This window comes from Choloepus didactylus, chromosome 7 (assembly GCF_015220235.1).
Source record: "Choloepus didactylus isolate mChoDid1 chromosome 7, mChoDid1.pri, whole genome shotgun sequence".
NCBI lineage: Eukaryota > Metazoa > Chordata > Mammalia > Pilosa > Megalonychidae > Choloepus > Choloepus didactylus.
Genome location: NC_051313.1, coordinates 121558995 through 121631083, shown reverse-complemented (window position 1 = coordinate 121631083; position 72089 = coordinate 121558995). Strand labels below are relative to the sequence as shown.

General features: G+C 41.6%; 1 protein-coding gene, 1 long non-coding RNA gene and 1 pseudogene across 3 annotated transcripts; 2 read left to right on the top strand and 1 right to left on the bottom strand.

Annotated features, from left to right (window-relative positions):
* Window positions 1-30238: 30238 nt before the first annotated feature.
* LOC119540729 lies at window positions 30239-32852 on the top strand (annotated as a pseudogene).
* An 11275-nt stretch (window positions 32853-44127) lies between these two features.
* Window positions 44128-47575, bottom strand: LOC119539518. Its single transcript, XR_005217889.1, has 2 exons — window positions 47516-47575; window positions 44128-46901 (listed from the first exon to the last, which is right to left on the bottom strand). It is a non-coding gene; the product is annotated as an uncharacterized LOC119539518 (long non-coding RNA).
* A 3586-nt stretch (window positions 47576-51161) lies between these two features.
* Window positions 51162-54643, top strand: LOC119539474 (patr class I histocompatibility antigen, A-126 alpha chain-like). Of its 2 annotated transcripts, XM_037843082.1 has the most exons (8): window positions 51162-51318; window positions 51453-51722; window positions 51975-52250; window positions 52888-53163; window positions 53285-53398; window positions 53788-53820; window positions 53991-54038; window positions 54197-54643. In XM_037843082.1, exons 1-8 carry the CDS (start codon window positions 51255-51257, stop codon window positions 54199-54201), a joined length of 1086 nt encoding a protein of 361 aa, XP_037699010.1. In that variant the 5' UTR covers window positions 51162-51254; the 3' UTR covers window positions 54202-54643. The 2 variants fall into 2 exon arrangements, with proteins under 2 accessions (XP_037699010.1, XP_037699011.1); XM_037843083.1 differs by having other exon boundaries at window positions 51163-51318; window positions 51453-52250.
* Window positions 54644-72089: the final 17446 nt, after the last annotated feature.

Sequence of the window (72089 nt, the reverse complement as noted above, 5' to 3'; positions counted from 1 at the left end):
TTTTATAGAATTTTTGTATTTCTTTGAACATGCACTTACTCCTGCAGAGAATATCCATACCTTTAGTTTTTTTATGACCCCCACAAAAGTCTAATGTACCTTCCAGGTTTAGATACTGTGCTAAAGTGTGGTATTGAACACCTGGTCAGTGAACTTTTTAGCAAACTCCAGGACAAGACAAAAATGCTCCTTCTTTGCTCAGATGTCCCCAGTCTGGAACAAGATAGATAGAGCTTTACTTGTTTACTCTCACTCTCAATTTCTGTCTGTATCTCCCTATGGGCGAGTAAATGGTTCAGGAAACAATGCTGGTCCATAGACCACACTGAGTATCACTGATGAAGATGGACCATGTTCCACACCTACCCTGGTGTCAGGTATGAGGCAGGAATTAATGAGTAGCTATGGAGACTCCATTTGAAGTGATATGGTAGGTTCCACATTAAGGCTTTCTCCTCCACTGAATAGAACTAAATGTAATCGATAAAATATAAAATCATCCAAGAGGTTTCAAGAACAGGAGAATCATTTAGTCCAAAACATACATGTGAAAAGGCATTGGGAGAGAAAACAGTATTCACCTTGAGGGCATTTGTCAAATCTTGAAAACCTTAGTTTTGATTTCTTGTGCTCTCTAGCTGAAGTAGACAGGAGTTGACACCAACCTTGTTCTTGTGGGGAGTGAAACAGAAGACAGACCACCACCCTGGAAAATCTAGGAAAGCAAAGATGCTTAACCTCAGAGTGTGGTGGAACAAACGGATATCTGCTTCATTCCCCAATACCAGAGTATTCTAAGGAAACGTGCCTTTGACCTGGGATCACAGGGTGAGGGATAGGAAGGAGCAAGCATCTGTAACCACCAGCTAGCCCTCCTGTGGATCTGTTGTCCAAATATGCCTAACCTTTGGGTCAAAATAACCTCATGCTATGAATTTAGTATATCATAGTCCTGGATTGGTGGTAATCTGAATATTAGAAGAAAAAATAAAAGCCTCTAAAGAAATCCATTTTTAACCTATCTGTGAAATATTGTAAAAAATTTCACAAGAAAAAAGTGCAGCTGATGTCAAGAAATGTATAAGTACAAATAGAAAAAAAGGCAACATGATCAAGCACCAGGAACAAGAAATAATAAAAATAGCCTCATAAAACTTCAGTATTGGAATTATGAAATATAGACTACAACACAACCATGATTTTTATGTATAAAGAAAACAGGACAAACTTGAAAATTCATGCAGAACTAGAAACCTAAGTATGACCTAGCTGTTTTATGAAAGAAGCAAATATACTTCTTTGGAGTTAAAAATACATTATTTGAATTTAAAAGTCAATATGGATTTTTGCTTTGCATCCTGATGGAGTATCATTGACCAGATTTGCTTTCCTGCCTTAAACAACTATAATTTCAGACAAATATAAGAAACAACATTTTTCAGACAAGAGGTAGAACTAGGAATGTGATGCCTGAGATAAGGATAACACTAGAGGTGAACCCTACAGTTGTCCAACTTCCTTCCTAGAGATAGTTTCCAAGTCAGTCTATCAAGGAGGAACCCGAACCGAGCTGTGCATTCTCCCTGGGTGGAAGGACGTGGGTAATGAATTTGGAGGGGCGTGGGTGGGAAAGCTAGAATTCACAAAGCAGAGGCCCATAAAGAAGAGAGATGAACAGAAAACCCCCTGGAATTCTGCACGGTATTCCCCCCAAATCTTCAGCTGATCAGTGCATGTGTGTAGAGAACTGCACCAGAACAGGAAGAAAACCATACGAAAGAGTGATATAGAACTGTACGTAGTGCTCCATGGGGTTGGGAATAGTGCCTGTTCTCACCAGCCAGTCTGGAAAACCCAGTAATGGTCTGGGCATTGGGTAAAGTCTTAGGAAGCCTGTTGTGTCAGTAGTAGAGAATAAATAGCCCTGGACTAAACACTGATTCCTTTGCCTAACAAATAGCAAGACACTCTGCCCCCACCCCCCAAAATCAAACAACTTCAATATGTGTCCAGAAATAAAAGCTCAATATAATGAGTGCAGAAATAAAAGCTCATGAATATTTATGGCATACAAAAATACCCAGCACTTACCATGGTAAAATCATACCTCTGTCATCAAATATAAAAACCAGTCATGCACATAAAACAGGAAAGTATGAACCAGAAAGCAGAGAAATGCAATCAATCTAAACAAACCCAGAACTGAAACATGTTAGAATTAGCAGACAATGACATTAAAACAGATATTATAAGGGCATTTCATGCATTCAAAATCTTATGTAAGACCCATGAAAGATATATTTTAAAAAGCAAGCTTATAGGGATGAAAATTATAATGTCTGAAATGAAAAATTCACTGGAGGCTAGATGAGATTAATGGTAGACTCCACATAGCAGAAGAAAAGATCCAGTGACCTTGAAGAAATAAAAATAGAAACTTTCCAAAATTATATAACATAGTTATTACAATGTATTGTTGGGTCTTAACATATTTAGACAGAATATGTATGACAAAAAGCCCAAAAATGGGGCACATGGAATAAAGCTATATTGGAGTAACATTTCTATATCTCATTGATGTCAAGTTAGTGTAAATCTGAACTGAATCAACATAACTGAAGATGTTTATGACATGCCCTAGAGCAACCACTAAGAAAATAACTAAAAACCATACTGAAAAATCATGAGGAGATGACATATCATATTAGAAAATCTTCACTTATTAGGAAAGAAGCAATAAATAAGTAGTAGAAGGGGAAAAAAGACATAGAAAACAAAAAGTAAAATGAAAGGAATGCTGTCAGCAGGATGGAGGAGTAAGACACTCCTGGTGAAAGACCCCCACAGAAACATTGAAAAGCCAGCAGAATATGTCAAAAACAACTTTCCTAGAACTCCAGAAATCAGCCAAGGGTAAACAACAACCAAACAAGTGCTGAATTTTAAAAAGAAAACCTAAAATTAGTAGGAAACCTGTGGGACATTTCCAGTTGCCCTGGCCTCTCACCTCCCTGGCCTGGTGTGGCAGCTGGGAGGGGGACAGCCTGTGTTCCTGGGGTGGGTCCCTCATGTCTGGTTATTACACATGTGATGTATAGATTTGGTGTGCTGTGTGTCCACTACAACCCACTACCTGAACAACAGAGCTGATGCACTCATTTGGGTTGGGTACCCAGAAGTTATGTGAAGCAGGAAGCAATTTGGAGAAATGCCATGGGGTAAACCAGACCACACGTGTTTGAGATGAATGACCTGGTTAGACATAGGGTGCAGCACCTGGGGCCCAGGTGGAGAAACTCAGAGAGAATTTCCTTTTATGGAAGAAATTAGAGTCCCCAAGAACATTTGCTCTCGCTGGAGAAATCTGGAAGCTGGTACACAAGCCTATGGCAAGACACAAACTTGAAGAAACCTGAGAAGATCCCGTCTATTCACAGCAGACTGATCTATGTGTTCAGTATAAACTGGTCTAAGCATTGGAGTAGAGCTTTAATACAGAGCCAATCTACTCTACAGCCTTCAACAATCCAAAACAAAAACAAAATCCAGCAAACCCTGGGGGAGAATCTTCTTACAGAGTACACACATCAAATATAAAAATGTTCAGTATTCTACAAAAAATCACAATGTAAACAAAGAAACAGGAAAAGATGTCCCATTCAGAGGAGTGAAAAAGAATGACAGGAATTATCCTTGAAGAAGCCAAAAAAGTGGAACTACTAATCAAATGTGTAAGTCAACTTTCCTAAATGGGCTCAGTGAATTAAAGGAAAACATGGACAAAGAACTAAAAGACACCAGGCAAAATGATGCATAAATGTAGTGGAAGTCAAATTTTTTGCAAAGGTACAAAACAGAAACTCTGGAGATGAATTGCACAATAACTGAAATAAAAATTCACTGGAGGAGTTCAACAGCAGATTTCAACAATAGATGAAAGCCTCAGAGAACCTGAAGATAGAATAATTGAAATCTGAGGATCAGAGAGATGAAAGAATCAAAACTAGTGAGCAGAGACTAAAGAACCAGTAGAATGCCACAAAGAGCACCAACTCACTCACTGTGGGAGTCCCAGAAGGAGAGGAGATAGAGGAAGGGACATAAAGAATATTTGAAGGAATACAGACTGAAATCTTCTCAAAACTGATGAAAGTCATGGACATACAAATCTCAGCCAAGAAGTTCAACAAACTCTAAATAGGATAATCTCAAAGAAAAACCACCATGACACATTATATTCAAAGACAAAGAGAGAATCCTAAAAGCAGCAAGGGAGAAGCAACTCGTTATATGCAAGTGATCTACAATAAGATTAAGCCCCAAATTCTAATTAAAAACCATAGAGGCTAGGAAGCAATGGATTGACAAGTTTTAATTGCTGAAAGAAAGATTTTGTCAACCAATAATTTTGTATTTGGCAAAATGCTCCTTCAAAATGAGAGGGAAATCAAGACATTCCCGGGTAAACAAAAGCTGAGGAGTTTTGTTTCCGCCTAGACTTGTTTTACAACAGTTCCCAAGGGAGTCCTTCAGGAGGAGGCATGGACACAAAACAGTTACTTAATGCCAGACCATGATAAGGCAACTACATGAGTAAATAAAAACATCATCATTAGTGTGTTCATGTTATGTGATTCTACCTTTCATTTCTTACGTGACCTAAAACACCAATTCATTAAAATCATATTTCTATATATTTCTATATCATTAGGCACAAAAGTATAAAGACATATTTGTGACAAGAACAACATAAAGAGGTGGGTGGAAGGGTATAGAAATATAGATTTGTATGCTATTGAAGTTAAGTTGATATTAATTCAAATTGATCACTACACATTTTGGATGTTATATGTAAATCATATGGTAAATAGAAATAAAATATCTGAAAAATTACAGGAAAGGAAATGAGAAAGGTTTTGAACTGTTTCACTGTTGATCACATATACACAAAAGAAGGAAGCAATGGTAGAAATGAGGTTCATAAATATATAAGACATATGAAAAACTAATGGCAAAATCAGTAAAGTAAGTCCTGCCTTATCAGTAATGACTTGAATTAAAAAGGATTAAACTCTCCATTCAAAAGTCAGAGATTGGCTGAAGGGATAAAAATTCATAATCTAATTCTATGGCTGTTAAAAGGAAAAAATAGACTTCAAGTCAAAACCTGTTACAAGAGATAAAGGACACTATGTACTAATAAAAGGGTCAATCTGCTTAGAAGATACAACAATTCTAAACATTTGAGAAGAGATGACATGATTCTTTGTATAGAAAATCCCAAAGAGCCTTCAAAAACAAATAGTAGAGCAAGTTAACAAATTCAGCAAAGTTACAGTATATCACACCAATGCATAAAAATCAGTTGAGTTTCTATATACCTGCCATGAAAAATCAAAACTGGAAATTAACACAATTCCATTTCCAAATACCTTAAAGAATAAAATATCTTGTATCTTGAAATAAATTTAAGCAAGTTGATGAATGATTTGTACACTGAAAACTATGAAATATAGCTGAAAGTAGTTAAAGAAGACTAAATAAGTGCCAAGACATCCTATGTTCATGGATAGGAGATTTAATATTGTTATGATGTCAGTACTACTCCATGATGGAGAACTGTCAGTTTAAACTCAGGAGTCATGTCAACACTGATATTCTGGAATCTCATTGTGCCATCGACCCTGACTCAACTTTACATTCTTTACTTTATGTCCTCTAAATTTGGCCCTAAAATTAGCTTCCATATCTCTTAGGTCTGAATCTCACTCCTAAAATTGGTCCTGATTCCCAGGTAGGAGTTTCTCTGACTCCTCTCCCTTTGAAATCCCATAGCCTGAAATTTCTGTAATTTCTCAAAGAAGCTCACATTCAGGAGGAAACCCAGGGACCCAATGTCCAAGCATGTGTGGCTGAGGAACTTGAGCTGCTGAATCCAATTCTAGAGGAACCCACCTGCTTCCTGTGCTCTAGGATAAGGATAGAAAGGCCCAGCATTCCTGTGGGAATCCAGGTATATGAAGACCTTATAGGAAAACATGTCCTGAGGATTGTGCATAAAAAGGCCTTAGAGAATGGAAATCCATTCACCTTTGAGCATTTCAATACTGATTTCATGACTGTGGGCAATGAGTAGGTCCCTGCTAAGGGCCACCAACTAGACTCAAAGCAGGAAACAGTGGGTGCCTGCCTGTGGGAGCACCAGGCTGCAGCTCAGGCAGGACGATCTCCTTAACTCTCTGTCTATGAGGAAACCCTTTCTCACCATAATGGTTAATTGCTATTATGTGCTGCTATAGCCCATGACCCAAAACTACAATAGAGCATCTTATCTTTGATAGTGTTTCCTGGTGAATAAAGAAAGAATGCTCTTTGATGATGTTCAAACGTGGTCTAGTGCAGTGACACACAAAGATGTCAGATATGTGTCTGTTGTCCCAGGGATGGCTTATAAGGAGAAATTCTGCTTGCTACACCACAGGAGTGGGTGGCTCCCTGCCAGAAGGAAGGTTTTCATTCCCCCAGAGTTTACAAACACCAGAGATGCTTAAAATTTAACTAAAAATGTTGAACATGTTATATTTAAGAAGCAAAGATATATTACACCCCTGAGGGTGTCACTGCTAGCTTGTTTGTTTAAACATGGAAAGGGGCATTAAAATATCTCACTAGATCACTGAATTCTGTTTACCTGGTCAGAGGTAACACAATATTCTGTGGATTTTATAGGATTCCTGCTGTGAGTGGTCAAAGATTGTGGGGGTTTTTCTCACCCAAATATAAGAGTATAAAATTGTTGATTTATGTAATTTTTGGAAAAAATAAAAGCCATTACATGCTTACTTTTTTCCTGGGTTTGCCCCTGGGGAAATCCCAGGTGTTCTTTGTCGGGGAACAGGACAAAGGAAGGAGCAGCTCCTCCTTCTTTTTGCTTCATAAAGTACAGTCCCTGGTGACTGGTCCTGGGAAGCTGGGGCTAAAATCTCTAGTCCAGGAAAAGGTTTTGGTTTGAGTGTCCATGTGTGGTTTGGCTCTGTAGCACATTCAAGGTGAGAATCTCAACCTCTTATGACAGCAACACTGCCTCAGTGCCTGGATTCTGAGGTGCACATTTTTCACTTTCCTAATTTGGATATACAACACATGTACTTTTGGAAGATTCTTGCCACATGGCACCAGAGAGTTGAAGTTGTCATTGGCTGACATTGCCTCTGGATGTATGAAGGTGGCCCCTGACAGGCAGTGTGTTACTCGGCATTCTCCAGAAAAACAGAAAAGTGTCAATAATATGAGATTTATTAAAAGAATTGGCCCGTGTGTGACCCTGAGGATTGGCGAATTTGAATTCTGAGTGGTAGGCGTCAAGCTACAATGTCAAAGGAGGAGATGTGTAATTCCCCTGGATAATTGGCTGACTGAAGTGGAGATAGAAATTCTTCTCTCTGATTTCTGAAGGGGCCACCACACACAATTATATTTTAATCTGAATTTGGTTTCCTAATTGCTACTTAAAAGTGCTCACAAGATTATAATGTAATGCAGCTTTGAAATATTATCAGCTATGCAGAAGTCCCTGAAAATCAAATTCAAGGAATAAAATTCTCTAAGTAAAGTGATTATTTATCACTGGCAGAATGGCTGCATTTTAAAAATATTTTCTCAAAAGGAACATTCAGGTACAACAGCGGGCCCAAAGAGAAGGATAGCTGAATTTCATAAAGTACTCTCCCTGCTTTTTCCTTAGAATGTGACTAAGGGCAGGTGAAACTGCCAAAATTCTAGAACAGTTCACATATTTGTTAAATTAGTAGAATTTTGTTTGATCGATTTATGTCACAATCATGCATCATTCAACAGCTTCCAGTTTCCTTTCAAAGGAGCTGTTAGATTACATTTGTGGCTTTAGATAAGTGACTTCCCTCCCAGTATCTCGCTTTCCTTACAAGTGAACTGGAGATCAGTAAAAATAATGACAAATACCTCAGAGGTGGTTGTGGGGATTAAATGAGTTGATGTTTGTAAAGCACTTTGCGCTGCAGGGCACATAGCAAGTACTGTGCAAGTGCCTGCTGTTTCTATGAATCTTATTATGTACATGAAATTAGAGGACAGAAATGAGACATTTTAAACAAGCAGAAATTAAGAGGCATTTGTTGTCTTTTAATATGTTTTTCAAGTACATAAATGATCTTAAAAGTGGCAAAAAAATCAAGGTCAGAAATAGGTTCTGAAGAACAGAGAGTCACAGCAGCGTTTCGTGGTGATGCTGTGCAAGACTCCTGGTGGCCAAAAGCTGTGCATACAGCTCCTTAGAATGAAATACTGAAATCTTAAAATATCAACATGATGGGAAATATTTTAGACTTGGATGGATAAATGTACATCAATGCCGACCCAGCCCAAAAAATCATGTACATTAAATGTATATTTATTTTTCCCTCAAAGGCTATTAATAAATTAATAGTGCAGCCAACGAATGATGAAAAGAACTGATGGTGTTGGAAATTTTCTCAGGTGTCAGATCCTGGGACTTTAACTTCATTACATCTCCTAATCCACACAATAGCCCTGACCTCATCTTAGAGATGAGGACACCAATTTTTAGAAAGGTTAATATACATAACTTGCCAAGACCACACTTCTAGTAATTGATGTTGTGTGGTGGAGAGATTATTAAATACTGCTGGACCCTCATTCAAAACAAACAATTTGTGTTAAGGTGTTACCATGGCAGGACTCTTTCTGTCAAAGTTAACAAAACTCAAATCAATCTAGTATTAGCAGAAGAGATTTTGCTTGTTGATTCACCTGGGAAGCCAGGGGTGAGGCACATAACTATTCAACAAAATGACCCAGCAAAGGCTCTTGTCCATGAGAGAAATGAGAGAGAACATTAACTGTTGAACTATTGTTTTTCTTTTCATTTCCCAAATTTTATGTTCTACCAAAAAAATTGCCTACTTTTAATCTCAAATTACTTGGAAGACTGAGCCACCTATTTGGGGGATACACAAATCCCTTTGACCTGAGCCCTGTGTCTCCTGGTCTTTGCATCCTGGCTGAGCACCGAGAGATGGCATACCTCTGGAAGGTTCCCCAAGTCACCCTCCTTGTAAGCAGACTGCTGACATGACCTCCAAAGATCTCCTGGTATTTACACCCTTTGAGCATAAGTAGGACCCAGTAACTTTCTTTTCCTTTTTCTTTTGTCTCTCTACCTTCTTTGACTCTTCCTCCTTCTTTGTGGAAGAAATGGAGATGTCTTATATAGATAGTGGTGATGGTGGTGAGCACATAAATATGTAATTATACAGGGAATCATTGATTGTTTACTTAGGACAGAAAGCATGGTGGGTGAACAAAACTGTCTTAAAAAAAACTGATGAAGAAACGTCGAGGATACTACATTGAGTGAAATAAGTCAGACACATAAAGAGAAATATTGCATGGTCTCACTGTTATGAACTAATTATAATATGTAAACACATAGACATGAAATATAAGTTAACAGAATATAGAACGAGGCTAAAGAATGGGGAGCAGTGCTTATTATGAGCAGAATGTTCAACTAAGTTGAATTTAAGTGTTTGGAAATGGACAGAGGTGATGGTAGCACATTATTGTGAGAATAACTAACAGTGCTGAATGGTGTGTGAATGTGGTGGAAAGGGGAAGCTTAGAGTCACGTATGTCACCAGAAGGAAAGTTGGAGAATAAAAGATGCGAATGTATAAAACAGTAAATCTTGTGGACAATGTCTGTGATTAACTGTACAAATATTAGAAATCTCTTTCATGAGCTGGAACAAATGTATGACACTATAACTAGAAGCTAACAATAGAGGGGTACATAGGGAAAAATATACCTATTGCAAACTATGTACTACAGTTAACAGTATTTTAACGTTCTTTCATCAACAGTAACAAATGTACTATACCAGTACTATGAGTCAATAATGGAGGGGGTGTGTTTAGGGGTAAGGGAGGAACCGAGTATTCTTTATTGTCTTTATTTCTTTTCTGGAGTAATGAAAATGTTCTAAAAATTGGAAAAAAAATTAATTGTGGTGATGGATGCACAGCTGTATGATGGCACTGTGGACGATTGATTGTGCACTTTGGATCTTTGGATAATTGTATGGTGTGCTGGTTTGAATGTATTACGTACCCCCAAATGCCATTATCCTTGATGTAATCTTGTCTGGGCAGACCTATCAGTGTTAATTAGATTGTAATTCTTTGAGTGTTTCCATGGAGGTGCGCCCCACCCAATGTGGGTGATGACTCTGATTGGATAATTTCCATAGAGGTGTTGGCCTGCCCATTCAGGGTGCGTCTGAATTAAATTACTGGAGCACTATATAAGATCAGACAGAAGGAACAAGCTGCTCCAAGAGAGACACTTTGAAGAACGCACAGGAGCTGCAGATGAGAGACATTTTGAAGATGGCCGTTGAAAGCAGACTCTTGCTCCAGAGAAGCTAAGAGAGGACAAATACCCCAAGTGCAACTAAGAGTGACATTTTTGAGGAACTGCAGCCTAGAGAGGAACATCTTGGGAGAAAGCCATTTTGAAAGCAGAACTTTGAAGCAGACGCCAGCCATATGCCTTCCCAGCTAACAGAGGTTTTCTGGACACCATTGGCCATCCTCCAGTGAAGGTACCCGACTGTTGATTTGTTCCTTGGACACTTCATGGCCTTAGGACTGTAACTCTGTAACCAAATAAACCCCTTTTATAAAAGCCAATCCATCTCTGGTGTTTTGCATTCTGGCAGCATTAGCAAGTTAGAACATATGGTATGTGAACAATTTCAAGAAAATTAAAAAAAAAACAAGGCCATACTGTATTTTTTTCCCTTTATTTTCCACAGTGCAGATAAGTATTTTAGGGGGAGCTGAGACATATCCTGATACAAAAGAATGAAAAAAATGTATAAAATATATAATGAGTTTAAGTAATTTTAAAATATATGACCTTGAACCCACCATCCAGGCTACAAATGGAACGGAATTGACACCTCATGTGCCTCCTTTGTGCCCTTCTCTGTCCCTTCCCCCAGAGGTAATTACTTTCCAGAATTTTATTTTCATATTTTCTTAATTTTACTTACGGTTTTATTAGTTATCTATATATATCACTTAAAGATATATTATTTAATATTGCCTGTTTAAGTTTGTGCAAAAGGAGTCATATTTATTCCACAACAACTTGTAATTCTCACAATAATTATATCATCAGATTTACCCTTGTTGGTATATTTACATGTATTTCATTTTCAGTGATGCATAGTATTAGTAATTTACTTATCCTTCATATCATTGATGGCCATTTGAGTTGTCCACAAACAACCTAACCAATAACTGCTATAGACATTTTTGCCTATGGTTCCTCAGACATGTAAACAAGAGTTTTTTTAGGGTGTACACCTAGGGGTGGAATCCCTGGGTCGTAGGGTTTGCACATGTTCCATTTATTAGTGTCAATGTGCTCTCCCAGGTGAGGGACCCCATCCACCACCTTCCCCAGCAGTGCTGGGAGCTCCCACTACCCCACAGAATTGAGAGCCCAGGATGAAGGTGTGTTCCCAGCCTCCTTTGCAGTTAGGTGAGGCCATGTGAGTAAGTTCTGTACAAAGGATGTGAGGGAAGTGGTGGGTGCAGTTCCCAAGAGTGTCCCTAAAGGTGAGGCTGTGCACGTGTCCTCACCTTTCCTCCCTCCTACTTCCTGAGGGGCAGAGATGAGGGTTGGGGGCCTCGTGACCCATCTGGATGAGGCCACAGAAGGGAGGGGCATCAGGGACCTGGAAGGATCCTGGGCCACTGACCTCAAGGAGCTGATCCTCCAAGGGGCTGGGACCACTTCCTCCAGGGGTTGTTTACTTGAGAGAGAAATAAGGTTGTCTCCCTTCAAGTCATGGCTATTGCGTTGTTGTTGTTACAACAAAACATAACCCCCAAAACACACTGCCCTACTGGACCCACTGTGTTGTCAGCCCCTTAGGGCAGAGCCCAAGTCTCACCCCTTGTTGTATTCCCAGAGGAGCAAGTGTTTTTCTACAGAGGCAAATCAGCAAATATGTGTTGTTTGGATAAGGAATTCTTCCAGTGTTCTGCTTGTTTATTCAAACCCATGCCATAATCAGGGTGTGTTTACAGTGTGAGTTTTAGTTTGGGTCTCTTAGATGGAGGGAAACCTGAGTTTCCCAAAGCTCAAGTGTTTACTGTGGGGTCCCCACTGAGCATCCCTGGTCCTGGAGCGGAGCCAGCTGCTGAGGCCGCCATGGGCCCTGGTGGGCTCGCTGGGCCCCGGGGCTGCGTGTTCCCCTCACACTGTTGGCCCAGCCATCCTTGGTGCATCATCTCTGCTCTTCTCTTTCTGGGGACTGCTTTCTTCTGATAACTGAGTGGTGGCTCCTTTATATTTTGGCTACTACCTGGGCCCTGTGTCACCACTTGAGTCATTTTTTTGTGTTCTTTCTTCTAACTACTGCAGTCTTTAAGCTCTAGCTAGTCAAGTGTCTTACAGAGGAAATCTAATTGTTCCAGGTTATCTTTCATGGCCAGGACAGAGATCACTGTTGGTTGGCAACATGAGAGCCCTGGTAATATCATATGCACAAAATTTTGGATTAAAAGTGACAGAAATTCAAATACACACTGATTCAAGAAAAAAAAAACAAAAAACCATACTAGAGCAGGGGCATATAACTGAAGAGACCAGTGGCAGAGGTGACTTCTCTCAAGCCTGATCCAGAGACCATATGATGTCCATTTCCTCCAGGTTGGCTCCATTTGCAGGTTCTGTGTGGAGGCTTCAGCTCCTTCATATCCACAGCACAGTGCACAGGAGAGATGGAGCATCCTTCCCAGAAGCCTGAGCACATGTCCCCTTTGTCCACCTGGCTGCAGATGTCCTCTGTGAACCAGTCACTGAGGGGCTTAAACCCCATAGCCCAGGCCATGAGATGAGGGCTTGAGGAGCCTCCCTATTTGTGATGTTAGGTTCATGTGTCAACTTGGCCAGGTGATAATACCCAGCTGTCTGGTCAAGCAAGCACTGGCCTAACCATTGCTGCAAGAATATTTGTGGCTCATTAATAAACCAACAGGCTGGTTTATTAAATCATCAGTCAATTGGCTGCAGCTGTGACTGATGATGTCAATGAAGGGTGTGTCTTCCACAATGAGAGAATGCAGTTGGCTGGATTTAATCCAATCAATCAGTTGAAGACTTTTAAGCGAGACAGATGGAGGACATTCACTTCTTCTTCAGCTGCCCAGAGAAGCGTTTCCTGAGGAGTTCACAGTACACTTTCTTCGAAGTTGCCAGTTCATTTCCTGAGGAGTTCATTGAACATCTTCATTGGAGTTGCTAGTGTGCTGTGTGCCCTACAGAATTTGGACTAGTGCATAACCACAGTGCGTGAGACACTTTTATAAATCTTATATTATTAAATATCTCTCATTGATTCTGTTGCCCTAGAGAACCCTAACTAATGCACTATCCAAACCAAGCTGTATGAGGTTGGGGGAAGGGTTAATTTCTAAAATTAACCAATTTCTATTGCTGATGCCAGTGGGTCTGGTGTTTCCCTGACCCCACATCACACCTTCTGGGCCTGGGGGTGTGTGTCACTCTGTGCACACCTTGACTGGGGCGTGGGCAGGGCGGGGTCTCAGGAAGGTGGGGTTAGTGGGCTGAGCCGGGAACAGACATTGCGAGAAGAGTGAGATTCCGTGTCCATTTGTGTCACATTTAAAACCCCCAAATGCATTCTGTGCTGACTAATAACCTTTCACATGACACTCACAGCTTCTCCATGTGCCAGGACTGCAATTATTAACCTGCTCTCTTCCCACCTTTCCTCTCTCCACTTGCCCCAAGGAATCCTCTCCTCCCTCTCTGGGAGGAGGCTTTGGCCTAGAAGGACCTATTCTTCTGGGTTTTTGTGATACAGAATTTTAAGCATTTGGGGAGAGATAAAAGGAGAGAAGGAATGTGAATTACTGTTAGGAAAGGGTTTGGGGGATTTTCAGGGTAGACGTGTGGGGCAGAGATAGTGGAGTGGAGGACAGCACAAAGAAAAGCTCCTTTATGAGTTCAGTAATACCCTTTTCCCCAGTAAGGAGGTGAGGAGCAGGGAGCACTGGGGATGCTCGGCCTGTCATTTGCACAGCCATGTTGGCTAGAATTCCCCAGGGTGGGGCAGCGCATCTCCAAAATAGCCGCTGGGAGGTGGAACAGTGCAGGACATCAACTCCTACCATGCAACCCCTGGCAGGAAACAGGATAATGGGTGGCTAAAAAGCCATGGGGTCCAACCAACAGGGTGGCAGTAACCTCCATTCCCATATGGGGTACAGTGCCCGAAACATCCCAATGCTATTCACCACACCCTCCCCTCTGATTCTCCCTGGAATAATAGTTACCTGAGACCTGTGTCCAGTGTTCCATAAAGGATGCTCACTGCAACTGAATTATACGTGCACTGAACCATAAGGACTTTAGCCTCTGGGGTGATGGGCAGACTAAATCCCTCCAGTGGAGTTGGAATACCCACACTCCAATACCCAGTAGTTGCAGCATTACCATGGCTTCCTCCTCATTGCTCCAAATCTTGATTGGAATTTGGGGCAGTCATCCCATCGTAAAGTCAGGACACCCATGAAATGAGATCTTCTCCTGGGTTCTGCCCATGTCTATCTTTCATATCCCATATCTTCTTCTCTGTAGAAGCTTGCACTTTCATTTTCACCTCTGGTTCCCCATCTTTAAGATCAGTCTGAGTTTCTTGAGTGTGGATGTGCCTGACCACAGAATGAGAGCAGATATAAGAAGCCATGAGCCAGGGAAGTGTGAGCTGGGTGGTGGAACCTCACGGATGTCAGCATGAAACCAACTAGCCAACTCCCTGGCATTCATGGGGGGATTTTCAAGTCCCATTTATCCCCACCTAGCCTCTCCCAGAGCACAGAGGCAGCATGTCCTGGGTCCCCCAGCCATGGGCTGGCATCTCTACCCAGGCTGTTATGGCAGGGGTGACCCCCAGTTTACCCACAAATCCATGAGTCCTGTGTTACCCAGGATGCTCCTGCACAAAAGGAACAGAACAGTGACAATAGGAATGGCTGAAAATCAACCCCCTCCATACTTCCCCATGCACCCTGCTCACTGCACCAAAAACTGTGAAGAGATTTGCTACATGGTTTATCATGAGGACACAGACTCAGGGCACAACAGAAACTTTTAGAAAATGACCACTTTGTTACCTACACAGCACAAAGGGTCCAAAAGAGCAGAGGAAAAGATCCCATCATGGCTGATCTCCCAGGGTAGCTAGAACTGCTCATGTGAGGGTCAGTAAATGGCAGCTCTGCACCAGAGAAGTGAGACAAATCTATGCTGCTTGAGTGTGATGATTATCCACCCTGGGGAGAGGGGGTTCTGCCACTGGGAATTCCTACCTTGATTACTACCTGCGGCCACTTGTTCCCAGATTCTGCATTTGAGGTCTGGTTGGACATTTTCATTACACTTAAGCTCACCTCCTGGTTATGGGATGGAAAGAGACTGAAACATCACTGCATGAGAGAAGAGGAGGGAGGGGGTATGTGAGGGCTGGGAGACAACCACTGAGCATGTGCCCATGACGTCCCCAGGAAATACCTAGAGTTAAATTTAATGAAAAAGGAGCAAGTCCTTTACTTAAAAAAAATGACAAAATATTGCAAAGGGAAATAACAGAAGAACTAAAAATTTGGAGGGCTAGTCCACATTTATAGACTGCAAAATTCCGTATTGTTAAGATCACATCCCTCCCTGAATTGGTCTAGTAGATTCAGTGCAATGACAAACAAAACCCTCTCAAGTTTTCTTAAAAAAAAATGACATTTTGATTTAATAATTTGTAGGGAGAGTATAATTAGAACAATTTTGAAAACAAGAACAAAGATGGAGGACCTAAAGCATTTATTTCAAGACTTGCTATGAAGCTAAGGTAATCAATACAGCATGGTACTGGTGTAAGGATAGGCATCTTGACCACTTGAACAGAACAAAGTCCAGAAACAGAAGCACATTTAAAGGATCACCAATTTTTAACAAAAGTGCCAAGATAATTCAGTGGAGAAAAGATAAAATTTTCAACAAAGGAATACTTAGTCATCATATTTTTAAAAATGAAACTCATCTCATATTTCACATCATACAATAAGGGTAACTCAAAATTGACCTATATGTAACAACTGAAACTATTAAATATCTTGAAGCAAAGGTAGGAAAAAATTTTGTGACATTAGGTTAAGGGAATTTTCTTAAACAACATAAAATGTCAAGCAGAAAACACAAACTATAAAACAAGACAGTGATGAAATGGATTCATCAAGATTAAAAACTTACTATTTGAAAAGCTTAGTTAAGGAAAAAATGCAAAGTACAGACAGATAGAAAACTTTTCTAAACCATATCTGAAAAGGGCTAATATCTAGAATGTATGAAGTGCATTTACAACTTTATTTGAAGATAAACAACCCTCCCATCCATTGACAAAGGATTTGAAGAACATTTCAAAAAGAAAGAATGCAGTTCACTAAAAAGTACATAAATAGATGTTCAACATCACTAGACAGCAAGGAAATGCAAATTAAACCACAATGAGATAACAACACACATTGCCTAGAATGGTTAAAATTAAAAAGAAACATTGGCAAGGATAGGGAGTAGCTGGAAATCTTATACATTGTAAGAAGAAATGCAAAAATGTTACAACCAATTTGAAATACATTATGGCAATTTCTTATATTGTTAAACATCCACTTACCACATGGCCCAGCAATCCCACAGTTATATATTTATCCAAGAGAAATGGAAACATAACTCCACACAAAGGCTAGTACCCAGGTATGCCTAGTGGCTTCATTTGTATAGACCTAAAATGGAAACAAACTACAGGCCTATCGACTGGTGAATGGGCAAAACCATGGATAAACCAGGATTTCAGCAATAGTCAGCAACAAAAATGAATGAACTATTATTAATACACATAACAACATGGAAAAATCTCAACAACTGTTATATTAAATAAAAGAAATCAAACCCAAAGAGCATACAATATCATTGTATGTGTAAGAAATGTTGGAAATTTCATAATTACAGTGAGAAAAAGCAGATCAGTGGTTGCCTTCGGGGCAAGAGGACACATTTAGGGTAAAGGAACTGTTCTATATCTTGATTGTGGTAGGAGCTACATGATTGTAAACAATTACTGATACACATCAAAGTGTACATCTAAAACCGGTGGATTTGATTTTATGTAAACACCTTCATAAGCAAAAAGGAGAGAAAAGCAAAATAAGGCTCTTTTAGTTGAACAAAAACTCATAGAATTCATTGCTAGCAGTCCTGAACCACAATTTTAAAGGAAGCCCTTCAGGCTGAAGGGACATGACACTAGATGCTAACCCAGATATACAGAAAGGGATATCTAAAAACAGAAAGTATCCATACACACACATATACATACTTACATTTCTAATTTCTTTAAAAGACATAAATATTTAAATAAAAAGTATTACACTATATTGTTGGGTTTATAGTGTATTATTGACACAACATATATGACAACAATGCTAAATGGTGAATTAAATGAAACTGTACCATTGCAAGTACCCTATATGTTACTGGATATAGTTCAACATTACTCTAAGTAAAATTGTGAAGAGTTAAAGATGGAGGTTTTAATTCTCATAACAACAATAAAAAAGCAATGCAAAGAAATATAGATAATATCCTGCAGAAAGGTTAAAATAACAAATTTTAAAATACTTGCTCAACAAAAAGGAAGTTAGGAAAAGAGAAACAGAAATGAAAATCTGATGAGGCAAACTGAAAACAAATAGCAAAATGGCAGACCAAAATTCAACCATATCAATAATCACATTCAATATAAATGGACTAAAGTTCCAATAAAGGCAGATTGACAGACTAGATAAAAAGTCAAGACAGACTATATGCTATCTAAGAAAGATATACTTTAAATACAACAACAAAAATAGGTTGAAATTAAAAGATGGAAGAAGATATGCCATGTAAATAGTGATCATAGAAAAACTGTACTGGTAAGATTAGAATGAAATAAAATAGATTTTAAGAAAAAGTATATGGCTAGAGACAAAGAACGTTCCATTATGAAAAGTATCTGTATCAGAAGATATATAACTAATGAATGTGTAAGCAACAAATAAAAGAGCCTCAAAAAATGAACCAAATTAACGGTTATATCTTGAAATCAATCTCTTCTTTCAGTGATTGATAGAACAAGTAAATAAAAAATCAGTAAATGTATAGAAGACTTAAACCATACAATGCACCAACTTGACATAATTGATATTTATAGAGTTCCCCACAAAGAATAAGAATCAGTTATTTTTCAAATGCACATGGAACATTCATTGGGATAGTCCATATTCCTGGGTCTAAAATAAGTCTCAGTAAATTTAAAGAGATTGAAATTATAGCATATATTTTCTGACCAAAATGACATTAAGAATCTTTAATCTTAAGATAAACAAAATCCCCAAATAATTGGAAATGAATCAACACACTTCTAAATAACCCAGGTGTTAAAGAAGAAATGGAAAGCACAAGACTGTGTGACAGTAGCACAATATTGTGTGTACACTGAAAAAAGATGATTGTGAATATGGTTGAAAGAGGTATGTTAAGGGTATGTATGACACCAGAATGAAAGAAGATAAAGACTGAGACTGTGTAACTTAGTGAAACCTAGAGTGATCAATGAGTGTGACCAAATGTACAAATATAAGAATGTTTTTACATGAGGGAGCTGTTGTCAGGAGGCGACACAGAACTTAAGAAACAGAATAACAGTTGCAGCAAAGATGGGAGCACGGAACTCAGAGCCTAGCTGGCCAAGAGTGCCTCTGCTTGTTCCACATCATATTTATTAGCTTCATTTTATCACAGGAAATAGGGGAGTTATGAACAGGCCAGAGAAGGCAAGATAGGGAAGTTAGCAAGATAGGGAAGTCAGGGACAGGCCATTTGAGACTTGCATGCTTCTTGCATAAACAATGCAGGTGCTGCCCTGGACAGTGTTCCAGCTGGGCAGGACTTGGTGTTCCAGTGTTCACACCCTTGAATATGTCAAGGACACATTCCAAGCTCAGGCCATTTTCTCACATTTCTCCCTTTTTGTTTTTGTATGGAGGAGAAAACTCCTTTTGCATTAATTCATAGACGGTTTGTCTCATGCATCTGAGGACTAAGCATAAACAAATTAATATAATGCAGATAACAAATAATCCCCCCACAAACCCACCAACTATGCCCTTAACCCAATTTATAGGGTTAAGAGTTTGGATTTCATTTGCAATGCCTGCAAATGTTTCTGACAAGGACAAAACTTGCAGATTTGCTTGTTGCATTGCAAGCACATTAGCTTGTAACTGATTAACATCAATACTGAGATTTTTTTTATGTCCTAACAGGTGGCATTTCACTGATTCCCACAACATGGCTGTCTGATTGTATGCATGGGGAGTGATACAAAAACTAGATTTATTTTAATTATATTTTAAGTGCAGTTGCATGTGTATATTCTGGACTTCCTCTCCCAGCAATAGCACAGCATTTTCTAAATCCACTAGGCAATTATTTACTTCTTTGTCTATTCTCAACTGTTCTCCCCATGCCTGACTGGCATTTTTATGCCATTGTTGTACAAATTCTGTTGTCTGAATACTCTGATGCAAGGCAGTCCCTGTCACTGCTGCTACTGTAGTTACTGAAATTATGCCTAAAATCAGTGCAATTAGCATGCCAATAAAGTGCTTGGTACATTTGGTTATTTTTTGAAAAACAGTAAGCAAGATATGCATGTCCAGAGAAGACTTCCACCCCATGGTCTTGACTGAGATACCAGCAGCCATATGCCTTTACTCCGACGTAGTACAAGAACCATAATGTTGGTACTATTTAAAATGGAATTCAGACAAGTATATAAGCGGCAGCTTTTACTAGCTGTGCAAACTACCTCCTGACTGGACATATTAATTGATAAATTACCAACCCAAAAGACATATGGGTCACAAACACAAGCTTGTATGGTAAAATTGAGGAAAGACATGAATTCTAACAAATAATTTGTGTGGTGGTGATAAGTGCCATTCCGTAACTTAACTTGCCCCAAGCTCAAGGGAATTTTCCAAATGGTATCTTGAGAGGGCCCACACCTAGCATGGGCCATGGTGGGACCATGCCTGTACCATGCCAAATAAGGGGCTGTGGTAAATTAGTGACAACACTGGTATGATTATATTGGCTGATATGCCATCTTAGTTTTTCATGTGCTGAGCAGGACTCACTTGTACCACTGCAATTCTGAACTGCATACCCCTTAGGGGACCAGTCAGTGACTATTCCATATGAATCATTCAATGGTAGTACACTATTAGTTCCTCGACATGTTCCCCAATAAATTCTATCTAAAGCTGGGTTGATAGTAAAAGAGCAGGAGTATATTTTGTGAATTATTAGGCACATACATACAACATTGAATATTATACTGCTTTAGGTGGTGGTTAGAATATTTAATGCTATTTTGTTTCACAAAACCACCTTTTTCTTTAAGTTGTGAGTTTCTATTGTTAAGCAGTTATGACTAGTTTTTACCATTTTTTAACTTTGACCACAGAAATAATTGTTTCCACAAACCTTACAGCTTTCTGTATCTATTTTTTAACTTTGACTACAGAAATAAATTTCCCACTTCACAAACCTTCTGCAACTTTCTGTATCCATTTAGGTTTCATCCTGCATTCTTAAGCAATCAGTCATTTAGAACAAAACTATTTTCTTTTTCCTTTTAATTAGAAAAACATTCTTTAACCTTTTATACAACATGATATTACCACCAAAATCAAACGTGTTAGAATGATGCTAAATATTTAAAACACTTTAGTTAATACATTCTGAAACAGTAATAAACAATCTTTTGGCAGGGATTAATGGAATGTATAGGTGTTACATTGTTCCATTACAGGATGCCAAGAATTGTTAGGAATAGGAATTTGTTTTTTGTGTTGCTCATCCTGCAAAGGCAGAGGAGGTGGAAGCGGCCAATTTTCCTCCTTCCTAATTACATTCTTTTTTTTTTCTTTAGACTCCTCAGGGGGAGCCCTGGGCTGAATGGATGATTGAAGGGGACATAGGGAAGTACAAACTAGCCCCCAGGTCATTAAGGTTGAGACCAACCTTTTGCTTCTTAATTCATGTTTCTTCTTAAGGATGTAGCTGACCAGTTTCCAAAATTCCAAATCTAAAGTGTCTTGTTGAATAGAAGATAGCTGGGGGTTTTTTGTTCCTGGTACACACCGGGGAGGAGGAGGAGGTGTTGGAAGCTCCTTAAATTGAGGTGGGAAAGTGAAGGGTGATGGAGAGTGAGGCTTAAGGGAGAGAGGATCCTCACCCTCTGGGTCTGCTGGATCATCATCATCATTCTCCTCCTCATCCTCCATCTGAAGGGGCTCTAAAACTGACTTAATCAAGGTCCAAGTGGACTAAATAGTCACTGGCAAAGGGACACCCTGTATATGCGATTTCTTCAACTCTTTACCCACCTTATCCCAATCACTAGATTCCAGGGAGCCAAGAGAAGGAAACCAAGAGCAATACTTTTCTACAATTTGCAAGAGCTCTAGAATATGAGATTTATTAGCCTTAGCACTGCCAGCTTTCAAGAGCTGATGGAGGAGACAGACATAAGGTTGATACTTAGTCATGCTGTCCCCATTTCCCATGGTAACCCAGCTTTACAAAATGCTCGGGAGTGTCCTTACCTTTGAGGATGTAGAAGGCCTTCAAGTTCCACCCAAGGTCCTGTGCCAATATTGTAACCATGAATTCACTTGCCCCAAGCCTTCTCCTGGACTATTTGTGCCCCACATTGTGTGCCACTTGTTGTCGGGAGGTGACACAGAACTTAAGAAACAGAATAACAGTTGCAGCAAAGATGGGAGCAGGGAACTCAGAGCCTAGCTAACCAAGAGTGCCTCTGCTTGTTCCACATACTATTTATTAGCTTCATTTTATCACAGGAAATAGGGGAGTTATGAACAGGCCGGAGAAGGCAAGATAGGGAAGTTAGCAAGATAGGGAAGTCAGGGACAGGCCATTCAAGACTTGCATGTTTCTTGCATAAACAATGCAGGTGCTGCCCTGGACAGTGTTCTGTCCAGGCAGAACTTGGTGTTCCAATGTCTGCACCCTTGAGTACATCAAGGCAGCATTCCAAGCTCAGGCCATTTTCCCACAGGGAGCTACAAGAAGGAATGAAGTTGTGAGGTATGCAATGAGGTGAAGGGACTGGAGGACAGTAGGTTGAGTGAAATAAGCCAGAAATGAAAAGACAAACATTATAACACCTCACTAATATGCACTGATATTAATGTGCAAACTCTGAGAATTGAAATCTGGAAGCATGGGTTATCAGGGGAAGGCTTTGTAAAGTTTCCTAGATTGTAGGCTTTTATGGCAGTCACAGCTATTCATGAGTTGTAACAGTTGTTTCTAAATTTTGAGATGCTGAGCTGTTTGTGTGTGACCTGGTGGGTCCCTGGAGCTTTGGGTGTCTGTGTGGCACCTGGAACTCAGAGCAAGAGTTCAGCACTGTGAGTGTCAGCACTGCCACATGCAGCAACTGTTAAAGAGGCTGAAAAGGAGATCAGACTTTGAAGATATGAACAAAATGGACTTGGTTGAGATTGGGGTAGGTCACAGTAAAGACTAGAGGATGATATTAACTGCATTTTTAAACTGTGGCTTCTGTGTGGGACCAAAGGAAGAAATGTTTATTTGGTGCAAAATCTATAATTTCTGTAGCACACTATATAATTTAACTTGTATAGCCAGTGTTCCAGTTTGCTAATGCTGCCATTTGCAAAACACAGGAAATGGATTGACTTTATTTGGTTACAAAGTTACTGTCTTAAGGCCATAAAGTGTCCAAGGTAAGGCATCAACAATGGGGTACCTTCACTGGAGAAAGGCCATTGGCATCCAGAAAACCTCTGTTAGCTGTGAAGGCATATGGTTGTCATCTGCTTTCTCCTAGGTTGTTTTTCAAATTGGGGCATTCTCCGAAATGTCAACATCAGCTTTCAACAGCCATCTTCAAAATGTCTCTCAGCTGCAGCTATATTGAGCTCCTTCTGTCTGAGCTTCTATACAGCTCCGGTAAACTAAGTAAGACCCATTCTGAATGGGCAGTGCCACACCTCCATGGAAATAATCTAATCAAAGGAGTTACCCACAGTTGGGTAGGTCACATCTCCATGGAAACAACCCAATCCAAACAGACCAACCTAATCAACACTAATACATTTGCCCACAAGATTGCATTGAAGAACGTGGTGTTTTGGGGGACATAATACATCCAAACTCACACAGTTTACTCAAATACCATAATTACATGGAAACTTGACTAGGGAGTGAGATCTTGTTTGTTTGTACAGGTTAGCATGAAGCCTTGATATAATCCAGAGTAATTTGGGTAGAGAATAAAAAGTATTTGCAAAGCTCCCTTGATGGACTGGGGAAATTTTGGAAATATTAAACTTTCCCAGCTGGGGAATTCCTGATGTTCTCACAAGCATTGCAGACTGCCAGCTTGGTGGGCCAGGACCTTGATCTTGGGGTTTGCCCTTATGAAGCTTGTTACTGCAAAGGAGAGGCTAAGCCTACTCATAATTGTGCCTAAAGTCACCCCCAGAGAACCCCTTTTGTTACTCATATGTGGCTCTCTCTCTAAGCCAACTCAGCAGTTAAACTCACTGTCTTCCCCCCTATGTGGGACATGAATCCCTGGGGTATATATCTCCCTTGCAATGTGAGATGTGACTCCTGGAGATGAACCTGGACTCTGCATCATGTGATTAAGAAAGACTTCTGGACCAAACGGGAGAAGATAAATGAAACAAAATAAAGTTTCAGTGACTGAGAGATTTCAAATGGAGTTGAGAGGTCATTCTGGAGGTAACTCTTATGCATTATATGGATATCACTTTTAAGTTGTTAGTTTATTAGAATAGTTAGAAGGAAATATCTGAAACTGTTGAAATGCAATCCAGTATCTTTGATTCTTGAAAGTGAGTGTATAATGATAGAGCTTATCTAGTGTGACTGTGTGATTGTGAAAACCTTATGGTTCACACCCCCTTTACCCAGTATATGGACAAATGAGTAGAAAAATGGGGACAAAAAGTAAATGAATAATATGGGGCAAGAGGGCCATCAGACATTTTGAGTGTTCTTTCTACTTTTATTTTTATTTTTGTTTTTATTTTTTGGAGTAATGAAAATGTTCAAAAATTGATTGTGGTGATGAATGTACAATTATATGATGATACTGTGAACGATTGTTTTCCACTTTGCATGTTTGTACAATATGTGAATATATTTCAATTAAAAAAAGAAAAAGCAAGCAAACAGAAAACCTAAACAAAAAAAAAATGAAAGAACTTGGAACAAAGCAAAACTATGGAGGCCCAGTTATTAGACTACAGCCAGTATGAGAATTCCATCATGGCACAAGGTCCAGTAATGAAGTCAGAGCAGGTCCAAGCAAGACAGAGCAACCAGGCAGCCCCAGTCACCAAATCATGCCTCTTTAAAGCTTTTTCTGAGATTCCTCTGAGAAGCACATGGGGGTTGTTCCTCACCACCAAAATATCCTTAATTTAATTGAAGTGTGGGATATGGGTACCATTCAGTAAGGAATATTGGAGGAAAGACTCACAGCAGATGTGCAGATATACCTCATTTTATTGCTTTGCTTTATTGTGCTTCACAGATACTGCATTTTTTACAAATTGCAGGTTTGTGGCAACCCTGCAACAAACAAGTCTTTTGGCACCATTTTCCCAATAGCAAGTGCTCACTTTGTATCTCTGTGTCACATTTTGGTAACTCTCACAATATTTCAAAGCTTTTCATTATTATTATATCTACTAAATGGTGATCTGTGATTTTTAATGTCACTATGGTAATTGTTTTTGGATACCACAAACCATGCCCGTATAAGGTAACGAACTTAATAAATGTTGTGTTTGTTCTGATTGCTCCACTGACTGGCTGTGCCCCATCTGTCTCCTTCTCCTCAGGCCTTCCTTTTCCCTGGGACACAAAAATATTGAATTTAGACCAATGAATAACCCTGCAATGACCTCTAAGTGTTCAAGTGAAAAGAAAAGTCACACATCTTTCACTTTAATTCAAAAGTTGGAAATAATTAAGTGTAGTGAGGAAATCATGTCAAAGGCTGAGAAAGTTTGAAAGTTAGACCTGTGTGCCAGTTAGCCAAGTTGTGAATGCACAGGAAAAGTTCATGAAGGAAATTGAAAGTGCTCTTCCAGGGAAGATATGAGAGAAAAGAAAGTGAAACAGATTTACTGCTGATGTGGACAAAGGTTTACTGGTCTGGACAGAAGATCAAACCAGCCACAACATTCCTTTAATCCAAAGTCTAATCCACAGCAACACCCTCTCTTCAATTCTTTGAAGGCTTTGAGAGGTAAGGAAGCTGCAGGAGAAAAGTTGGAAACTAGCAGAGCTTGGTTCATGAGGTTTAAGAAAAGAAGCCATCCCCATAAGATAAAAGAGCAAGGTGAAGCAGCAAGTGTAGAAGCTGAAGCAAGTTATCCAGAAGATGCAGCTAAGAGAATTGATGAAGGTGGCTACAGTAAACAGATTTTCAATGTATGCAAAACAGCATTAGACTTTAAGAAAATGCCATCTAGGATTTTGTTAGCTAGAGGGAAGTCAATGCCTGGCCTCAAAGCTTCAAAGGGCCCCCTTACTAGGGGATAATGAAGCTGGCAACTTGAAGTTGAAGCCAACACTCATCAACCATTCTGAAAATCCTAAGGCTCTTAAAATCTTCTTTGCCTGTGCTCTGTAAGCAGAACAAAACCTGGACGACAGCACACCTATTTACAACATGTCTTACTGAATATTTAAAGCCAACTGTTGAGAACTACTGCTCAAGGAAAAGATTTCTTTCAACATATTACTGTTCACTGATAATGCACCTGGTCACTCAGGAATTCTGGTGGAGATGAATGTTGTTTTCATGCTAGCACAATGTATTAGGGTTCTCTAGGGAAACAGAACCAACAGAAGATATCTGTAAATAGTATGAGATTTAAAGGTGTCTCATGCAACTGTGGGGATGCACAAGTCCAAATTCCATAGGGCAGGCTGCAAACTGACACTCCAATGAAGGCCTTCAATGAATTCCCCAGGAAAGGCTAGCTGGCTGAAGTAGAGTTGAAAGCTCTCTCTTCTGTCTACTGGAGCTATCACCTCTCCCTTAAAAGCCTTCACAGATTAGAATAAACATCTCTCACTGTGGAAGACACTCTCCTTGGCCAACTGCAGAGGTAATTAGCCACAGACACAATCAACATGCTGATGATTTAAGCCCATGAAATGTCCTCACAGGAACAGAAAGGCCAGTGCTTGCTTGACCAGATAGCTGGGCCATCACCAGGCCAAGTTAATGAACCTAACCACCACACACAGCATTCAATGCACAGCTCATGGATCAAGGAGTAATTTCAACTTTCAAGTCTTGTTATTTAAGAAACACATCCTCTAAGGATATAGCTGCCATAGAGGATGAGTTCTCTGATGTATCTGTGCAAAGTCCATTTAAAATCCACTGGAAAGGATTCGTCATTCTAGATTTCATTAAGAACATTTGTCTTCATGGGGGGATGTCAAAATATCAACATGAACAGGAGTTTGGAAGAAGTTGATTCCAACCCTCATGGATAACTTTGAGGGACTCAAGATGTCAGTGGAGGAGAGAACTGCAGATGTGGTGGAAATAGCAAAGAACTAGAATTAGAAGTGGAGCCTGAAGGTGGGACTGAATTGTTGCAATTTGATAATAAAAGTTGAATGAATGAAGAGCAAAGAGATTGTTCTAGATGAGCAAAGAGATTGGTTTCTTGAGGTGGAATCTACTCCCAGTGAAGATGCTGTGAACATCATTTAAAATGACAAAAAAAAATGATTTAGAATATTACATAAACTTAGCTGATAAAGCAGTGGCAGGGTATGAGAGGATTGGCTCCAATTTTCAAAGTTCTACTCTGTGTAAAATTCCATCAAACAGCATTGCATGCTACAGAGATATCTTTCATGAAAAGAAGACTCAATTGATGCAGCAAACTTCCTTGTCTTATTTTAAGAAATTGCCACAGCCACCTCACTTTCAGCAACCACCAACCTGATCAGTCAGCAGCCATCAACATCAATGCTCTACCAGCAAAAAGATTATGACGCACTAAAGGTTCAGATGATGGTTAGCATTTTTTAAGAATAAAGTATTTTTAAATTAAGGTATGTAAATTGTTTTTTAGATGTAATGCTATTGCATACTTTGTAGACTACAGTATAGTACAAACATAACTTTTATATGCATTGGGAAACCAAGAAATTAGTTTTATTCACTTGTGATTTTTGTGTAACAGAGAAATTAGAGTGTAAGGGATGATTATGATTACTGAATCATTATTCAGGTATCCCTTTTTCACTTTCTGGTATATTAGACAGAGGGAAGCACCTAAAATCTCTGAACTGTAATCCAGCTCCTTTAATCTCTGGTAATAATTGTATAGCCTTTATCTTGTGCCCTTGTGAATGTACAAACCTATCATTTGTACCTCCTTTATGCATTTTTTTAACTTTATAGATTTATAATCACAAAGACAACCCCCTAATGTTAATGGAGGAAATTGAATCAGCTCAGATCTAAACATTGTCTTGTTCTCTGAGGGTTATCTTGGTTCTAGCCTAGTTCCATTCCTTTACATATGTAAATATTTGGGCTTATACATGTTATTGTGATGGTAACAACTCCAATTCCCCCTTTATTTCTGCTTGCAATTGTTATTGAAATGCTAACAACTCTGCCTCCCCCTGTTTGAATCCATAAAATCCTTGAACTCCTTATACTCTGGGGAAAGATTTTTAGGCCCAAAGGCCATCTGCTCTGTTTTGTGACTAGCAGTAAACTCTTTCTTGAAACCACAGTGTCATGGATTGTCTGTTGTGTGCATTGGGCAGAGAACCCACCACTTTTGTCCAGTATCAATTTAGTGACCCAAAAAAGGGACAAATATTCCTAAGTAGAAATCCACTGCCCAAAGTTCTGGAGCCCCAGTAGGACAGGTAGAGAGAGGTAATTGAAACTCTAGTGGCTGCTAGACTCATTTTAGTTCAGAGCCTTGGACACTGGGTTTTTCTCTGTTCTGCCAGCACTCCAGACCCTTGGTGCCTTAAAGTCTTTAGAGAAAGAAAAAATTTCCAGTTCTAAGTCTAGACATCAGACTATGTGAGTGGGTCATCAAGGTAAAAGTGAGGAGAGAAGTTAGTACAGCAGTTTGAGTCTACTGGACCTGAGCTTGAGGCCCTGGTTTCTGCTTCCAGAAAAATCTTCCTTGCTCTGAACTCTATACCTTTCTGTTTTCTGGATACCATTCTGTTTGGGGTTTGAGGCTCTGAACTTTGTTTTTCTGTAGGGGCTTATAGGCCTTAACCTGTGTCTCTCTATTGAGTATACGCCTAGAAAATAAGTGATTCAACAATTAATTGGTATTTAATGAAACTGCATATGTCTGTTTAACTGTTAACTGTTATGTCATTTAGGTATTATAAGTGTTTAATACCTATTTAATTGTCAATTGGTGTGTTTGGTCTAGTTAATTGGTGTGTGACTTAAATATACATTGTGTTAAGTATCCATTTAAACTTGTTAGTTGGTGTATGTGCTGGTTTGAATCTATTATGTCCCCCACAAAAGCCGTGTTCTTTTAATCCAGTCTTGTGGGTGCTGAATTATTATGGGTGGGATCTTTTGACTAGGTTGTTTCTGTGGAGATGTGACTCACCCAATTGTGGGTGAGACCTTTTGATGAGATTATTTCCATGGAGGTGTGGCCCCACCCATTAAAGCTGGATCTTGATTAGTTTAGTGGAGTCCTTAAGAGAGTTCAGGGGCCAATACAGACCCAGACACTTGGAGATGCAGAGAGAAAGATGTTTGGAGATGCTAAGCTAAGAGGTGAAGCCCAGAGTTTGCCCTGGAGTAGCTAGGAATGGACCCCCAGATACTTAGAGAGAAATACTCTGGGAGAACAAGCAAGAATACACAGGAGCCAAGAGAGAGAAGCTAAGAGAGACAGAAGCCCAGAGACATTGTGGAGAAAGCCATTGTGAAACCAAACCTGGGAGCAAAGGACCAGGAGACACCAGCCACATGTCTTCCCAGCTGACAGAGGTGTTCTGGATGCCATCAGCCTTTCTTTAGTGAAGGTATCCTCTTGTTGATGCCTTAAGTGGACACTTTTATGACCTTAGAACTATAAATTTGTAACCTAATAAATCCCCTTTATAAAAGGCAATCCATTTCTGGTATTTTGCATAATAGCAGCTTTAGCAAACCTGAACAGTGTATTATAGCATTTTTATAGTTCAAGTGTTCCTAATTGGTTACTAATTATAGAAATTCTTTAAAATGGGAACCTTTGGGCTGTATTTTGAAAAATTGGAAAGATTTTAGTTTTGAGCCTATCAGAAAAATAAGTTTATTTCAATTACACAATTTGGTCTCAATATGATTTAGAATCAGGAGAGAAATGGCCTGAGAATGACCCTATGGAAAATAACATGGTATTATAGCTAGAGTTTTTCTGCAAAAGAGCAGAAATGGGATGAGATAATGTATGCTCAATCCTTTATTTATCTCTCCCAGCAATCAATGTTGATGAGAAAATGTAAAATTTTACCTGTAAAGATCAGCAGAGAAAAGAAAAATGCCCCCCTGATTCAAATCCAGAGGATCTACTAGGGACTTTATTAACTTCTTCATCTGCTTCACCTGCACCCTGTAACAAAGAAACCAATAGATCAGGAAGGAGGAAGCTCCCCTTCCTCCTCCTCTGTGTCCTTCTTTATTGGAGGTAAAAGACCCTGAGACAGAAATGGTCTCCCCCTCCCATACCAGCCAGGGTACTCTATTTGGACAGCACTCTCTGTAAAACCAGCATCAGAGCCACTTGGCAAAATTTCTACCTCTCCAGCAAGTGCCTATAGGAGTAGACAAACAGGGAGGACCAAAAGGATTTACAATATTCAAGCATACCAGAAAAAGATGAAGAAGTAGGGCTCAAATTAGTGAGTTTATATCTCTATGTTTCTGTTTTTTTGTGTGCGCCTAACTTTCTATTTGTGTCTGTTTGTGCAAAATGTATTTTCCTACCTCTGGATAATAGTACCAAATTGGCAAACAAAAATTCTTAGAAGAGCTCTATTCCAATTGCTTGAAGACAAAAAAAAAGTGCATGTATATATAATTGGTACTTCTGGAGTCCCAGGGAGGGGAGGGAGGGAGCTCTCCAGGCAGCAGGATTCAAAGCCTTCATTTTTGTAATTATTGTAAGCAAAACTGAACATTAGAAAGAAATTGGCCTCTGCAATTTCCTGAAGACAAAGACACAGCTTTAGGTGAAATAGATCTAATAATTGGAAACAATTAAAAGAAGGATATAAGAACTGTCATCAACACTAAGGCCTTCTTAAGAGTCTTAAATCCCACCACCCTAATTTAAAACTTTAAATCCAAGCATCATTCTTTCTGTCTCACTTAGCCCCGCCCTAGGCACTAACCAGCTAAGGCATCTATGGGGGAGGTGTCGGCTTGGTTTAGAATTCTGTCTACTTGGCCAGGAGATTAGAAATGGTAGGCCTAGATGAACTGCTCTGGAATAGGCCATGTTTAATTTGAAAGAATTCCCCATGTAAAATTATTTTTTTCCAGTAATACTTTTGCAATGGTAACCATAGTAAACAAACCATTATTAAAATATAAACAGCCTTGGGATAGGAGTAATTGAATAAGATCTAATTGCTGAATTTCAGTAAGTAAAAGGAAATATCAAGGACATTGAAAGGAAATGTCAAGGACATTGAAAGCTATGGAAAAGTTTTCCTGGATTCATTGTTGGGGCCAATTAAACAATTGTAGTATATTTTCCAGATCTTGACAGGCAACATACTCTCAACATTGTTCATAATTTGGGGATATTATGAAAACAAGAGTTTTTTTTTTTTAACCTTCAATAGAAGGAATAAAAAAAATACAGCTGCAAAAATTGCAGTGACAAAGTCTAGTCTTATTCCTGTTTTGATGACTTTTTTAATCAAACAAATACAATTTTATTCTATTTAAGTATATTCTCCCTAAATTTAAACAAGTTTATCAATAAAATAAGCTAGTTTCAAGTACATTCTTAAAATTCATCTTAGAAAGTAGCCTAGTGATTGGGAAAGCCATATGGACCACACTCCCCTTTGTCCAGTGTATGGATGGATGAGTAGAAAAATGGGGGCAAAAAAAAAAGGCACCCAGTATTCTTTTTTAATTTAATTGTTCTTCTTTATTTTCATTTTTTTTCTTATTATTTTTTGTGTGTGTGGTAATGAAAATGTTCAAAAATTAATTTTGGTGATGAATGTACAACTCTATATTGGTACTGCAAACAATTGAATGTATGCTTTATATGACTGCATGGTATGTGCATATATCTCAATAAAATTGAATTTAAAAAAATAGTAGCCTAACCAGACAGGCTGCATAAACTGAGCAATATAACTGTAATGATGACATATATATAATTTAATAAAAATGAAAATATGCTGATGCTTCAAATATATCCTATTTAAGGAGTCAATTGAATTTACTAAGAAATATAAATGAGATTGTTGTACCCTTAATTACCTGGATTTCAAGGAATCTGGCTTTTTAATTACTTTGCCATTTGTTACCCCAGTATGTGGAAGAATTTGGATTTGTAGTGGTTTATTAATGTCAGTCAGTATATTTTTGATAAGTATATTACATAATCAGGCGAGTAAGTGCTGTCACAAATGGGTAAAGCATAATTCTTTGCTTCAGGAGTTTATATTCTAGTTGGAGTATACTTGTAACAGGCATAGTATACAAGTAATATTTAAAGTACTTGTCATTTATCTTAATAAGGGAGTAAAAATACTGGAGAAACTAGAAAAAAAAAAGGCAGATAGCTAAAGAATCTATCATAGAATTCCTCATAGAAGAAATGACACTTGTAAGACCTTTGAATAAGAGGGTAGCATTTGAATAGGAAGAGCTCTGAACCAGTTATTTTTAGAATGTTGTCAAATAATATATTCTTGGTATTATTTAATAGGTGGGAATAATGTTGAGAAAAAGATGAGTTTTTTTCAGGATATAAATCCCTTAATTATTCAGTAGTTTATTATAGTTCGAACTTGGCTCTCCTGGCCTTAGAAGGTAATACTGGAGCTCTCTCTTCCTCAGCACTGCCCTCAGACCCCTCATAGAGCCCAAGATCATCAAAAAGAGGACCAAGAAGTTTATCCAGCACCGGTCAGACTGATATGTCAAAATTAAGCATAACTGGAGGAAACCCAGAGGCACTGACAACAGGATGCGGAGAAAATTCAAGGTCCAGATCTTGATGCCCAACATTGGTTATGGGAGCAACAAGAAAACGAAGCACATGCTGCCCAGCAGCTTCTGCAAGTTCCTGGTCCACAATGTCAAGGAGCTGGAAGTGCTGCAAATGTGCAACAAATCTTACTGTGCTGAGATTGCTCACAACGTTTCTTCCAAGAACCGCAAAGCCATCATGGAACGAGCAGCCCAGCTGGCCATCAGAGTCACCAACTGCAATGCCCAGTTGCACAGCGAAGAAAATGAATAGACAGCTATTGTGCAAGTTGTATTTGTGTGAAATAAAACCATAGAAAGTCAAAAAAAAAAAAAAAGAAGAAGAAGGTAATACTGGATTGGAGTGAGAAATTTTAGGCATATTGTAAAGTGATCATTTGTGGGTTGTGAGTAGAAAGTATATAAATTCCTGATTGCATCCCAAACTCAAACATAAAAATGTTTTCTTCTTCCACCGTATTGTAGGATCTCTGTCTCTTCTCCCCTTCATGAATACTCTTAGTGGAGGGTAGTATGTATGTTCAAAGGGCTTTGTCAATTTGCTATCAAATTTATTTCTATTTGTATGCAGTCTGGATAAATAAAGAGTATAGATGGGATGGATAGTGTTTTTATTATTCTCCATGCTAAGATGATCATATTTTCTGATTAAAGTAAATTTTGTTTGTTGTTGTAAAATGTTTATGGATGTGAATTTTGTTTATTGTAGTCAATGCTGACTAAAATTTGATAAGGTTGTTTAAGGGAGTATAGTTTGTCCTAAAGTAAAATGGCTAGTTTTAATATGTAGGACAAGAGGTGAATGGATTTGAAAAGTTGTAGAAAGTTTTGTGAAAGTGAATTCTATCTCTTGGTCATAGGTAATGCTGACCAAAACCTGATAGACTTTTTTATAATATTTTTAAGAGCTTTTGTGTCAAACTGCATTCATACAAACTGGAGTTTAGGTTTCTCTGTGTTAAAATGATGTGGATTATTGGTCTGCTCTTAATGAAAGTTTATAAAATGTTCTTCTTAACCATCTAAGTACTCTGTCTAGAAGACAAAGATTTTATGTCATATCAGAATAATATACTTGTTGACATTTATGTTGACCTTATCATCTTTATTTCAGAAGACAAGTCTTTGCACTTTTAAAGGAAAACTGTTCCAAAAGCTTTGTTCTTTCGCTCTGTAAAAATGAGGTGCTAAATAGTTTAACATATTACATAGGAGGTGTTTGGGAAGTATGACAATATTAAAAGGGATTTTCTATCCTTTTGTTAGCTAAATTTATATGGATGAAATGTAATTCATGTTTTCAGAAACTGTATAAAATTCCTAAAGATTTGACAATATTCTCACTGCCCATGTTATGTCCTGATACTGATCTGCATAATGTTAGACAACAGTATGATGTTGTTAGTTATGGTTTTTGTTATTCTTAGAAAAAGATTACAAACATGAAAACAGCCAAATTTACTTGCAGTCATGCTACTTTGCTCTAATGCTTCTCTAAACATATATGTAATCAGCTACAAGTCAGAACTTCATCTTGAACAAAAAGAGACTTTAAAAGAGAAGCAAGACAACTATATACTTTATGTTCTACCTGTTAACAAACGCAATGCTGTTAAATGTGTAAAGAAGAGACAGAATGAAACTTCTGCTATGGTTTGTGGTTGATGACCCCCCAATATAAGTCAACTGTCAAATGTTTTTATTTCTGAAACTAATTTCATTTTTAAATGCTTTTAAGAAAATTAAGATATTAACTTTCACAGCAGTCACATTTATTCCTGAGCTTTAACTGTTATTTCTAAATTCTGAGATGCATTTTTCCTTGAGTATAAACTGGGAGTTCCCTGGAACTTTGGGTATCTGCGTGACACCTGAGACTAAGAGTTAGAGGCCTCCAGCTCTGAAAGTCAGCATTAATTTAGCAGCAACTGTTAAATAAGGTGAAAAAGAGATCAGACTTCAATTAGAGATATGAATGAAGCTAATCTGGTTAGGACTAAAATAAATCACACTATGGGGTAAAAGATGATATTATCTGTATTTTAAGATTTAACTTCTGTGAGACCAAAGGAAGAGATGTTTATTTGTCCAAAATTTAAATTTTCTGTAGCATACTATCTAATTTAACCTGTCTGGTCAGTTTATTTAAGCAACCTACTACAGCTTTATTTGACATGGAACCTAGAATAGGGAATGAGATCTTCATATTCTGTACAGATTAATGTAATACTGTGAAACATTTGAGAGAATTTTGGGGCAGAAAATGAAAAAGTATCTGCAAAGTCCCTTGAGGGACTGGAGAAAAATATGGAACTATTAAACTTCCCCACTTGGGGAATTCCTGATATTCTTTTAAGCAATAGGTGTTCCCAATTTAATAAGTCAACCCCTCAATGTTGAGGCTTGCCCTTATGAAACTTTTTCTATAATGGCAAACAAAGCCTACTTATAATTAATGTTTAAATGTCACCCCCAGAGAACCTCTTTTGTTGCTTAGGTGTGGCCTCTCTCTAAGCCAAACTCTGCCAGTAAACTCACTACCCTCCACCTTATGAGGGACATGAATTCCAGAGGTGTATGTCTCCCTGGAAATGTGGGACATAACTCCCTGGGATGAGCCTGGCCCTGACAATGTGGGATTGGTTGGCTAAATTGGGGGAAAAGAAATAAAGCAAAATAAAGTTTCAGTGGCTTATGAGATCTCAAATAGTGTCTAGAGGTCTTCTGGATGTTACTCTTATACAAGTTTCAGTTAGATATTGCAAACTGCCACAGTATGCCAAGTCTCAACCAACAGTCTTCTTGAAAACCCCCCAAAATACCTTGTGCTCTATCTAAGACTCTATAAAAGTTTTCATTGTCAAGTTTATTTTTCAGAGACTTAAAACTTCCAGATTGTTCCTATGCCAGATAAGCCCTGAAACCCAAAAGTACTGATCTCTCTGAGAACAAGCAATTTCATTCCTCTACCCCATAAGGTCAATACCCATTTTCAGCATGAAGAAACCAAAATGGTCACTGCCCGAATATCCCTCAAGATTGAGAGAATTATCAAATGAGAGGGATGAGTTGTAACCAAGAAGGTAGGATTTAAGGGATAATTCTGATTACTGAATCTTTATCTAGATATTCTTTTCTAACTTTCTGATATATTAGAGTAGACAGAGAGAAATACCTGAAATCTCTGAACTGTAATCCAGTTGCCTTCACCTCTGATGATTGTATAGCCTTTATCTTATGCCCTTGTGATTGTAAAAACTTTGTTACTTGTCACCCTTTATCCATTTTTTTTTAACTTTAGAGTCTTATATTCAGAAAGGCAACCCCCTAATGTTAATGGACAAAATTGAGTCAGCTCAGAACTTACCATTGACTTGTTCTTGTAATGGTTAGCTTGGGTCTAGCATAGCTCCACTCCTTTACATTTGTAACTTGTTTCTGCTTATACTTGTTACTGAGATGGTAACAACTCCATTGCCCCTTGTTTAAATCCATAAAAACCTTGAACTTCTTAGACTCTGGGAGACAGATTTTTAGGCTGATAGGTCATCTGATTCCCTGCTTTGCACCTAGCAATAAACTTTTACTTTCATTGAAACCCTATTGTCATGAGTTGGCTGTTATGTGCATCAGGCAGGGAACCCATCACTTTTGTCCAGTATCATTTGCATTGTTGTTGTGGTCTGGAAGTGAATCTACAATGTCTCTGAGATATCCCTGTATAACAATTATCCCTGTACCTGTGGAAGGGATAATGTTGAGGATGCTTTTCACTACTTCACATAGAGTTCTTTCGGTGCAGTCCAGGAAGGAAATATCTCTCCCATGTCAGTAAGTCATGACTGTACTTTTTATGAATAACTGTCTAATGTGTGTGCTTTGGGCCCTGTGACTGTTTCCTCTTTCAGGAAACTCAGAGCCCAATTCAGGGGCCTGCTGGAATAAGAGGATGAAAGCTTTAGGCCATATGTGGGTAATAAATGTATTCCTTGTTGCACTTTGTTTTTTCAGCTTTTATTTTCACCTCAGCCCAATTTTGTCTTGTATTTAATTTAAGAAGTCTTGTTCTGTGTGGTTTTTATTGCTGTTGTTACTTGAGTCCATCTGAGATAAGAAAGGTTAAAATAAATAATATCCCCCTAACTTTGTCAGTACTGTCTTGAGGTAGAATCAGACCAGGAACTTGGGGAGAGGCTGGAGTGAGAGTGTGGCAATGCAACTTAGAGGAGCTGGGGGACAGGCCATTGTGCAGTGCTAGGAACTGTTTCCAAAACATTTAGACATGTGAAATGTCACATTTTGTATTTTCAAAATAAAATTGGTGAAAAAGAGTGTATAAATGTAAACTTATAGCATAAAGTGGATTAAAAAAGGACTAATGTAAACAACATATGCCAATAAATTTGATAACTGACACAAAATGGGCAGCTTCCTTTAAATAGAAAAATTATCAGATCTGAACCAAGGAGAAATAGGAAATGAGAATTGCCCTGAATCCATTAAAGATATTAAATTCATAATGAGAACATTCCACAAGGAAACTCCAAGTTCAAAGGTCTTCACTGTTGAATTTGATCAAACATTTAAACAAGAATTAATACTAATCCTAAGCAAACTCTTAGGGAAATAGAGGAGAAAACCACTGTGGCAAGCCATGGCCTGAGCAAAGCAGGCCTGCAGATCTTTGGTGCACAGCAGTCTGCGTGACCAAGGCAGCTAAATGTTTAACCTATTGTCTTTGTAAGCCAGTAAGGAGAAAGGATAAATAGACCTTCAAATGTAACTTTATGGGAAGCAGGCAGAAAGTGAGAGAATCTTAGTCTCACAAAAAGAGCAAAATGTAATTGTTCAAGTGTTATTCTAGTCCTTCCTGCACCACCCCTCAGGTCAGAGTAACCTGTTCCCGCATCTATGCTCCTCCCACCCTTAGGAATGTCTTTGTCTGAAACCCTTATAAAAGGGCTTGCTGTTCTCTGAATTGTGCAGCCAATTTTCCCTGTGAAAGCAGTACCTGCCTGGTAAGAGAAAAGCTGTTTAAATTCTGCCTCCCTGTGACTGAGCCCCAAATAAAGTTCATGATTCCGCAAATGCTGGGTGTTTTCTTTGGTCTTTTGACTGGTAAAGCCCCCTCGGGCTGTGATAATTGGTGAGCCAGCCAGGAGACCAAAGGTGCCCCCACTTCTGCAGGCATGAAACTGGGGAAGGGAGAGACCCCAGGGGGATACAGGGGTGGCCTGAGACTTTGATGTGGGGAGGGGTAGCTACCCTCCTGGATGAATGGGGCCCACTGAGGGACTATGGAGATGTGTGCACCTCCCTGGTGGGGCTATTAGATATCCTGCAGCAGGTGGCAGGTGTCTTGGGAATCCAGAAAGAGAAAAGGGGCCACCAGATTGTGGCTGCAGTGGGATGGCCATTGTTAGAAGCCTTATGTGCCACTACTGAGGAAGCTTTGGAAGCAAATGCAGCCATACGCCACCTGAGAGATAAACTAAACCTGGAAAAGGATATGAGGCTGGCACAAGCCGAGGGATGCTTTGAATGAAAAGTTAAAGTGAGTAGATGAAAATTTAGCCATGCTTGCATGCCATTAGGCTAAAGTGAAAGGACACAAGCTGCACAAAATGCAAGTCAGATGCATTCTATCCTCACCTGACTGGGATCCTAAGGTTTGGGACCCTGTGGATTTCTCCTCAGAGGAAGAGTCACAGTCAGAATGGGAGGCTGAAGAGGAGCATAAGCTTGTCCGTCCTTTGGTCTGGTGCAAAATTAAATCAGAAGGTCCAGTAGGCTCTACTGAAGGAGGGGAGGGTGAGGCAGAGAGGGCCTCTGATGAGCCAAAGGTGCTTTTCACAGCACAGGAATTCTCCCCAGAAGAATTAAGGGATATTGGGAATCAATATCAACAAAAGCCTAGAGAGCCATTAGTACACTGTTTGCTATGACTATGGGATGATGGTGCAGCCAGCACTCTGCTCACTGGGTGGGATATGAGTGAGTTAGCCACCATTTCCACTCATCCCTTCCTATGCCAGCAGTTGTGCTCACTTGGAACTGCCATAGACACTCATTCCCTTTTTCAGTGGCTAGTCAAACAATGTAAAATTGTGTGGCCACAGGAAGGGGACTTACCCCACACCCTGCTACAATGGAATAGCATAGAGGAGCTTCAGGATATACTTCAGGGTTTAGGCATGAAACATTCAATTTATGCTAATGAAACTGTGGGACCAGATGATGTCACTGTCACTCGAGGTTTGTGTGGAACAATTCTGCACACGGCCCCTAATCAATAGTATGGAACTTTAATGCCCCTCCTCAGGCCCCTAATAGGAAAGCCTCTTGTGGAAGTTGCCCAAGAGATTGCAGAGTTGGGAGAAATAGACAGTCTGTGGAAAAACAATGAGCAATGAGGCAAGTCCACAGAGAGCATGATGGGCCAAATAGGGTGTCACGTAAACAAATGTGGGCAGATCTCATAGCTGCTGGAACAGAAATAGAAGAAATTGATGGGCAGCCAAATCCTGTACTAGTTAAACTGTGGAGAAAATTGCCCAAAGAGCAGAGGTTTACTAAGCAGAAAATTAAACCTTCAGGAAAAAAAGTTGCATTAGGCTATCAGGCATGTTGTACGTGAGCAGAGTCCTCCGCTCCACCGGCAGAGGAGGTTTGGGAGGCCCCATTTCCCCTGGATTAGGGGTGAGGCTGAGATCCCCAGATAAGAGCAATTGATGGGAGCACTGGGGATTGGAGGCCACACATTGAATTAACTATTTTTTAGTCTCCCACTAAAGAACATAGAGTTTTAGCCCTTGTAGACACAGGAGCGTAATGTACCCTAATACATGGGAGGAAACCATGAAGTGAAGGCCCCACACTAACTATTGCCAGTTAGGGGGGCCAAGGAGTTAAAGCAACTCAAAAACCGGTTTTGATGCAAATTGGCTGGGTACCTCCCCAAACTTATACAGTATATATATTCCCTATTCTGGAATATATACTGGGGATTGATATTCTGCAGAATATCACCCTGCAGACCACTATAGGGGAATTCTGCCTCTGGTGTCAAGTTGTAAAAGCAGTCCTGAGAGGACACGCTAAATGGTCACCGGTAAAGGTGCCTACTCTAGGTGCACAGTTGCCATTCACCAGTACAAGTTACCTGGAGGACACGAGGAAATTACAGCTACAATAAAGGAGTTAGAAAGGGTGGATATTATTATTCCCATCCATAGCCCCTTCAACAGTCTGGTCTGGCTAGTAAAGAAGTCTGATGGCTCTTGGAGAATGACTATTGGTTATAGAGAGCTAAATAAGGTAACCCCTCCTTTGTTTGCAGCGGTGCCGAATATCACCACATTGCTCCAGGATATTAGCACAAAATTAGGCTTGTTTCATTTTGTGTTAGATCTTGCTAATGCCTTCTTCAGCATTCCTCTAGATTATTCCAGTCAACCTGTGTTCACCTTCACATGGGAAGGACAACAGTGGACATTCACGGTGTTGCCACAAGGGTATTTGCCACAGCCTAGTGGCTAGAGATTTAACAAAATGGACACCTCCTGATGCTGTCACTGTGTTCTTTATATTGATGATATAATGTTTATTAGCAATTCTCTTCCAGACCTGGAGGAGGCTGCTAAAACAGTGGTGACCCACCTTGAGAGTAGAGGATGGGTGATAAACCGAGAGAAAATGCAAGGACCTAGGTGTTCTATTAAATTCTTAGGTGTTGTCTGGTGGGTAAGACAAGAACTATTCCTGCTGTTATAGATAAAGTACAGAATTACCCTGCCCCATGTACCCCCAAACAACTAATGGCTTATTTATGGCTATTGGGTTATTGGAGGTCTTTTATAGCTCACCTGGCACAAATGCTTAAACCTTTGTATTTGTTAGTTTGAAAGGGAAAAACATGGGACTGGGACATTCCTCAACAGGCTGCTTTTGAGACATCAAAGCGTGCTGTGGCGCAGGCACAAGCCTTAAGGGGGGTGGACCCTGATGTGCCTTGTGAATTGGATGTGGTCAGTGCCGACATTGACTTTGGGTGGGGTTTGTGGCAAAGGCGACAGGCTAAATGTGTACCTATCAGATATTGTTCACAACAATGGAAAGGTGCAGAGTTTTGATACAGTCCTTTAGAGAAGCAATTGTGTGCTGCTTATAATGCCCTATTACAAGTAGAAGGCTAACTCAAAAATGTCCAGTGACTTTACAAACAGCCATACCTATACAGGGGTGGATCTATGACACTGTAAGCAAGCCACATTCTGGGAGTGCTCAGTTAAGCACATTAACAAAGTGGAAAGCTTACCTCCTACAATGCAGTGTTTTCAACAACAGCCCTGTAAGTGCAGAAATGCATGAAATCCTGGGACCAGTCTCCTATATAGAAGAACAGTTTATCTCACTACCTCCCAGCTTTCCTGAGGTAGCTCCTCCCCCAATGCTCACCATTGATGGACAGGAAAATATACCTGACACTGCTTGGTATACAGACGGGTCGGCACATGGGCAGCCAACTAACTGGACAGCAGCGAGTGTCCAGCCGAGCACTGATACCATCTGGTGGGAAACAGGAACTCTGCAAAGCAGCCAATGGGCAGAGTTACGGGCAGTATGGATGGTGATTGTCCATGAGCTGGGGGATGCTTTAACTGTTTGTACAGATAATTGGGCTGTTTATTGAGGCCTGACAGTATGGATGGCTACATGGAAGCAAGAACAATGGACAGTGGTCAGTCACCCCTTATGGGGGAAAGAAATGTGGGAAGACCTCTGGACAGTCTGCCAAAGGTGTAAGATAACTGTTTTCCATGTATCAGCCCATAATGCTAACTCTTTGCCTGGCAACATCGAAGCAGATGCCCTGCTGAAAATCCACAGTTTGCCACCAACAACACATGAGGCAGCTGAATGGCTACATCGGAAAACTGGGCACCAAGGGCACCTAACTCAGTGGACACTGGCAGAGCAGTTCCAGTTGCCCATTACTCGGCAGGAACTAAAAGAAGTAGTAGACGCCTGTCCTTCCTGTTCAATGCGATGGCCCAGAATGCTTCCTCACCAACTTGGACACATCAGCCAGGACCAAAATGCTGTTATCTGGTGGCAAGCAGAATACATCAGTCCGCTTCCTCTATCAGAAGGTGCAAGGTATGCTTTTACAGCTGTAGACACGGCTACGGGACTTTTATTAGCTTTCCCAGTAGGAAAATCCAACCAAAAAGCTACCATATGTAGTTTAGAGAAGTTAAGTGCCTTTTTCAGGGTCCCCACACATGTAGACAGTGATGGGGGACCCCCTTCACTGGGCAGTTAACCCAGGCCTGGGCTACAGAACATGATGTCCTGTGGACGTTTCACTTGCCCTATAACCCCACAGCAGCAGGGTTAATTGAAAGAATGAATGGTCTTTTAAAGGAACACTTAAAGGATGATAAAAACTCCCTACAACAATGGACTCAATGACTGCATCCAGCTCTGATTAACATTAATTCCAGACCCGGAGTGTCTGCTCCTGCTCCTATGGAAATGGTAACCGCAGGGCCCACACAGGCCTTGCAAATTCAAATAAAGGGGCCAGCTGCTCTCAAGCTGCAGGAAGCAATGATAATAACCTGTTCTTGCCTGTGCCACAAACACTAGAAATTGGGGAGAATAAGGTCAATTGGCCCTGGTCCTAGCCTATGCAGCCTCGTTGGCTGGGCAGCCTAAGCCCATAGGGACTTGCGGTTGCCCAAAACTTAAATATCTGACCACAATTTATTCAAAAAAATGCCTAAAGTGGTATATATTGTGAATCCTGGGCCCCCTATACCACGGAATGATGTGTATTACTATGTGGACTCTCATTATGCCCAGGTTAACTTTAGATCTAACCCCTGAAAGCCTTGTACAACCCCAGGGGGGAAAGGTGTGGTATCTCAAAACCCCACAGAATGCTCCTTTGCCTAGAACACTGTTATCTATGGATGGAAATGTAGCTTGTGTATTGTTAGATCACCAAGATTTACCCCTTATAGTACCCCATAAACATTTTTCTTTTCACCCATAGCACTGCAGGAAATACATTTCTACGGTGGGCTTCTGCTGTAACCTCAGCCCACAACAGGTACCAGTGCTGGGTAGGCACCATCATCGGGTATCACTGGCCTCCCATGGACTATCACTCCAGCCATCCAAACCACCTGGGATGCCATGCTAGGGTGGCAGAATACCCACCAATGACAGGCATGGAAGGAAAACTAGATGTAGAGTAAAGCAGAATGCCTGGTAGTGCTATCCTTTAGCTATTTTAGCCCAGGCAGTACTTGTGCTAAATGGTAGAACTTGTTAACCTGGACACAGCACCACTTCCTAACAGGTTTATCATCTCTCTGTACCAGTATATTATTACTATGTTGTTTATGGTATTGTTATTGTAAATTATGGATGGAAAGTCTGTCCTATGGTCAAAGCAAACTGTTGTGTAGGGGTGGATTGTGGCAAGCCATGGCCTGAGCAAAACAGGCCTGCAGATCTTTGGTGCACAGCAGTCTCTGTGACCAAGGAAGCTAAGTGTTTAACCTATCGTCTTTGTAAGCCAGTAAGGAGAAAAAGGGTAAACTGACCTTCAAATGTAACTTTATGGGAAGCAGGCAGAAAGTGAGAGACTCTTGGTCTCACAAAAAGAGCAAACTGTAATTGTTCAAGTGTTATTCTAGTCCTTCCTGCACCACCCCTGAGGTCAGAGTGATCTGTTCCTGCATCTATGCTCCCCCCACCCTCAGGAATGTCTTCATCTAAAACCCTTATAAAAGGGCTTGCTGTTCTCTGAATCACGCAGCCAATTTTCCCTGCCAGTGAGAGAAAAGCCATTTAAATTCTGCCTCCCTGTGAGTAAGCCCCAAATAAAGTTCATGTTTCAGCAAATGCTGGCCATTTCCTTTGGGCCTTTGACTGGTAAAGCCCCCTCGGGCTGTGACAACCATAGTTTCCAAATTATTTTGTGAGGCATTACTATACAAAGATAGCAAAAGAAAACTGTGATGGTGAAGTTCATGTATCAACTCTGCCAGGTGATGGTGTCCAGTTGTTTGGTCAAGCAAGCACTTGCCTGATTGTTACTGGAAGCGTATTTTGTGGACTTAAATCATCAGTGAGTTGATTGCATCTATGATTAATTACCTCTTCAATCAACCCAAGAGACGGCCTTCAACAATGAAAAAAGTCTCATCCAATCAGCTCAAGGCCTTAAAAGAAGCGATGACTTCAACAGTCAGAAGACAGTATTTCTTTCTTTACTTCAGCCAGCCAGCTTTTCCAGGAGAATCCATCAAAAACCTTCATTGGAGTTCTCAGCTTGCAGCCTGCCCTATAGAATTCAGACTTGCCCATCCCCACAGTCACATGAGACAATTCTTGTAAAAATCTGTTTTCCTAGAGAACCCTGACTAATAAAAACATTTGGACCATGGGCTTTCATGAATTCTTTTCAAAACACCTGCAAATCAAAAGCAAAACAATTTTAAAAAGATAATACATCATGACCAAGAAAGTTTTATTTCTGATGGAAGTCTGGATGAATATATGAGAATTGATCTAATTTATTATTTTAATGGAATAAATGAGAATAACCATAGGATCATCTCCATGCAGAAAAAGCATTTAAAAATTCACCATCCTTTGATAATAATATTTCTCAGTAAACTAGGAATAGAAGGCAACTTCTTCAAGATGAGAAAGGGCACCTATGAAAATTCTACAGCTATGGTCATATTGTATGGTGAAAGACTGACTACTTTCTGCCTAAGATCAACAATAAGGCAAGGATGTGGACTCTTGCCATTTCTATTACACAATATACTGCCAAGCAAACAAAATAAAAGGTATGCAGATTACAAAAGAGAAGTGAAAGTATCTCATTTTGCAGGTGACATGAACATGTACATAGAAAATCCTAAGGCAAAAATGTTCCTGGGCTAGTAAGTAAATATAGCAAGATTGCAGGGTACAAGGAAAATATACAAACTCAATTTCACTTCTACACACAAAGTAAAATTAGAAAAATGAAAATTAAAAATTCAATTTACAATGGCATGAATATGACCAAATAATAAGGTATCACTTTAAAGAAAGTGTGCAAGATCTCCACACCCAAATCTACAAAGCACCACTGAGAGTAAGTAATGACAATCTGTGTACATGTTGAGAAATACCATGTCAAGGATTGGAATATTCATTGTTAAGGTATAAATTCTCCCAAAATTGGCTTATAATTTAAATGTGATTCCAATCAAAATCATGGCAGGCTTTTAAAAAGAAATTGACAATGTATAAGGAAACAAAAAGATTTTGAATAGCCAAAATGGTTTTAAGAAGATATTTGGAGGATCCACAGAATCAGATTTCAAAACTTATGGTAAACCTCTAGGAACCAACCTAAGGACAGTCATAGATCAATGGAATACAATGAAGAGTACATAAATAGAACCATATATGTATAGATAGATAGATATGGTTACATATATGCTCATGAAAATGGCTTCAATATAATTCAATGTGGGAAAAGAGTCTTTTGAACAAATGGTTGAAAGTTTCCGCAAACGGTTTTGAAACAAAGGCACGGCCTGGGGTGGTCTAGACAGCTTAGGTCCATGAAGAAAAGACACAGGGTGCCGGGCTCCTGCACTCCCAGGCCTGCTGGGGAAGGTCCACCCTTGGTGTCCAGGGGGCTGATGGCCGGGTGCCTAGGCCCCGGAGGTCTGGGGATGCAGAGAGGGGCAGCCCTCGGGTTCAGGGGGTACGTTAGACAGAAGTCCAGGCCAGTCTTATCGCGTATCACCCTGTAAGCCACTGTGGTTTCCAGCCTCCGTGCTCCATCCTGCCCTCTGCCCTCCAGAACCACTGTTTCCAGGGCAGCCAGCAACAGGGCCAGCTCCTGGAACTGAGCCCTGATGCTGCTCTTCTTGGCATAGCGGCCCAGCTGTCTTAGGAGATGAAGTGCCCTCCAGGTAGCTGAGGACTGGACTTGAAAGAGGCTGAAAGAGAATAAGACCCTGAGAATCCCAGAAGGAGGGACCAGCTGGCCCTCCAGGAGCTGCACAGGCCTTGCTCTCCCCTCCTCTCCAGTCATTGATGTCCCAGCCACCCAGACTTAGCAAAGGCTGCTCTGGGTGAAGGGAAACCACATTAATCACTTCTCATCCTCATCCTCTTTCTCCCTTTTTTTCTTCTGTGTGTGTGCACGTGCGCATGTGTTTGCATTATACCATACCTCTAAATACAGAAAAATGTTCAACATTTAATAGCTTATTCATCAAGTAAAGGACTAAGACCTGTGTAATTACCTTCCAGGTGAAAATAGAGACCTCTATCATCACCCTAGCCAGAAGCTCCCTGTGCCCCTGACCAAAAAGGCCCCATCCCTCTCCTCACTGGTCCACTAAGTCATCCCCCCTTCCTCTCTGGCTCCTTCCCACCCACTTCTTCTCACCTCCACCCACCAAGTGTCCCTATTTTCCTCCCTTTGTTCACTTCACTGGGCACCTTCCCTTGGTCCTAGCCCAATGCCACGGGGGCTCTCTCCTCCCCCTTCCCCCCGAAATCCTAGAGTTGGAGAGTCATCACTGGTTGGTTCCTGAATGGTGTCTTCATCCCTGGAAGCAGCAGCAGGAATAAGTGTCAGGGACTTGGGAGTCCAGAGACCTTTGCAGGAGACTGAGATTGGTACTGGGGCACCTCATACATTTGTGAGGTCCACCCTGGACCTGGGAACCAGATAGTAGGGTTTGCAGACCTTGCTCTGCCCAGAAGCCAAAGTCCATGGTGACTCCATAGGATGAAACATCTACATCAGCGTAGACACACCTCAAAAGTGCCCTGGAATGGGGGCGCCCCTTTCTGTGCAGACAGTTGTCCGGACGCTGGGAGCCCAGGGAGGCCTCGGGAAGGTCTTCACTGAGGGAAAAGGGACACTCGGTTTTTCTGAACTCTGCCCTGTGGCCACACGGGGGCGCCACTGCTCTGCTCTCGGATTCTGACCTGACTCAGCTGCCTGGGAGGAGCCAGGGCTTGAGCGGGGCAGAGTTGGCTGACCTGGGGGTTGGGCATTAAGGGGGCGGGTGGCTGGGAGGGGGTGGCGGTGAGGGGAGAAGTTGCCTTCTGAGCATCCCTGGAATCCACCTGAGTCAGACTCCAGGTGGTGCAGGGAGTGGAGAGGAGAAGAGCTCAGAAGTCCTTGTGCCGTCGATGAAGTTTCCATCTCTTCTCAGCACATCCCCCATCCCAGACTGTTTGATGGCAACACCTGAGAACACTGAAAGAAAGATAATATTTTTCATCTACTCTCTATTCCTTTGCAGAGTGCTGTGTGTGTGTGTGTGTGTGTGTGTGTGTGTGAATAAATGTAAATGAATATTTATTTAAATTTGGAGCATTTATCAGAAATTATTTACTCAGACATCTGTTAACTTTGGCATGGAAATTTGAACATGGAGCAAGGAACTATTATATGAAGTATTAATCTTTCCATTACTCAAATGTTAATCAAAAGAAAGTTTTCATTTTGCATATTATCTATAATATTGAGCAAGGTAGACAAGGAAAATTGTCTTAATACATTTTGTGACTCATTCCTAAAAATTAAATACCAATGATAATTATTTTGCCTATACTCTAAGATTGTCTCTTTTTTTAAGTTCAATTTTATTGAGATATATTCACATTCATATCATCCGTGGTGTACAATCAACTGTTCACAGTACCACCGTACAGTGTGCATGCATCACCCCAATCTATTTTTTGAACATTTTCCTTGTACCAGAAAAAGTAAAAATAAGAATAAAAAATAAAAGTAAAAAAGAACACCCAAATCATCCCCCACTCCCACCCTATTTTTCATTCAGTTTTTGTCCCCATTTTTCTACTCACTCATCCATACACTGGATAAAGGGAGTGTGATCCACAAGGCTTTCACAATGACACTGTCATCCCTTGTAAGCTACATTGTTATACAGTCGTCTTCAACAGTCAAGGCTACTGGGTTGCAGTTTGATAGTTCCAGGTTTTTACTTCTAGTTATTCCAATTGCACAGTGCTGTTTTTAAAAAATAAAAAAATAAACTTTTAATCTTAGAGTAGTTTTAAATTACCAAAAAAAAGGTGAAGGTATTCAGAGAACTCACAGATAACCCAGTTTCCCCTATTGTCAATATCATACATTACTCTGACCTACTTGCAACAGTTAATGAAGCAAAACTGATGCATTATTAGTAACTAATCTCTGAAATCAGGATTTGATTAGTTTTACCCCCTGTCCTTTCCATTCCCGGGACACCACTTTTCATCTGGTCCCCAGTGGGTCTCCTTATGCTCCTCTGGCTGTGACAGTTTCTCAGAGTTTCCTTGTTTTTGGTGACCTTGATAGTTTTGAGGAATCTTGGTCAGGATCTGTAGAAAGTCTCTCAATTTGAGTTTGGTTGATGTTTTTCTCATGATGAGATGGGGGCTGTGGGTTTTGGGGAAAAGGCCAGAGACACCATATATCCACAGCATAACGAGGACATGACGTAAACCTGATGCTTCACTGGAGACATTAGCCTCGCAACCTGGCTAAGGTGGAGTTTCCCAGGACTCTCCACGGTGAAGTTACTGTTCACACCCTCCTTCCATACTGTTCTCTTAGGAAGAAAGTCACCTGCGCAGCCCCCTTTCAAGAGCGGGGATTAGGGTCACTTAATTATCTATCCGGATTATGGGGAATTCTTCTGTATGGGAAATTTGTCTGTTCTCCCCATTTAATTATTTGTTCATTTGTTTATGGACTCATGGATATTGATTTCATGCTTTGGGGATAATCCAATACTGTGTTATTTACTTTGTTTTTCAAATTATACCAGTATTTGCTTCTGGGAATTCTTCCAGTTGGCTCCTGAGTCATTTTGACATTTCCCCATGGTTTTATGTTTTATGAAATACTCACATTCTGGCACTACCAGATGCTCTGGACTCATCTTGTATATTTCCTACCCCAGCCCTATATGCACCCTTTTCTCCAAGGATCCTTCATTCAATTTTTTGGATAAAGGTATTAGAAACTGAGATCTCCACACTGGGTTTGCTCATTGCTATGGGGGTGTCACTGCTTCTAGGCCCTCTCAGTAGAGAGAACTAGGAAGTATGTGTGAATACTTATGCATACACACACACACACACACACACACACACACATACATCAATACTTATATTAAACTATATTAACTAAACATGAGTTAATTCTGATGTCTCAAACTCTAATTCTGGCCTTCCCCTTGCTTCTTTGTAACCTCTCACATATACAGTGAGAAATTTGGTTTCACCACCCATCATATTTTTACTTATTGTTCAGTCCTCATACACATGGACAACGATTTCAGAATTAGTACCCCTACCTCCATGAGAAAGAACTTTACCACCTACAGGACAGTGCTTATGCATAGTTTCTTTTGTCTTTACACTTACAGTTTCCAGCCATTTCCAAAGTTACTAGGTCAGCAGCTCTTTCTCACTTCCTTCAGTGAAGTTATCTCATGCACCTGTAATACAACTATATCCTTTTGTTCCAGTCTGTGTACCATCCCGGGATTCCTTGCCGGCCTGGATGATTTTTTAAAATTTGCACACATCAGGGTTCACTCTTTGTGCTGTAAGGTTTATGGGTTTTGATAAATGGATAGTGTCATGTATCCACCCTACAGCACCATAAACAGTGGTGTCAGGGCCCTAAATCCCTTGTGCTTTGCCTAGATAACCCTTCCCCCTCCCCAACCACATGACAACCATGGATCTGCTTTCAGTATCTATGGTCTTGCCTGTCCAGGATTTCATGTAAATGGAACTATATAATACATATCCTTCTCAGACTGGCTTCCCTCACTGGCAATATGCATTTAAGATTCATCCATGTTGTTACATGGATTAATAGCTTATTCCTTTTGACAGCTGAGTAGTATTCTATACTATGGATAAACTGATTACCACCGTTTGTCTTCCCATTCACCTATAGAAGGACAACTTGGTTGCTTCTAGTTTTTGATGATTATTGATTAAGCTACTACAAATATTTGCAAGAAAGTTTTTGCATAAATATCAATTTTTAAATTAGTTGTGTACAAATCTCAGAGTAGAATTGCTGGATTGTATGTCAAACCCATGTTTACCTTTTTAAGAACCCACCAAAAGCCTCCCATAGTGGCTGCACCCTTTCTCCTTCCTACCAGCAGTGAATGAGTGTTCCTGTGGCTCCACGGCCTTGCTAGTGTTGGTGTTATCAGTAGTAACAGACTGAAAAATGTCCCCCCACCCCAGCCAAAGATATCTCTGTTCTAATCCCTCAAACCTGTGAACATTATGTTATATGGCAAAAAGGGCCTTTGCTTATGTAAACAAGGATCTAAATATGGGGACATTAGTCAGTATTATCCCCTGGATCCTTATAAATAGGGAAGCAGGGGGAGATTTTTCTATACACAGAGAAGGCGGCGATATGCTGGTGGAGCAGAGAGAGATTTGACAATGTTGACCTTGAAGATTAGAGGGATGCAGCCACAAGCCAAGGAAACCTGGCTCCCACCAGAAACTGGACATGTAAGGAACAGAGTCTCTTTCTGCTAGAGCCTCTAGAGTGAGTGAGGGTGGCCAACACCTTGATTTCAACCTAGGGTTATTGATTTTGGATTTCTGTTCTCCAGAATCATGAGAAAATAAATATCTGTTGTTTAAGCCACCATATGTGTGACAACTGGTTCCACTGGCTATAGGAAACTAATGCACCATTTTTTGTCTTTGTTTTTAAATTTAGCCACTCTTTAGGTTTGTACACTGGCTTCTCATTGTGGTTTTCATTTGCACTACCCTAATGACAAACGATGCTGGGAATGTTTTTATGTGCTTATTTTCCACAAAAAAAAAAAAACAGGATTTCAGACTGCAACTCACCTTTAAGAAACTCCCACTTGTGTATTTTTAGCACAGTTATCAAAGATGAATGTCAACACTCACCTGAAAAGGCTTTAAAAATACTCCTCTCTTTTCCAATAACATATTTCTGCAAGGCAGAAGTTTTTGTTCAAACCAAAATAACAGATTGAATGTGATGTGAAAGTCCAAGTGTGCTCTATTGAGACAGATAAGAAAGAGACTTCCAAAAATGTAAAACGATCCACTCTTCTCCCTACATTGTTCTCTTTTAAAAATAGTTATCAATCTGTAATGGGTTTTAGTGTTGGAATTAATATTTTTAATTTTTATTTTAACTTCTAATATGGTAAATATCAATAGAGGAGGACCAGGATTCACCGAGAGAATGAGACACAAAATACTCGGTGCAGGGGGAGAGGGTCAGGGCAAGTCCCAGGACCCCGGTCTCGGCTCTCAGGGTCTGGCCCCGAGATTGGTGTGTGGGGTGGGGAGGCCGAGCGCTGGGGAGTCCCCGTCTCCCCGAGTTTCACTTCTCCCTCTCACAACCTGTGTCAGGTCCTTCTGCCCGGACACTCATGACGCAGCCCAGGGCTCACTCCCATTGCGGCTCCGGTTTCTGGAGAAGCCAATCAGCGTCCCCGCGGCTCCCGGTTCTAAAGTCCCCGCGGACCCGCCCGGACTCAGATTCTTCCCAGACCCGGGGATCCCGGTCATGGCGCCGCGAACCCTCCTCCTGCTGCTCTCGGGGGCCCTGGCCCTGACCCAGACCCGGGCGGGTGAGTGCGGGGCCGGGGGGGAAACTGTCCCCGCGGAGGGGGAGCGAGGGGAGCGCCCGGCGGGGAAGGACCCCGGGAAGCCGCGTCCCCGACCCCGACCCCGGACCTGGTCTCACCCCGCCCCCCGCCCCCAGGCTCCCACTCCCTGAGGTATTTCGACACCGCCGTGTCCCGGCCCGACCGCGGGGATTCCCGCTTCCTCACCGTCGGCTACGTGGACGACACGCAGTTCGTGCGCTTCGACAGCGACGCCCCGAATCCGAGGATGGAGCCGCGGGCGCCGTGGGTGGAGCAGGAGGGGCCGGAGTATTGGGAGGAGCAGACGCGGATCTCAAAGCAGGACGCACAGATTAACCAAGTGGACCTGCGGACCCTGCGCGGCTACTACAACCAGAGCGAGGCCGGTGAGCGACGCGGACCCGGGGCAAAGGTCACGATTCCCGGGGTTCCTCACGGACGAGCCGGGGTCGCCCCGAGTTTTGGGTCCGAGGTTCACCCCGAGGCCACACGACCCGCCGGACCCCACCCACCCGGGAAGAGCGGGAGGGAGTTTTACTCTTTCATTTTCAGTTTAGATGAAAACCGGCTGCGAGTAAATCACCGCAGGGGCGGGGGCGGGGCTGAGTGGGCGGGGCTGACGTTGGGGGCGGGGCCAGGGTCTCACACTATCCAGGTCATGTACGGCTGCGACGTGGGGCCGGACGGGCGCCTCCTCCGCGGGTACGGTCAGTTCGCCTACGACGGCGCCGACTACATCGCCCTGAACGAGGACCTGCGCTCCTGGACGGCGGCGGACACGGCGGCTCAGATCACCCGGCGCAAGTGGGAGGCGGCCGGGGAGGCAGAGAGTTTCAGGGCCTACCTGGAGGGCAGGTGCGTGGAGTGGCTCCGACGGTACCTGGAGCACGGGAAGGAGACGCTGCAGCGCACAGGTACCAGGGCCGGGGGGCGCCTCCCGGATTTCCCTCGGGCTGTGGCTGCGCCCTGATCTGGGGTCCCACAGGGAGGAGGAAATAGGATCGGTGCCAGAACACTCTCCGGCCTTGGGTCCAGAGGGGGAGGAGCTCGTCTGGGATTCCAGACCCTGAACCAGAGAGGGATTCACCCAGAGGGTCCCAGCTCTGTCAGGGATGATGAAGGGATCCAGCCTCTCCCCGGATGGAGGGAGACGGTCCCTGAAGTAACTGCTCAGCAGTTCCCTCTGACCCTGGCAGCCTTGGGAACCACCTGGGTCGTTTTCGGGCCGTGTTCTCTGCCCCACACCCACTGTCTTGGGAGGTCTGACTCCAGCTTTTCTGAGTCACTCGGCCTCCACTCAGGTCTGGTCTACAAGTCCCTGATGTCCCCTCGGATACCTGGAGTCTCCTACCCTCGGCTGCCTCACCCTAATCCTAGAATTACCAAGCGGTAGGATTTATCCCAGATCCTTGAGTCAAGGATGGTGTCTAGGGTTTGCACTGCCTCCCCCACCAAAACTGTTGTGTACTTTTTCAGGATGGTTAGGTGAGCACTGTTTGAATGGCCATGAGAGTTAATGGAAAGTTCCTGAATTTTCTGACTTTCCCACAGATCCCCCAAAGACACACGTGACCCACCACCCCGTCTCTGACCGTGAGGTCATGCTGCAGTGCTGGGCCCTGGGCTTCTACCCGGCAGAGATCACGCTGACCTGGCAGCGGGACAGGGAGGACCAGACCCAGGACACAGAGTTTGTGGAGACCAGGCCTGCGGGGGATGGAAACTTCCAGAAGTGGGCAGCTGTGGTGCTGCCCTCTGGAGAGGAGCAGAGATACACGTGCCATGTGCAGCACGAGGGGCTGTCTGAGCCCCTCACCCTGAGATGGGGTAAGGAGGGGATGAGGGTGGGGCCTCTTCTCAGGGAAATCAGGAACCCTTCTCAGCTCCTCCAACAGGGTCAGGGCTGAGGCCTGGGGTCACGGCCCCTGACCTTCCCTTCCCTTCTCAGAGCCGCCTTCCCAGCCCAGCATCCCCATCGTGGGAATCGTGGCTGGCCTGGTTCTCCTTGGAGCTGTAGTGCCTGTGGTGGCTGGAGTTCTGATCTGGAGGAAGAAGCGCTCAGGTAGGGAAGGGGGCGGGGTCTGAGGTTTTTTGTCCCACTGGGAGATTTCTGGCCCCAGGAAGCTGTTTGCTCTGTCCCCTTCCCTGGTTTGTGAATCCCCTCCTCACACATGTGCTTATCCAGTCTGGGGCCTGTTAGCTACACTTAATTTGGATAATGTTCCTCCAGTGATGATTTTGAAGCACCTGTTCCCAGCAGTCAGAGGGAAGGTCCCTGCTGAGGACAGACCTCCAGGAGGACAGAGAGTCCAGTCCCCACACATCTCCTTTCCTCAGGATTCCTGATCCTACCCTGGGTCTGCAGTCACAGTTCTGGAAACTTCCTTGGGGTCCAGGACTAGTTCTCTAGGACCTCAAGTCCTGCCTCTCACTAGTGTTTTTTCCCCACAGGTGGAAAAGGAGGGAGCTACACTCAGGCTGCTCGTAAGTGGTGGGACAGAGGGGGAGGTAGTGTGGAGGGTGTGAATCTGATCCCTGAGACTTTGGGGAGTGTAGATGGCAGCCCATGGGGCAGCTCACCCACCCCATAATTCCCCCTTCACTCACATTTCCCCTGTGGGCTCTGACCAGATCCTGTTTTTGTTCCTCCCCAGGCAGTGACAGTGCCCAGGGCTCAGATGTGTCTCTCACAGCTTCTAAAGGTGAGACCCTGGAGGGGCTGAAATGGGAGAGGGGTTGGGGCAGAGAGAACACACCTGGGTCATGGGGATTCCTTAGATTCAGACATTTGTTTATGTGGAGGGCTGTTCATCACTTACAGTGACAGATGTGACTTTTTCTTGATTGTTTTCTTCTATAGCGTGAGAAAGCTGCCTTGTGGGACTGAGTGATATAAATGTTGTTCACTCCCCAACTTGTGACTTCAAGAACTCCAACCTTTGAGATGCGAAGATTTTTGTTTCTGGGCTAGAATCTAAATGTGTCTGCATTCCCATTAGTACAATATGAAGATGTGGGGAGATGGCTCATCCCCTTCCCTCCACGACTTCCTCCGCACACTGACCTGTGATCCCTGCCTTGATCAACTTTCCTTTACCAGCAGAGTTGGCTATCAACATCTCCATCTCTGTATTAACTTCATGTAGCCCTGAGCTGCCCCTTCTTACATCACTTGAAAATGAAAATCTGGGTATGGTTTTGTTTTTACAAATTCTTGGTATTAGGTGGGATTGATGAATCAGTTGAGGGAAAGGAAGATTCTTAAAATTTGAGAGATGAAATAAATTGACCTGAGAACCTTCCAGAATCTGTGTGTTTGCTTTGCTGAGTGTTATAGGTGGGGGCAGGAGACGGCTGTGGGGAGCCGAGGGTGGATGGGGCTTGTGTCCAGTAAGTGATGAGGACCTCGTGGGCTTTGACTCAGTCACATCTCACTGGGCCACCTTCACTGTGTCCTTGTTCCTTCTGTGGCCGTTGTCCCACCAGAACCTGCGGTCACAGGGTCTCAGCTATCGTCCAGCCTCATCCTGTCCTCAGAACCATCGGCAGTGAGGGCTCCACGTGGCCAGGTCATCCGGAGCTCAGTACTGGTCTGGCCTTCGGTCCCCCTTCTTTGTGTGTTTATTTGATGATTCTGTGATTTCATAGAGGGTTATGGTTTTCCTTGTTCTTGTGGACGGATTCTGGTCTCCTCCTCCTCTGGTGTCCCGGCTCTGCCCCAGCAGGAGGCCGTTGACCGTCACTGTCCCCCGAGGCCCAGGGCAGCTCCTGCACATCTGAGTCTCTGGTACCGAGAGAATAATTTTCCAACTTGTCCAGCTCTTACCCTCCTTCTGGGCTGTTTCCTGGATTCTTCTTTCCTTCCTTTCCCCAATCTGTTCTAAGGAATCAGATCCTGGAATTAGAGAGGAGGAATCTGATAGTTCCACTTTAATTCCTGGTGGTTTGTTCTTCTCTGCCCACCTGCCCCCCTCTCTGCCCTTACCCAGCTCTAGTGACCCCAATGCCAGCTGCAGCCCCAGCCCATGGGTGTGTAGAGCAGCCCCTAGTTAGCTTCACAGGTGGGTAACAGGGTATAATACAGACAAGCCTGGATTGTTCTTGTCAAAAGAGGGAAATAAAATTGTGTGCTGTGGTCACAGAAGTGGGGATGGAGGGAAGGGGAGAGCAGCTCTTGTGAGGGTGTATCAACGTCAAGGTGAGTGGAGGTTGTGCCATAGCTGCTAGAAGACACTTATTGATCTGCAGCTGCATTGGAAAAGGCACATAAAAGAGGGAGGTGGTCCTCTCTGACTGTTACTGCACCTGGTAGCTATTGAGCAGTGGCTGTAGGACACACATTTTTGCTTTTAGGACACTTTAGTGAACTAAAAACAGGCTGAAATAGCTGCCCTTGCAGAGTATAAGTTCTAGCAGGGAGAGACAGGGTGTATTCCATGACACAGTAATTAAGAAACTGTTAGTGTCAGAAGGAGGCAGGTGCTGTGGGGAAGGTGACCCAGAGTGTGGGTGTGGAGGGGGGTTGTGGGAGGGAAGATGCTGTTTGAACTTGGGTGGTCTGTGCAGCCCCCATAGAGGCTGTGGTCTTTGAGGAAAGTTGTGAAGGACATGAAGGGGTTGTCTGTGAGGATGGCTGGGGAAGGCCTTCCCAGGCAGGGAACCGTGTGGCACATTGCAGTGGGCAGGGGCGGGTCTGTGGGTTCTGGGAAGAGCCAGGAGGCCAGTGTGGCTGCAGCAGGGAGTCACTGAGACAAAGTCAGAGGGACAGACAGAGCTTGTGGGCCTGGTGGATATTGGAAGACTTAATTTCTGTGAGTTAGATGGAACTTGACAAGACAGTTTTTGAACAGGAGAAGACATGTTAGGATTTCTCTTAAAAGATCACTCTAACTGCTGTGCCAAGAATAAGACTGAGAAGTGAGAGGTGAGCAAGGGAGTAGATAAAACAATATAAATGTAATGCAGTGTTCCATCTAAAGATGTCAGTTCCTTGACTGGGATACGAGCAGTGAAAAGAGTAGGAAATGAAAGCCTATATTTTGAAATTTATAAGATTTTCTAAGGGATTAAATATGGGGTATGAGACAAAAAGGAATCAAGGAAGACATCAAAAATTTCCTCTGGCAAAGGAAAGGAGTTGCAAATAGAAAGCTGGAGTTGTCATAAGTGGAGATGGGAAAGATTCTGGAAGGAGGATATTTAAAGGGTCGTTATGGGCATGCATTTTAGAAAAAGTTGAATCTGAGATGTTTATCAGAAATGTAAGTGAGTTTGTCCATTTGATTTATGAATCTGGAGTGTATGAGGAGTTTCTGGGCTGGAGAAATAGAGTTGGGAGGTGGTGCCAGGAAAGTGATATTTGAAGCCTTGAAAATAGATGAGGTCACCAAGGGTGCGATTAGCTACAGAAAGGAGAGGGAACAAGGACCAAACCCAGGACCACCCCAGAGCTCGGTGATCCATCAGACCACACACAAGACACTGCCCAGTTCTGGCACCGTGTCTGGAAGGCACATAGACCTGGGAGCCCCAAACTTTAGAGGAGTCACTTGGACATCCCCTAAGGATGCAGTAGGTCTGGGATACAGCAGGAGGTTCTGTATTATAACAAGGGTGGTGCTGATGCTCCTGGTTTTCAGATCCCATTTTTAGTAGCAAGAACCCAGACCAGGTATCCCACATGTGTGTGCATCAGCCTCCCATGTGGGGTTGGTGAATATGAGCCTTCTGGGCTCCATGCCCCTTATCCTGAGACGTGGGGTCTGGGGCAGCCTGAGCATTTCATAACAAGCCCCACAAGTAGTTCTGTGCTCAGCCAGGTTAGTGAAGAAAGTAGTGCCCAGAGTGGTGAGGTTCTTATAACCACATAAAGTTTCTTTAGGAAAAGAAAGGGGAGGACTGGTTTGGTGCTGGTTTGGATAAATTATTTCCCCCAAAGCCATGTTCTTTAATGCAATCATGTGAAGGTAGACATTAATCTTTTGATTCCTTGGAGAAGTGGGCTAGACCTTTGATTAAATTATTTCCATGGAGATATGGACCCCACCCATTCAGGGCAGGTCTTAATTAAATCACTGGAGTTCTATAAGAGAACTCACAGACAGAAGGAGAGCAGAGCAGCTAAGAGAGGACAAAGCATCCCAAGAGAAGCTGAGAGAGACTTTGGAGAGACACTTAGCTGCTGACACTTTTAGATGCTTGGAGACATTTGGAGATGCTAGCCCAGAGTTTGCTCCAAAGCTAAGAGAGGACCCCTGATGCTTAGATGCACAGGAGCTGAAGAAGCTAGGAGAGACAAGCCCAGAGAAATTTTGGAGAAAGCCATTTTGAAGTGCAGCCCAGGAGCAAAGGACCAGCAGATGCCAGTCACGTGCCTTCCCAGCTGAAAGAGATGTTCCAGACACCATCGGCCTTTCTTCAGTGAAGGTATCCTCTTGTTGATGCCTTAGTTTGGACACTTTATAGCCCTAGAACTATAAATTTGTAGCCAAATAAACCCCCTTTATAAAACCCAGTCCATTTCTGGTATTTTGCATAACTGCAGCATTAGCAAATGGAACAACATATATCATCAATTATGAGACATGATATCGGGAAATGCCTGTTCTTTCTCTATGATGGGGCATATCCAGGTAGATTTATAGAGTGGTTCACAGCTCACCATAGAGCAAATTTGTGAATTCTTGCTATGTGACACTATTTCTTAAAAGAATTTCCCACTCACTTCTTGGTGCAAACAATGGAAATCAGAGTTTTCTGATTTAAACATAAAGAATTATACAGGTGATACTGGAGCTATTTTATTTTGGAAAAAGCCATAGAACCAGGAACTTGAGGCTGCGCAGCCAGGAGCAAAAGATACAATCCCACTCTCGGTCGGGTCCCCTGTGGTAACCAAGGCCGCCACTGGGCACAGGTGCTTCTGCTCACCCACTGGCACACCTGATGCTTGACTCGGGACCCACAGGTAAGATCCCACTGCTTCTGCAAGGGGTGACCCCACTGCCAGTCATCCCACCCCTGCCTAGATGGGTTCTGCACAGTCCCAGTGTCTCTGTGTCCATGTGTCCTGAGGCAGAGCCTGGCTATGGGTGTCAGCCTGCGGGAGCCTCAGCCTCCTGCCATGTCCAGCTGCAAGAATGTGTGGGAAAGTGGGCTTTCCTCTATGGAGGGGGGTGGTCTCTGCCTCCTACCAAAACTCTTTAATGTGGAATTCCCCTAATGTAGGAAGGGGTTTAGGTGCCAGGGGACAGGTATGGCATATGGAAAAATAATGACAAATGTCAATTCCTGGAGCTGTGATCTTACTGGAACTTTATCTGGTACAGTGTTGGAACTCGGGTTTGTTTGGATGAGTGAGTGACTAATAAATGACATTTATGAACTTATTGCCTTTTATAGTCAGTTATTGGGTCCACCTTTTGTCTCTGTCAGATTGTCCTCACAAATAAGTGGAGGGGCACTGTGGAATGGAAAAGTGATTACTGAAAATGCTTCTCACCACCTTTCTATTAGGAGGATTAAAACAGATCTCTAAGACTTCACAGGATCACATGGGTACTGCCATTTTATAGAATTTGTATATTTCTTTGTACATGCACTTATTCCTGCAGAGAATATCCATACTTATAGTTTTATATGACCCCCTAAACAGTCTAATATACCATTAGGTTTAGACACTGTGCTACTCAAAGTCTGGTCATGAGCACCTGACTGACAACTTTCTAGCAGGCCCAAGGACATGACATAAATACTCCTCCTTTGCTTGGCTGTCCCCAGTCTAGTAGAGCTTTACTTGTTTACTCTCACTCTCAATTTCTGTCTGGATCTCACTGTGGGCTGGTAAATGGTTCACAGAGCAGTGCTGCCCACGGACCACCATGAATAGCGTTGGTGTAGATGGCCCGTGTTCCAGCACCTACCTGGTGTCAGGTATGGGGCAGGAATTAAGAGTATTTAAGGGGACTCCACTTTCAGTAATATGGTAGGCTCGGTATTAAGGCTTTCTTTTCCACTGAATAGAACTAGATATAATAGATAGAATATAAAATCATTCAAGAGGTTTAAAGAATAGGAGAGTCATTTAGTCCAAAATATACATATGGAAAGTCATCTGGAGGGAAAAGTTTCATTCATCTTGAGGGCATTTGTCAAATCTTGAAAGTCTTAGTTTTGGTTTCTTGTGCTCTCAAGCTTAAGTAGACAGGAGTTGACACCAAATCTTGTTCTTGAGAGGAGTGAAACAGAAAACAGACCACCGCCCTGGAAAATCTAGGAAACCAAACATGCATAACCTCAGAGTACAGTGGAACAAAAGAATATCTGCTTCATTCCCCAATACCAGAGTGTTCTAAGGAAATCTGTCTTGGAGCCTGGGAACATGGGGTGAGTGGAAGGATGGAGCAAACAACTGTGACCACCAGCCAGCCCTCCTGTGGGTATGTTGTCAAAATATACCTAACCTGTGGGTAAAATAACAACAAGCTATGAATTTAGTATATCATAGTCCTGGATTGGTGGTAATCTGAAAATTGGAAGCAGGAAATAAAAGCCTCTAGAGAAATCCATGTTTAACCAATCTGTGAAATATTGTCCACATTTTCACAAGGAAAAAGTGCAGCTCATGACAAGAAATGTTTAAGTACAGATAGAAAAAAAGCAACATGATCAAGAACCAGAATCAACAGATAGTAAAAATAGGATCATAAAACAACAATATTGAAATTATGAGATATAGAGTATAACATAACCAGGATTTTTATGTTTAAGGAAAAAAAATGACAAGCTTGAAAATTCCTACAGAACATGAGAATCTAAAATTGACCTAGCTCTTCTGCAAAATAACCAAATATGTTTCTTAGAAGTTAAAAATGTAATAATTTGAATAAAAAACCAAGTATGGACTTTGGTTTTGCATCGTGATGAACTACCATTGACCAGATTAGCTTTCCTGCCTTAACTATAATTTCAGACAAATGTTAAGAAACAACAGTTTTCAGACCTGGACAATAGGTAACTATGTGATGGTAATAATGTAATGACTGAGATAAGGATAACAAAAGAGATGAGCCCTACAGCTGTCCAGGTTTCTTCCTGGAGGGAGTCTCCAAGATTCAGTCTATCAAGGAGGAACCCTAACTGAGCCCAGCAGTCTCTCTGAGTAGAGGGAGCTGGGTTATGAATTCAGTGAGGGGTGGGGTGATGAAAGGAAACGGTGGATGCCCATAGGGAAGAAAGCTGAACAGAAAAAGCACTGGAAGTCTGCACAGGAATCCCTTCAAATCCTCAGCTGATCCGTGCATGTGTGTAAGGCACTACCTAAGAACACGGAGAGAATAATCCAGAAGAACTACAAGGAGCTGTCCTGGTGGTGCACAGAGCTGGGAATAGTGCCTGTTCCCACCAGCTAACTGGAAAACAGATAAGCCTGAACCTTAAGTAAAGTCTTCAGAAGCCTGTTCTGGCAGTAATAGAGACACAAATAGTTAAGCAAGATTCCCCAAAATCAAACAGCTTCCATATAACTTAATGTGTTGTGCTGGTTTGGATGTTTTATGCCCCCCAAATCACCATTATCTTTGATGCAGTCTTGTGTGGGCAGGAAACATATTGGTGTTAATTGGGTTGGAGACTTTTGATTGGATGTTTCCATGGATATGTGATCAATCAACTGTGGGTGAGAGCTTTCATTGGATAATTTCCATGGAGGTGTGGCCCCACCCATTCAGTATCGGCCTTGATTAGTTCACTGGAGCACTATATAAACTCAGACAGAAGGAGTGAGCTTGCTACAGCCAAGAGGGACACTCTGAAGAACATCCAGGAGCTGAGAGAGGAACTACAGATGAGAGACAGTTTGAAGACAGCCATTGAAAGCAGACTCTTGCTCTGGAGAAGTTAAGAGAGGACAAATGCCCCAAGAGCAGTTGAGAGTGACATTTTGAAGAGGAACTGAGGCCTAGAGAGGAACATCCTGGGAGAAAGCCATTTTGAAACCAGAACTTGAAGCAGATGCCAGCCACGTGCCTTCCCAGCTAACAGAGGTTTTCCAGATGCCATTGGCCATCCTCCAGTGAAGGCACCTGATTGTTGATGCATTCCCTTGGACATTTTATGGCCTTAAGACTGTAACTGTGTAACCATATAAACCCCCTTTATAAAAGCCAATCCATTTCTGGTGTTTTGCATTCTGGCAGCATTAGTGTTCTAGTTTGCTAATGCTGCCAGAATGCAAAACACCAGAAATGGATTGGCTTTTATTAAAGGGGGTTTATTTGGTTACAAAGTTATAGTCTTAAGGCCATCAAGTGTCCATCAACAATGGGTACCTTTACTGGAGAATGGCCAATGGTCTCTGGAAAATCTCTGTTAGCTGGGAAGGCATGTGGCTGGCGTCTGCTCCAAAGTTCTGGTTTTAAAATGGCTTTCTCCCAGGATGCTCCTCTCTAGGCTGCAGTTCCTCAGTTATAGGTGTGGTCAGTTTTAAGGCATAATTCTCCTTTAGCTGTGGATCTGTGAACTTAGAACAAGTTATGTGTTTCCAATATAAAAAGGAGGGACATTCATAGGATAAACATTCCCATTGCCATAAGGAGAAACAGTAAGGAAAATAGGGTTAACAGGACCAAAACAGTTCCTAAAATCAGCAGGACAAACTCTATTAGATTTCAAAGTCTGAGAGTCATTAACAGAATGATGTTGCATCCTTGGGGCTTGAGAGAGCGGGAGTCTAACCCTTCCTAAGGGCCTTTTTGGCAGCCCTTTCCTCTCCAAATGCTGGGGTGAGTTCTCCAAAATATCCACACATTGGGGGGACTACCTTCTTGGCCCCACCCTTCTCAAACATTGGGGCAGCACCTCGATTCCCTTCCATCTCCAGGGCACATGCTCAACTGCTTCAGAACAGTGTGGTGGCAGCCAGGCTCTCCCAATTTCCCTGGGAATGTTCTCCAACTTCTTTGGGACCTGGGGTGGCAAACTCACCCAGAGCATCGAGGCAGAAGGCCCACCCTCGACCTCTGGGGCAAACTCCCTTTTCCATGCATGTGGGCCACTCCGCTCTCCCAGCCTGAGACCTCTTGACTCCAGACCTCAACTTCCATGGCTGTCTTTGAAGAAATTTTTCCTTCAATTTGTTCCTTGTCTGTTTCCTCCAGTCCAGAGCGGCAACAGTTCTGTCTATAAAGATCTCACAAAAATTCTCTTGGCTTCGCATGAAGCACACAGGGTCAAAAAGCCGTCAGACAATAGGACTTTCCACAAATCCTTTCTGGATAACTCCATCTCCAATCTTGGCTTGCACTGAAATTGTGGCTGGGTTCCATGTTTGGTTAAATCCTCATGTTGGGCTATAGCTTCTGGGGATCCACCCCCTGGAAGCCTGGAATTTTCCAAACCATCAGTTTCTGGTTTTTTTGAATCCAAGAGTTCTAAGTTTATCTCTGTCCTGTCACATTTTACTATAAGCTGCGAGTAGAAGCCGTGCTACTTCTTCTATATTTTGCTTGGAGATCTCATCAGCTAAATATTCCAGGTTGTCACTTTCAAATTCTGCCTTCCATCCAACACCAGGAATCAATTTTGCCAAATTATCTTCCACTTTAAAACAAGGATCACCTTCCTTCCAGTTTGCAACAACACATTCATCATTTCTGCTCAGGCCCTCGTCAGAAGTATCTTTAGAGTCCATAGTTCCACAAACAGTCTCTTCAAAGCAGTTTAGGCCTTTTCTATCAGGCTCCTCACAGTTCTTCCAGAATCTTCCCCTTATCCATTTAAAAAGCCATTCCAACATGTTTGATATTTGCAAACTCAGCAGCACCTCACTTCTCTGGTACCAAAATCTGTTTTAGTTTGCTAATGACAATTGTTTGTTAATGGGATTATAAGTATCAGAGTTGTGTTAAAGGTAACTAGGAATGAAAGGGGTTGCTTAAATATGGATCAGCACCACAAATATAGATAGGTGCTTGCATGATATACTTCTGAGATATGACACTAGCACAGAGAGTTGACAACAGAAGGGTACATGGGGAAAATCTATACTTAGCATGCTAGGGACTATAATTAATAGGAATACCATACTCTGTAAAAGTTTCAATCACTAAGTTTATTCATCAGAAACTTAAATTCTTCAGAGTGCCCCTATGCCAGCTAATCCCCAAAACCCAGAGGCAATAGGCTCTTCAAGAACATCAATGAGATATGTCCCCTTTGCTCATAAAGTTGACACCCCTTTTCAACATGAAAGATTAGGGTGGTCACTGCCTAGACATCCCTGAAGATCAGGAAAGTGATTAAACTAGAGGAAGAGGTAGCAACAGATAAAATGGAATTTAACAAAGGATTATGAATACTGAATCTTACATATAATTCTCTTTTCCTTAGTTGCTAGGGTATTAGAATAGTTAGAAGGAAAAAATTGAAATTGTGGCACTGTAACCCATAGCATCCTTTGAAATTTGTTATATAGCTACTTGTTAAATTATAATTTGAAAGCTATACTTTTGTGTATATATGTTAGATTTCCCAATAAGGAAATAAGTGAAACTATGGTACTATAACTCATAATCACTTTGGAAATATCCTATATATCTACTAGTTAAATCATACATTGAAGCATATTACCTTTTTGTATATATGTTATATTTCATAATAAAGAAATAACTGAAACTGTGGAATTGTAACTTATAATATTCTTTGAAATTTGCTCTCTAGCTACTTATTAAATTGCACTTGGAAAGTTATCATTTTTATATATATATATATTTTACAATAAAAATACAATAAATAAAAAAGTCCTAGTATTAGGAGGTAGCTTCTTAAACCTTACCCCTAAGCACAAGCAACAAAAGAAAAAATAGATAAATGGGAACTCCTCAAAATCAAAAGCTTCTGGACATCAAAGGAATTTGTCAAAAAGGAGAAGAGACAGTCAATTCAATGGGGGAAAATATTTGGAAACCATGTGTTCTGGTTTGCTATGGCCCTATTATGCAAAACAGCAGAAATGGATTGGCTTTTATAAAGGGGGTTTTTTGGTTACAAAGTTGTAGTCTTAAGGTCATAAAGTGTCCAAGGTATGGCATCAACAATAGGGTATCTTCACTGGAGAAAGGCCATTGGCATCCAGAAAACCTCTGTTAGCTGGGAAGGCACGTGGCTGGTGTCTGCTTGCTCCCAGGTTGCATTTCAAAATGGCTTTCTCCCAGGATGTTTCTCTCTAAGCATTTGGGGGTGTTCTCTTAGTTGCTTTCAGGCAAACTCTGGAGTAGCAAAGTCTACTTTCAGTGGCTTTCTTCAAAATATCTCTCTTGGCTGTGGCAAGCATCTGGGCCTGTGTGGCTCTTTTTAAAATACTCCAGTAACTAATTAAGACCCATGATGAATGGGCAGGGCCATACCTCCATGGATATAATCCAAAGGTATTACCCACAGTTGGGTGGGTCACTTCTCCATGGAAACAACCAATCCAAAGTTTCCAACCTAATCAACACTAATGTCTGCCCCTACAAGACTGCATTAAAGAACATGGTGTTTTAGGGGACATAATACATCCAAACCAGCACATTCTACCCCCTGGACCACAAAACGACATGTTCTTTCCATATACAAAATACATTCATCCCATCACAATATCACAGAAACTTAAATCCTTTCAGTAACAACTGGTAAGTACAAGATCCCAGCAAATGGTTCAATTTTCTTGGGGTATGGTAGGAACATGTTGGAAGCAAAGTAGCTATTTTAGGTTATTTGTTTTTCTTAATCCTTTGCTTTGTTTTGTTTGAAAGATTGTGGGTTTTTTAATTGTTGTTTGTTTTAATTTTTCAATAAATAAAGTTTAAAAAAAAAGATCCCATCAAAATCAGTTACAGCCATGGTCTGTCCTAAGGCAAAATTCCCCTCTGGCTGTGGACTTGTGAAACTGAGAACAAGTTCTCTGCTGCCAATATACAAAGGAGGGACAATCATAGGATAAAAATTCCCATTGCCATAAGGAGAAACAGTAAGGAAAACAGGGTGTAAGGGATCAAAATAGTTCCTAAAATCTGCAGGGCAAACTCCATTAGATTTCAAAGTCCGACAGTCATTTATGAAATGATGTTTTATCCTTGGGGCTTGAGAGGCTGTCCCACACTTTCCAAAGGCTTATGCAGCAGCCCTTTCCTTCCAAATGCTGGGGTGATGCTCCAACATATCCACGCATTGGGGAGACCACCTTCTTGGCCCCACCCTCCTCAAACATCAAGGCAGCACCCCAACTCTCTTCCGTCTCCAGGCCATGTTCTCAACCCCTTCAAAACAATGGGGTGGTGGCCAGGCTCTCCCTAATCCCCAGGGAATGTGCTCCACCCTCTCAGAGGCCTGGGGTGGCAGCACTCTTCCTGAGCATCTAGGTGGGAGGTGCACCCTCTGCCTCTGGGGCAAACTCTCCCTTTCCATGTGCATGGGTCACTCTGCTCTAATTGCCTGAGATTTCTTGACTACAGATGTCTATTTCCATGATTCTGTCCTTGAAGAAATTTTCCTTCAATTTGTTCCTTCTCTGTCCCCTCCAGTCCAGACCAGCAGTGGCTCTGTCTACACTGACCTTGCAAAAATCTTGTAGGCTTGGCATGAAGCACACAGGGGTCAAAAATGTCAGACAATAGGAGTTTCCACAAATCCTTTCCAGAAAATTCCATCTCCGATCCTGGCTTGTACTGAAATGGCAATCAGGTTCCATGTTTGGTTAAATCCTCACATGGGGCTGTATTCTCTGGGGTCTCACTTTCTGGAAGCCTGAAATTTTCCAAACTATCATTTTCTGGTTTCATTGTACCCAAGTTCATTTCTTAGCTTGTCTCTGTCCTGTCACATTTTATTAAAAGCTGCAAGGAGAAGCCAGGCTACATCCTGTACATATAATCTGGAGATCTCCTCAGCTAAGTATCCCAGCCCATTGCTTTCAAATTCTGCCTTCCATCTGACACCAGGAATTAATTTTGCCAAATTCTCTGCCACTTTAAAACAAGGATCTCCTTCCTTCCAGTTTGCAATGACACATCCAACATTTCTCTTCAAGGCCTCACCAGAGGTGTCTTTAGAATCCATATTTCTACCAACAGTCTCTTCAAAGCTATTCAGGCCTTTTCTATCAAGCTCCTCACAGTTCTTCCAGAGTTTTCCCCTTATCCTTTTAAAAAGCTGTTCCAACATGTTTGGTATTTGCAAACACAGCAGCATCCCACTTCTCTGGTACCAAAATCTGTTCCAGTTTGCTAATGCTGCTATTATGCAAAATACCAGAAATGGATTGGCTTTTTTAAAGGGGGTTTATTTGGTTACAAATTTACAGTCTTAAGGCCATAAAGTGTCCAAGATAAGGCATCAACAATAGGGTACCTTCACTGGAGAAAGGCCATTGGCAACCTCTGTTAGCTGAGAAGACACATGGCTGGTGTCTGCTTGCTCCCCAGTTGTGCTTCAAAATGGCTTTCTCCCAGGATGTTTCTCTCTAGGCATCTGGGGGTATTCTCTTAGTTTCTCCCAGGTAAACTCTGGAGTAGCAAAGTCTTCTTTCGATGGCTGTCTTCAAAATAGCTTTCTTGGCTGCAGCAAGCATCTGGGCCTCTGTGGCTCTTTTTAAAATACTCCAATAACCAATCAAGACCCAAAATGAATGGGCAGGGCCACACTTCCATGGAAATAATCCAATGGTATTACCCACAGTTGGATGGATCACATCTCCATGGAAACCACCCAATCCAAAGATTCCAACCTAATCAACATGAGTACGTCTGCCCCCACAAGACTGCATTAAAGAACATGGCCTTTGGGGGGACTTAATACATATAAACCAGCACACCATGTGTCTGACAGGAGATTGATATATTACATACATAAAGAAATCCTACAACTCAATGACAATATACAAACAGCCCAATTATAAAATTGGCAAAAGATAGAAAAGACATTTCTCTATAGAAGAAATACAAATGACTAAAAAAATATGAAAAAAATGCTCATCTTCATTAGCTATTAGGGAGACGTAAATCAAGACCACAATGAGATATCATCTCACACCATTAAGAATGGCTGCCATTAAACAAACAGGAAACTACAAATGCTGGAGAGGTTGAGGAGAAATTGGAATTTTTATTCATTGCTGGTAGGACTGTATAATGGTACAGCCACTAGGGAAAACAGTTTGGTGGTTCCTCACAAAACCAGATATTGAGTTACCCTACCATCCATCAATTTCAATTCTCAGTATATACCCAGAAGATCTGAAAGCAGTGACACAAACAGATATTTGCACACTAATGATCATTGTGGCATTGTTCACAATTGCCAAGAGATGGAAACAATCCAAATGTCCTTCAAGAGATGAGTGGGATAAACAAAATGTGCTTTATACATACAATGGAACACTATGCAGCAGTAAGAAGGAATGAGGTTGTGAAATATATGACAACATGGATGAAACTTGAAGATATAATGCTGAGTGAAATAAACCAGACACATAAAGAGAGATATTGTATGTTACCCCTAATGTGAATTCTGTGAAAAATGTAAAGTAAGTGTCTTATAATGTAGACTGTAGGGGACCTAGAGATAGACAGAAGCTAGTGAAGAGGGAATGATAATCTAATGTGTACAGATATGATAATGAGGGTGACCTTAATGGTAAGGGAATGGTCAGGTGTGACTATGGTTCATTAATGAGATTACAGGTATCAGTGATGCATTGAAGGCAAACATGTTCATAAATGGTGATTTAAAGGCATGTAACCCACAGAGTAGCACCACAAACCTTAATAAGTGTTGGCATGATATACTTAGAAGGTGTGACACTGATGCACAGAGTTAATGACAGAGCGGTAAATGGAAAAACCACCCAAAAGAAATGGCGAGCTTGTCCATGTTTATGGATTGCAAAATTCATATGCAAATGCAATGCAAAACAAAATCCTTTCTGGTTTTTTCTTTAAAAAAATGGACATGTTGACTTAAAAATGAGTAGGGAAAGGTAAAGGACCCAGAATAACTAAAACAATTTTGAAAAACAAGAACAAAGATGGAAGACCTGAAATATTTTATTTCAATACTTACTATGAAGCTGTAGTAATCAATATAGCATGGTATTGGTGTAAGGATAGACATCTAGATCACTTGAACAGAATGGAGTCCAGAGACAGAAGCACATTTATATGACCGCTAGTTTTTAACAGAAGTGCCAAGATAATTCAATAGAGAAAAGATAAAGTTTTCAATACATGTAAAGGAATAACTAGCCATCATATTTTAAAAAATGAAACACAAACCTGATTTCACATCACATACAAAGGATAACTCAAAATCGACCTATATGTAAGAACTGAAACCATTAAATATGTTGAACAAAAAGTGCAATAAAATTTTACAACATTAGGTTAGGGAAAATTTCTTAAATAACAAAAAATGTAAAGTAAAAAACAAACTAGAAAAGAAGAACATGATGAAATGGATTTCATCAAGGTTGAAAACTTATAATTTGAAAAGCTTAGTTAAGGGGAAAAAATGCAAAGTACAGACAAGTAGAAAACTTTTGTAAACCATATCTGACAAAGGGCTAATATTTATAATATAGGAAGAACATTTACAACTTTATTGGAAGATAAACAACTCTCCCTTCCATTGACAATGGATTTGAAAAACATTTCACAAAAGAAGGAATGCAATTCACTGATAAGTACATGAATAGATGCTCAACATCATTAGACATCAAGGAAATGCAAATTAAAACCGTGAGATACCAACACATATCTCCCAGAATGGCTAAAATTAAAAAGACTAAATATTAGCAAGAATAGGAAGCAATTGGAAATTTCATAAATTGAATGTGGGAATGCAAAAATGTTACAACCAATTTGAAATACATTATGGCAATTTCTTATATAGCTAAACATTCACTTACAATGTGTTCTAGTTTGCTAATGCTGCCTTTTTCAAAATATCAGAAATGGATTTATTTTTATAAAGGGGGTTTATTGGGTTACACAGTGTGCCAGTTTGAATGTATTATGTCCCCCCAAATGCCATTATCTTTGATGTAATCTTTGTGTGGGCAGATCTATGAGTGTTAATTAGATTGTAGTTCTTTGAGTGTTTCCACCGAGGTGTGCCCCACCCAACTGTGAGTGATGACTCTGATTGGATAATTTCCATGGAGGTGTTGGCCTGTCCATTCAGGGTGGGTCTGAATTAAATTACTGGAGCACTATATAAGATCAGACAGAAGGAGCAAGCTGCCACAGCCAAGAGGGACACTTTGAAGAAAGCACAGGAGCTGCAGATAAGAGACATTTTAAGACAGCTGTTGAAAGTAGACTCTTGCTCCGCAGAAGCTAAGAGAGGAAAAACACCCCAAGAGCAACTAAGAGTGACATTTTTGAGGAACTGCAGCCTAGAGAAGAACATCCTGGGTGAAAGCCATTTTGAAACCAGGACTCTGGAGCAGACGCCAGCCACATGCCCTCCCAGCTAACAGAGGTTTTCCGGACACCATAGGCCATCCTCCAGTGGAGGTACCCAATTGTTGATGACTTACCTTGGACTTTATGGCCTTAAGACTGTAACTGTGTAACCAAATAAACCCCCTTTTTAAAAGCCGATCCATTTCTGGTGTTTTGCATTCTGGCAGCATTAGCAAACTAGGACAGATTTTGGTAACAGAGAAGTGGGGTGCTTTTGTTGCTGTGTTTGCAAATACCAAATATGTTGGAAAGGCTTTTTAAATGGATAAGGAGAAGATTCTGGAAGAACTGTGAGGAGCTTGATAGAAAAGGCCTAAAATGCTTTGAAGAGACTGTGGAAATAAGGACTCTACAGATACTTCTGATGAGGACTTGAACAGAAATGAATGTGTTGTTGAGAACTGGAAGAGAGGCAATCCTTGTTTTAAAGTGGCAAAGAATTTGGCAAAATTGATTCCTGGTGTCAGATGGAAGGAAGAACTTGAAAGCAACAACCTGGAATACTTAGCTGAGGAGATCTCTAGACTATGTGTGGAGGATGTAACCTGGCTTCTCCTTGCAGCTTATGATAAAATGCGAGCAGAGAGATAAACTTAGAACTGAACTCCTGGGTTCCAAGAAAGCAGAAGCTGATGGCTTGGAAAATTATGGGATTCCAGGGGGTGGAATCCCAGAAGCTATAGCCCAACATGAGGATGTAACCAAACATGGAACCCAGCCACCATTTCAGTAAAGCCAAGACTGGAAAAGGAGTTAAGCAGAAAGGATTTGTGGAAAGCCCTATTGTCTGACAGCTTTGACCCCTGTGTGCTTCATGCGAAGCCAACAGAATTTCTGGGGGTGGGGGGTCTTTATAGACAGAGCGGATGCCAGTCTGGACTGGAGGAGACAGACAAGGAACAAACTGAAGGAAAAATTTCTTTAAAGTCAGAGCCATGGAGGTTGAGGTCTGGAGTCAAGAGGCCTTGGACTGGGAGAGCAGAGTGGCCCACATGCATGGAAAGGGTGAGTTTGTCCTGGAGGTTGAGGGTGAGCCTTCTGCCTCAATGTTCCAGAAGAGTTTTGCCACCCCAGGACCCAAAGAGGTTGGAGCACATTCCCAGGGGAATGGGGAAAGCCTGGCCACCACCACACTGTTCTGAAGGGGTTGAGCATGTGCCCCAGAGATGGAAGGGAATCTGGGTGCTGCCCCGATGTTTGAGGAGGGTGGGGCCAATAAGGTGGTCTCCCCACTTTGTGGGTATGTTGGAGTACTCATCCTGGTGTTTGGAGAGGAAAGGGCTGCCAAAAAGGCCCTTAGGAAGGGTTAGACCCCTGCTCTCTCAAGCCCCAAGGATGCAATGTCATTCTGTAAATGACTTTCAGACTTTGAAATCCAATGGAGTTTGTCCTGTGGGTTTTAAGAACTGTTTTGGTCCCTTAAACCCTATTTTCCTTACTATTTCTCCTTATGGCAATGGGAATGTTTATCCTATGAATGTCCTTCCTTTGTATATTGGAAGCACATAACTTGTTCTAAGTTCACAGATCCACAGCTAAAGGAAAATTATCTGACTGAACACACCTATAATTGATTTTGATGGCATCTTGTACTTAACTACTGTTACTGAAATGATTTAAGTTTCTGTGATATTGTTGTGCGATGAATGTATTTTGTAAATGGAAAGATAATGTCATTTTGGGGTCCAGGGGGTGGAGTGTGCCAGTTTGAATGCATTATGTCCCCCCAAATGCCATTATCTTTGATGTAATCTTGTGTGGGCAGACCTACCAGTGTTAATTAGATTGTAATTCTTTGAGTGTTTCCATGGAAATGTGCCCCACCCAACTGTGAGTGATGACTTTGATTGGATAATTTCCATGGAAGTGTTGCCCCGCCCACTTAGGGTGGGTCTGAAATAAATTACTGGAGCACTATACAAGATCAGACAGAAGGAGCAAGCTGCCACAGCCAAGAGGGACACTTTGAAGAAAGCACAGGAGCTGCAGATAAGAGACATTTGAAGACAGCTGTTGAAAGTAGACTCTTGCTCCGCAGAAGCTAAGAGAGGAAAAATGCCCCAAGAGCAACTAAGGGTGACATTTTTGAGGAACTGCAGCCTAGAGAAGAACATCCTGGGAGAAAGCCATTTTGAAACCAGAACTCTGGAGCAGAACCCAGCCATGTGCTTTCCCAGCTAACAGAGGTTTTCCAGACACCATTGACCATCATCCTCCAGTGAAGGCACCTGATTGTTGATGACTTACCTTGGA

Coding starts and splice junctions, on each gene's coding strand:
- LOC119539474 (XM_037843083.1), top strand. CDS start 51,255: ATGGCGCCGCGAACCCTCCTCCTGCTGCTCTCGGGGGCCCTGGCCCTG. Junction 53,399..53,787: donor CTGGAGGAAGAAGCGCTCAG/GTAGGGAAGGGG, acceptor TTTTCCCCACAG/GTGGAAAAGGAGGGAGCTAC. Junction 53,821..53,990: donor GAGCTACACTCAGGCTGCTC/GTAAGTGGTGGG, acceptor GTTCCTCCCCAG/GCAGTGACAGTGCCCAGGGC.